The sequence below is a fragment of the Numenius arquata genome, chromosome 5 (assembly GCF_964106895.1).
Source record: "Numenius arquata chromosome 5, bNumArq3.hap1.1, whole genome shotgun sequence".
NCBI classification, from domain to species: domain Eukaryota; kingdom Metazoa; phylum Chordata; class Aves; order Charadriiformes; family Scolopacidae; genus Numenius; species Numenius arquata.
In genome coordinates this window covers 23,489,410-23,540,752 of record NC_133580.1, presented here as the reverse complement: position 1 = coordinate 23,540,752, position 51,343 = coordinate 23,489,410, and the positions used below count along the sequence as shown (strand labels likewise).

Below are 51,343 nucleotides of genomic sequence, written 5' to 3'. Positions count from 1 at the left end.
GTTTCCAACTGTCTTTCCAGCAACAATATAAGTTTTCAAGGAATGTTGGCAGCAGTTGCAGCTATTTATCCGCAGCCTGCAGGGGCCTATTCAAACACAGCAGGTTTGCTTCCAAGGGTAGGACTTGAGGTTTTCTGCTGCACGGCCATTTGAACCTCAGCGTTTTCATCCATGTTCATGTGCTGGGTCCCGGTGTCATTTCCGCTGCCTGCGGGCTGGCAGGCAGGGATGTGGGAGCAGCAGGCAGCTTGTGGGCATGGGCATCGCTCTGCCTGGGCACGCACCCATGGGACACACTAACCCCGTGAGCGTGCACCCCTCTGCCTCCCCGTCGCCGCACCCCAGCCTGGTCTGGTCTCATGGTTTGTGTAAACCCTGTCTAATCCTGAGCAGAGCCCACAGACTGAAGCGTGGGGAATAGTCTGTGCAAACAAACAACTTTGCTCCTGCAGAACTACTGCTATGACTGAAATTTTTCAGCCACTGTCAGTTGAAATCAAGCAAGTTTGCATTGACTTCATCAGCTGCTGGGTCACAATTTGCTTAAGTGTTTCCAGACTTTGGCCTTTCCAGCAAACACCTTGGCCAGCCGTTAAACAATAACTGAAATCCATCAAACATTTGAATATTTGCATAAGCAAAACAGATAAAATTTGAGATGAGGTTTAGTTCCTGGTCTTTATCTGTTGGTCAGCTTGGTCTTTATCGGTATCTATTTCGATCCACAATAACTGGGTGGATACACATCCAGAGAGATTTAACAAACAGAGGATACTCATATCAATGAGTTAAAGGGATAGTAATATAATAGAAGGTTTTACTTTTAACAAAGCAAAGGGATTTGTGATAGTATGTGTTATGGACACCTAAAATATGTTTATCTTTATCTTACGTAATTACCCTAACAGTGGTCTTTTATTTGGTGTCAGGATCACCAGGAGTTCCATGTTCCAGATTTGAAAAGATGGCTTCCAGGCATCAGACTGAAATTAGGCCCCTTTATTAATTTTAGCCTTAAATTTTAGTCTCGGAAAAAGATTAATTCAAGGTACCCACAGGCTAACATAAGTGAAATAAGTGTTTTGATAGCAGAGGAGGTTTTTGAAGCATGACAAATTTCATTTTGCTTGAGTCTGCAGCTAAAATCAAATCAATTAGAAAGCTGTGGACCATGAAGAAACAGACAACTGGATTAGATGGTTGCAATGAACAGGAGAAGTGATGGATGCAGCATGGCCTGGGACTTAACAGCATTTCAGCTCAAGGGACCAAAATTAAATTCCTCATCCCGGTACAACCTTCTTGCTTGACTTCGGCCGAGTCACGTAACTTCTGTCCCTCGGGCGCTACCTGCCTGGCTCCAGGGCTGCTGGCTTTGCTATGGACATACTCCAGAAAGGAGAATTTATGTTCAGTGCCCACAGCCCCTTGCTTAGCTGGTGTGCAGCTGCCTTTACCCTGCCTACACTGCTGGGCTGGAGGGCTTCACCTTGTGCCTCGGGTTCCCATGTGTATAAAAAGACCTAATAGCAATTTTTGCTTCCCATGTTTCCTAGGGAGGTGTGTTATCAAAGAATGTGAGTGGTTTGGCTTCTGTTTAAAATGGCAGTTTTGCAATGACAACAGACAGGTAGAAAGAGGACGAGCTGTCAGACATAACAGCACCCCATGGAGAAGAGCCAGGTTCAAAAAGCAGAGCTGGAGCAAGTGATTCTCACGAACCTCCTCTGTGGCCACAGCCTCTTCCAGACCACTCAGACATGGGACAGGACACAAGAGTCGCACCCCAGCACCCTCCACCAGCTCTCAGGGTGTTCACGTCTCTCTGAATGCAAAGTCTTGAGCTGGGGACTCTTAATAAATGTTCTGCTGGCTCTTCACATAGGGATTTTGCATGACTCACAATTAATGTCAATGAAAGTCTTATTTAGTAAGATAGTTAATGGCAGCTGAAGCTTTCCAGAGGCCTTGGTGTGCTCTAGGGTACCAACCCAAACTGCCCACATGGTGTCTGTGGCTGCGCTGGGGGCAAAGTGGAGAAAGAAGCTCCTTGTCCAAGGACATGACTGTGATCTGCCCCAGGGGGCTGGAGCTGAACTGCAGCCCAGCTGCCCAGACCTGAGTGCCTCTGGCTAAACCAGAGTCGAGTCTTTTTCTTGTGTATAAATGCTCCAGGAATCATACTTACTACTCAGGGCTCTTGTGCACAGAGAAGCCAGGTCACACCTTTCTGCCTTTTGTGCTTGTTCCATTTTTACTTTCTCTGTCAGATCAACTTTCCCTTTGCTAAAAACGATTGTATTAAAATTATAAGGCTATTTATGGAAGGCTTAGTCATAAATAAGGTTGGGCTTTTTTATTCCCCATCCCAAACAATTTTTTTACTCCCTATGTCAAACCAATCAAGTGATCAGTATCTCCTTAAACTATATATATGCTTCATGTTAGCTTCATAGTTAGGCAAAAAGTAAATCTGTGTGTGCTTTTCCAAGGCTTTGTTTCACAAACAACAAAAAAATGGAATAGTCATGGGAAAATTACAAACCGTTTGGCACTAAGGAAATTATGAATGCAATTTCCTGAGCTCAGGGTGCTGAAGGAGCTGCAGTAAATAACTGTCAGGCAGCTTTCTCTACCAAAAGATTTTAGACATGATACCTGGCTGTGAAGGAGATTTTTCTTGTGATGAACTTATGCTCTCCTTCCAGTTCAGATGGGATTTTCAACTGATTTAGTTCAGCTGGCACAAGGGGAGCATGGGTGTGTTTTCTTTGGTTTAAACCAAGTTTTCTGGGAATCATCTCTTATGTGAAAATGAGAGAGCTCACTTCTTTGCTGCATTCTGCTGAAGAAAAGTGACTTAAAGATGGTTTGAAGTCAAAGCTGAAAGAGACCCAAGAGAAAGATCTCACATACATGCATGGATATAGAGAAGCTGTCTTCCTGCCACTGCCAAACTGAAATAAATGTTATCAGTAAAAAACAGATTGTGATTTTTTTCTCCTCAGCAGCTCAAGTGAGGGTTGTGAACAGAAGAAACTGAAACAACACTGGGGAAAAATATTTGGCATTTGAGACTCTGGGTCTGAGGAAGAATGTGAAAGCTATGCAGAGGCTGTTTAGATTTTGGTGAAGGAGCCTCTCTCAGAAGAGCAACACACTACAGCAAGGGCGGACAGAGCCATCCCCAAGAGGAAAAGAGCTCTGGGTGCCGCACATTCACTTTCCACCTCCCTCACACATCCCTGAGTGGAAAATCCTGCGAGACTGACTTTTGGGGGGCTCATCAGTGCCTCATGTCCCCCTTCCCAGAATCACAGGATGGGATGCAGGGGATGGGTGGGTGCTGCTGTGATGGGTCACCTCAACCAGAACCAGCTTTCGCTGCCGAAAGGAGCCAGCGGGTGCCCCAGGTGCTGCCAGGCTGTCCCTGCTGCCTCAGGAAAGTGCCGCAGCAATGCCCCTGGCTCCCTTCAGAGAGGTTTCTGCCCCTCGAGCAACCCTGCCAGTGTCCTTGGCAACTCAGAGCCACAAACACCAAGTGGTAGCAGCCAAGAGGGACCGGCCAAACACGAAACCTGGTAACTGGGCTATAAATATTTACATGCTGCGCCTCGGCTTTACTCATCCTGCTGCCTCAGGAGCAGGGCCAGCCGCAGAAGTCCAGGTATTAACTGTCCTGCTTGTCGTGGTCCAGGACTTTCAGCCGGACAATAATCCCCACTGTCTCAGTGTCCTGGGCCAGATCCACTCCCGAGGGGAGCCAACGGATGCTCCTCGTCCCAGCCCGAGGTGCCAAGGCATCCTGCTCGGGTTCTGGTGCATCTGCAGCATTAGATGTACCCACACCTCCCCAGATCAGCAAGGTCCAGGCAGCCCTGCGCTGCTGCAAACACGGCTCCTCCGATAACTGCCTGACCCCCAGCTGGGCTCTCCCCCTTATGGCAGTGAAATTCAGTTTTGCAAGCATTGCTGAGGCCCAATGCTGGCTATGGAATCTCAAATCAAATGCCTGTGAAGCTGGGATGATCCGTTTTTTCCAGGGAATTTTTTACTCAACGCCTACACCCTTGTCACAAGTGCCATCAGTCTATTATCAGCTCTGTCATAGGAGCACGGCCAGATTCCAGCTGAAGCAACAAGTCGCTGATGGAGCTAGGTTTAGGCACATAACTGTGCCAAATGTCACTGGCTTCTCTGCAGTGGGACAGCAGCAATCAGCCCTTTAAGGCATCTGACCCAGAGCTAAGGCATTTTATTGACAGCAAATATCTCAGCAACAAAGCTCCAGCTGGTGAACCAGACCATGCAGAGCAGAAAAAAAAGTCATGAGAGAAATTCATTTGCCTTTTGTAACAATTCGGGCATTTTCATGTGAGCAGCGGACCCAGCTCTGAAGTCCCAGGATGGAAAACATCTCCCAGACACACCTTGTGCATTTGCAGCATTGCATCCCTTAACCTGCTTCGTCAGAGGAATCCTTGATTTTGCACCTTGAAAAATGGACACCAGTGCAAATAGTGACTTCAAACCACTCAACCAGACATCATTTAGCTAAATAGCTTTGGGATGTCCATGTCTATTCCAAAGCTAAAAAATATGGCAGAGGTGAAAGGAAGGTGAAGAGTATCTGGTAAAGGGAAGAAGTTTGTATTAGATCTGGCCCTTCTGTCACTGAGATCCAGAGGCATTTCCAATTCTCTCTTATTACAGATCTCACAAGCTTCAGAGGCTAGGAGACTTCGCACCACATATTCAAAAGCACCAAAAGCACCATATTACCTGCCTGGGAAAAGCAAGCGGTGCTGTATCTGCTGTTCTCCTTCCTCTGGCACCTCTCCTTCCTCTGGCACCTCTGGAGTTTTAGGAGTGAGCCATATCACAGAAGAGCAGATTCAGCCATCCATCATCAAAGGGTGCAGACGAGACACTTCAAGGCACTACAGAGGATGAGGATGCTGCGGGGGTATGGGAGACACACTGCCCTTTGCTGTCTTTAAGGTTATGCCCTTGGAGCTACTAAGCAGAAAAGGTGCATTTTGACACAGGCCAGTGCTGCAGGAGGGGCAAGGGAGATGCTGTAGATGGGATGCAGGTGTAGAACATACCTACTGTGACCTCCCCTCTCTGCTTTTCTCTGATTAGCCCATTCTAAATCAGGCAAAGGGGCTGCAGCTGGCATGGGGGAGAGGAGGAGATCAGTGGATTGCAGGACATTTAATGCTACCAACACTTAAGGGGACAACAGCTCCTCTTGCTGCCTCTGGAGAATGAACAGAGCAGGAGTTAGTTGTAGACACCAGGCCACAGAAATGAGGAGGAGGAGGGAGATGGTGTCCCTGGAAGAAGGATCAGGCAGGATTCAGGATACAGAAGTCCCTTACAAACAAAGAGGGCTCAGAGGTAGCTGTCGAGTACCTGCAGCTCTCGGTTGTAGTTTAGCATTGCTTATAGGAGGAGGAAGGGCTATGGAAAATATTTCTGCTGCTGCCTGAGCTGAGGCACATTTACATTGTGAAATGCTTTGATGCTCGGCTGGTTGGTATTTTCCTATTCACAAAGCATCCTCTGCACCGTGGTGCCTCCCCAGCCCAGTGCCTGTGCGGGGAGGCTGGAATAACTAACCTTGCTGCTGCAAGTAAGAGAGCTGATGCGCCGCCTAAAGCTGATGGCTTTAATTTATACACTTTTGGTCTTTGTTCACATTCCTGGGAGCTTAGGCGTACAGGAAAGGGAGCAATGTTCGTGCGTATCCTTAAAAGTAGCTATGACCACACTATTCTGCGGAACACGCAGGGTTAGGAGATTGCAACCATATATGGGCTCCTTGGGGCTGGAGCATCGCTGGCACCCCTCAGAGGAGGACAGCCAGTGGAATTTCCTATGAAAGGCCAATTAATAAAGACCAAATCCTTTTGTATATATGTCTGTCTAAATATTGGACAACAAATTCAAGGCTCTGCTACCCCAGAGTCCTGAACCTTACAGAGTCTCCTGCAGTCGTTAAGGCATCTCGTGGCCTCTGACCCAGGCTCTAAGTGCCCAGTGTGGACTGTTAGGGCTGGAGGAAGGAAAAGCACCAAGATGGGCTGTGTAAAGGCTGTGTGTCCCAAAGTAACATGCTCTAGGGCCCCTTGTTCCCAAACTCCATTCTGAGAGCAGAGCTTTGCACACCTTTGGTACCAGCCTGCAACACTGGGTGGGGACAGGCTGGAATTCTGCTTTGCCCAGCTTTGGGCTCTCCAGCCACAGCCTCACCCCTGACATCCCACCTCTGCAGCAGCCAACCCACCAAGACTTTGCCTTGCTTCTTCCCAGGCTTGTCTGAGGGCCAGTAGCCTTCAGGGACATCAGACCCACAGCCCTGCTGTGCTGCTCTTCCTTTAGCCATGGCAGAGAGGCCAGGGGACTGGGGGCCGGGCTGTTGCCAGTGCTGCTCCTGCCAGCAAGATGCAAAGCAGCTTCTGATGTTAATGTGGTTGAAAGCAGGAGGTGAGTTGTAAATGCCTTTAGATTAAGTGACCCCCACATCGCTCTCCACTCAGCAGAGAGCAGAGGAGGTGGAAAGCTGTGGGCACAGGCGATGTTTGAGCTGGGCAGCGTTGCTACGTTTGCACTGGACATGGAGAGTACACAAATACTCCCATGGCCTCTGGGCTCTCTCATTGGCTTGGCAGGTTTTGTTATGATTGTCAGCAAGGACACCGTTTCTTCATTTCCCTTTTACTTGCCTCATCTTCCAGTTATCCTCCAATCACAGACATGTGGCCAAAAGATTTTTTGCAATTTAGTATTATAAGAATATATTTGGGTCCACTAGCATCCGAGAGGCACTTCCACCCCCACCTCCTCTCTTAATCCCGCCAAGCTATTTCCTCCAGAACCATCTCCACATCTGGTGACAAACATTGTTTTGAGGTTGTGATGAGCAGAAGCAGAGAGAAAAGTCCTCTTGCAACAGTGCAAACAGACACCACGACCACGAACTGGCTGCAGATGACAGCAACTTCTAGTGCTAGGAATGGCTTAAAGCCCAGGTGATGCCCTACCTGTAAGACCTGGGGTGCCTGGATGGAGAAGCACCATGGAGGAAGGTGCCCTTGCAGGCTTGATGCTGCGTGTGGGGTTTGAACCAGCTCTGATACTTGTCAGCAGCTCCAGCAAGGGCTGCAGCTCATGTCTGAGGGGCTAAAACTGATGCTGCAACCAGCTTGTGACTGCTCACCTTAAACTCCTGGTTCTAAAAGCCCAACTGGGGGGGGAGGGGGCATGAGAAATGCCAACAAGCAGCTGGCCTTAAAGGGGAAAGGAAGATGTGGGGTAGATGTACAGTCTCCGAGCACAAGGTCACCTCAACTGCCCCTAGACTCCTGGTTTCCTGGTTGTTTGAGAAGGTGGTGGCTTCTGCAAAGGGGCTCAGGGTGTAAGAGCAGTCGCTGTTGCAACGGAGTGTCTTCTCCTTTCTGCAGATAAAGACTCGAGCTGGATGGTGCATAAGACGTGGTGAAGATGGCAGGGGCTGGAGAGGGTCTCTGGAGCAGGGGTGGGCTGGCAGCCTCTGCACTGCCCAGACCTGCAGGAACACAGCGGTGATGGACAATTACTGTACTTTCCAATATTGCCATCTAGAGGACCCAGCAAGGACAAGAGCTCCTTGCAGGCCATGATGAGATAAAGAAAAAGAATCAGAAGCTTGCTTTTTTTAAAATCTCATCTCACATAGGATCATAGAATGGTTTGGGTTGGAAGGGACATTAAAGACCATCCAGTGCCACCCCCTGCCCTGGGCAGGGACACCTCCCACCAGACCAGGATGCTCAAAGCTCCATTCAGCCTGGCCAACCTGGATCTGCCTCATGCCTTCTTTTGAGGATTTGCAAGGGTAAAGAGCTGCCAAAAGGCATTTGTTCAAGTGCTAAACTACCTCCTTGTTTGGTTTAGTTACATGCCTCAGTACAACCTGAGCGCCCAGCGCGATTAGCAGTGTTTATGCTGATTGTCAGGATTTTGAGGTGTGAGTGTGGAGGGTGGAATTAGCATAATTTCATAGTAAGAAAATAAACACCGTTGTCTCCTGTCCTGCTCCTGTGACTTCCAGTAGCACAGGCTACCCACGACCAGCGTGGCACTGGACAAGCCCTTCTCCCTTGCAGACTCAGGTACTTCTGTGAGCTGCAAAACCCAGGGGGAGAGCTCAGGACTTGCCACCCCACAAGGACCACAGTCCCTTTAGAAAGCAGAACATACATCCACTTCGTCTGTCTGCTGCTATTACAGGAAATAAGTGTGTTTAACTGGGTTTTGGGGGCTATCCTCCTGCAGCGATACCGCTGAAAAATGTACATGAAAAATGTACATTTTTACATGAAACATGTATCTTTATACCCTTCGAAAGGTGAAGGTTGTCCTTTGTGAATCAAAGCCCTCAAAATCAGACTCCTGAAGCTTCTGAGATGCCCTCTGTATGGAAGGACTGTAAAGCATTTGAACAGCAAACCTCTTCAGCTGCTCCGACAGCATGTAGCAGCAAAAAAATGGTCCAGACGGAAGAATTGCCACGAGCCTAACTGCAAATTCAACAAAAACAAAATGGGACATGGAAGCTCAGGAGCCTCAATTTTGCAAACACCCCATAGTGATGCCTCTCAGGCAGGTCCACCCACCCCCCCAGGTCGAGGGAGCAGCTCTGCCCCAGCTGGGTTTTGCTGCTCATGGAGAAGCCTGGGAGCTGCAGAGGCTTTCAGCAGACATCAGCATCTCTCAGCTCCCCAGCGCCTGTTCCTGCAAGTGAGGCCCCAGGGCTGGGCTGTGTCACAGGAGCAGAGGCAGGAGCATGGTCCCCAGCCTGGCTGCCCTCCAGGCCCCAGAGTTCAGCATCAGCATCCCTGGCTGCTGCCATACCCGCTGGCCAAAAGCCATGAACAAACTGGTCAAGCAGCATGTCGTCACTTTGCTACAGATTTATTTCCATGTGAATTAATGAAACGGTACACACAATTCCAGGAAAAAAAAAAAAAGAAAGAAATAAAATTTTATAGGCCCATAATCCTTCTTTCACAGTACAACGCAACAGTAAAGGATTTAGTCAGTGTAAACAGAAGGTCCAATAGTGATCATCAGCCATCACAGATCAGCTGCACAAACACCACAACTACGGAGTTAATGCCATTACCACACAAATCGACATATTAGTACAAATCATAACTTTACCTACCATGCTTTTTCATGTGCAAAAACCATGAAAATTCAATTTACAGAGGCAGGGCACCTTCTCTAAATCTTCACGGGGGCTGTAAACTGCCTCCTCGGGGCTGTCTTATCTATTTGGCAAAAGGTCTCGGGGCGATTCTCCAAGGTACCCTTAACTTCATCTGCAGCACACAAGCCATCAGGGCTCTACCTCTTGCACATTCTCTGCTGCAGCAGGACAAAGGAAATAATCAGCTGAGGATGAATGTGAGTCGTTTATCAAATCACTCCTGAATTTCAGCTTAGAATTTCATTCATTCACCAAGACTATTCAAAACAGTCCTGGCTTTATTATGTATGGATCATAAGAGTTCACAGGTAACTCATAAAATCATCATTTGTTACCTTTTTTTTTTCTTTAATGTACTAACTGAACTGTCACTGATGTCAAAAGCTGAGGCTTATGGTAATGTGTTGGCAAGCTTAAAGAGAGTGGATAAATTGAAGTCGAAGGGTCAGAGGAAGAGAGGACTGCTACCGCGGCTACGGTAAAACATGACGCTGTGGCCACCCCAGTGACACTCGCCCCTGGGGGGGCTGGGGATGGCCTGGGAGGGAGCCCTGCGCTGCCCTGACTCTGCGCCAGTGCAGGGGACCGAGGGGACCACGGGCTGTTGGGGAGCAGGGCAGAACCGTTCTGCCCCTCCTGCTGCAGGAAGGCCAGCTTTGTAAACTGAATTCAAAGTCAGATTAGACAGGAAAAAACAAGAGGTAGTTATTTATCATACCTCTTCAGAAAGGCAAAACGAACGTAAAACAGGATGTGGAAGTGATGCAGTAAAACCTAAAGTCAACAGGTACCTAACATATTTTTTTTTCCTTTTTTTTTTTTTTTTTTTAAACACATGAAGTTAACTTACAGACATCATATAAAACGCACACTTTATGGAATTCCTGCATAGCAGGAAACAAAGAGGCTAGCACTAATCCAACAGCTATGTTAACAGCGAGCCTGCCATTTACTGGTGCAAGGAAGATGCCCTATCTAAATATAAACAGAGCGTTACCCCCCTTCTAGAGGAGTCCTATGGCAACACTTGGACATTTTGTTCAGAAGGAAAAAGAAAGCATTTTCTTGGGGATAAACTGCCAAAATAATTAGTTTCACGTCCGTGAATTTAAGGCTATGTTACTTAGACCTGAGAAAATGAAAAAAAAAAAAAAAAAAAAAAAAATTATTTTCTCAACTATACATATACACTCAAAATTTTGGTATTTCCTGGGGAAAACAGCCACGGGGACACTGCTCTGAGCTCTCAGGGTCGGATCCTGAGAGATGCAGAGTTTGTTCCAAGGAAGGACAACAGGAGCCATGAGTACTCAGACTCACCCATCTCATTTTCATATATTCTCTTTTAAAACACCTCTGTTTAAGCCCTCTGCAGAGGGTGAACTCCAGAAAGGGGCTTGTAGTGCACAGATAACCCTGAAGGGTTTTTATAGCAAAACTGCAGCTAAAATAGACAATAAAATTACATACAGTGAATTTCTGTGATTCCCCCTTTTCAGGAGAAAAAGAAGGATGTCAGGGTTAACAGTTTCACTGCACTTTTAGCCATTCTCCTAACTACAGAGTAAATCCTTTAACACTAGTGTGAAATCGCAAATTGTTCTGTGCTCTTCCTTGGAAAATAAAAAATAAAAATTTTAAAAAAAAAGCAAACCAACAAACCGACCATAAAAATAATCAACTCACAAACATTTCTCATTAAATGGTAAGAGACACGAGAGAGATAGGGTGGGGATTACAGACACACAGCATGCTACGGAGTTATTAAACAAAGTGCAATGATTTTTTGACTATACAGGAGGACGGATGGACGGACAACTCCCCTTCAGTACCACCTGGATGCTGGGAACCTCTGGAGAGGCCCGGAGGTACCGTGTCAATCTGCAGCCGCCGTAAAGCTCATGTTCGAGGTTGGCCGGAGTCCCGGCTGTCGGCTTTGCCCGGTGCCTGCTCTGAACCCGCTAAAGCAGGGCTTGGGCAGAGGGGCATGAAAAAGCAGAAAATCTCCAGCTCCCAGCTCAGGTTTCCCACAAAGCGAACAAGTTTATCAGTGCCGCTGCCCGGCGAGAGGGGCCATGGGCAGTCTCTTTCGCTGAGATTTCAAACGTGACTATCCAAAGGCAGAGACCAAAAAAAATAAACAATCCTCATCTGAATAGAAAGCGATTTCCAGTGCTCACCAGCACCTCCCCACCCTCCTCTCCCAGGTTCAAGGGATGAACAGGGAGTCAGCTTCTTTACCTACCCCACTGGGAACTAAACCCTTCGTCAAATCACACATTAAAGAAGCTCACTGTGTGCAAAAGACTCTTATGCTAAAACAGTTCCATCCTACATAGTGCAGTCAACACAGTTTTTAACTTAAATTTGCAGCTTGTTCTTTACAAGTGCTTGGCAGAGAATATTTATATTCTTCTGACACCATATAAATAATATTTATACAGCTTAGACATTTTGAGACATGCATTAGACTTTAGGTAGTACATATTTCTTGATCATATATGCAAATATTACTGTCAATTAAACCGAGCAACCTTATGCTGGACCGTGTCTTGCGTTATCCAGGACGTTTGACGGTGGTTCCGAATCGTCCATGGGAAGGACCAGGCGTGTTCCCCGGATTACGAGTTCATGGTCCCCAAAAGCAAGCTCCCGATCGAGGGCGTCTTCTGAGCTGTTTCCCACGAACCGCCGTGATGTGCCGCTGGACGCCACGGAGTCGGTGTTGACGGTGGAATCCCCGTAGGTCAGACTGATGTCCCCATCGTTCAAAATGAGGTCGGAGTCATCGTCCTTCAGCTGCTCTTGATTCTGGGCAACAAACAGGACGAAAATGCTGTTTAACTCTGCCTGAAGAGCTTGGGTTTGAAATCACACGGTGGGGGTGAATGAGCAGAGAGAGGCACCAAATCACAGACTCTTCCTGCACCATCACCACAACCAGATATCTCTGAGCCTATGAGACTCGCACAGCGCACCAACTTCTCTGCAGACAGCCAAAGAGGGCGCTCTCGGCTCTTCTTTCTGATGCCATAGCCAGATATATAGGGAATGCGGTTTTGAGTGGCTTTGTCAGGACTAAAATACCCACGACGACAGGAACCGCATCACCGACCCATCAGAGCCATCTCTGTTTGGTGCAGGGAACCTGATGCTGATACTTTGTGGGCAGGGCAGGAAAACTCCTGCCACGGAGAGCTGCTGCTGCAAGGGGCTCCTTGGCACGACGATGCCCCAAGTGCCGAGGCCGTGCTGGACAGCCCTGCTGGCATCATTCACCCCCAGAGCCAAAAGAGGATAAGCCTGACCAGCAAACCCAGCCCCTCAAAGAGCACGGATGCACAGAGGCTCTGCAGCGATGGTGGGAGAGGGCACTGCATACGTGCTCTCCAAAGCTGCCCTTCTGGGCTGCTCAAACAAGGGCGCTTTACCATTTCAGGAGAAAATCTAGTGGGAGGTGTCCCTGCACAGGGCAGGGAGTTGGAACTAGATCATCTCTGAGGTCCCTTCCAACTCTAACCATTCTATGATTCTGTGAGAATCAGCCCCGGTTCAGATGCTGGTAACCTTTTTAGTTGCCAGTGATGCAGCTGAAGGCAAGCTGCAAGAATGGTTCAGTTGCAAGGCTGGACGTAGGGGATGGAGAAATTGTGTGTCCTCCCAGCTGGGGATGGGGAATGGGAAGGAAACCTGTGACAGCTTCATTGAGCCCATCACTGAGGAACCACCATGAATACACCACAAGTCCCTTCATGACCAAACAGTCAGCTGGAAAAGCAAAATGCTCACGGGAATTAGCTCATCCATCAGCCACAGCACCTGACCTCCCCCCAGGCTCCCAGCTCAATGCTGCAGAGCAGCATCCAAAAGCTGCAACACAAACGTGTCAACCGACACCAACACCGCAACAGAAAGGACACCAATGGACTCACTTCGTATGCCTGCGGACTTGTTAGGCACCGGGCAACAGGCCCACAGCACCCCGGGAGCGTGGTCGTCAGAGGAGGACCACTATGCGTCAGCAGGGGCTTTAGATAGCTACAGAGAGGGTTAAGGAAAAGAGGAATAGGGTGATATCAGCAGGTCAAGGGGTGGGATGCAGAGGCAGCAGCAAGGGATTCAGTGTCTTGAAATCGCTGGAAGGAAAGAAACACAAGTCCCTGGAAGCACAAAAATTCTAGGGATGAGGAACACGAATGCAACCAAACAGCAGGACATGAGCAGACCAGGGCACAGTCTCCGTAAGAAAAGGTTTGGCAACATCACTTGACCTATCACCCTGTGCCTCAGCCTGGCAAATCGCTCCTCCTCTAACTGATGGCAAAGCATCTAGTGAGAGGGTGACAAATGAGAAGACCCTCTGCCCTTCCTGCTCGCCTGCCACAGGCATCGAGGAGACCTCGGGTTTCCAGCCTGGGAGAGCCCAGCTTTGAACTTAGCTACTGCTGCACTCCCAGTTAATGGTGGATGGAAATGGTCATTCCTCGCAGCCGCAGACACGAGAAGGTGCAAATCAAAAGTCAGCAGCGTGACAGGAAAGCAAACCCTGGCTCCTCTGCTGAGTGGGGAGCGAGTCACACTCCAAGTCAACGGAGTTGCTTGGACAGACAGGATTTGGCACGGCACACACCAACCACCATCCAAGGATACTTGTGATCGAAGTTGTACCACATGCGGAAGAGCCAGGCACTTTCTGCCTTCGTACTCCTCCTCTCACTCTCCGGGACACCCTGTGGGAGAGCAAGACATTAAACAGCAGCAGGGCAATGTGCCACGACCTGGGTGAGGCCCCCAGTTACCCCCATGGGGACATAAGAAGACACACACCTTCACACTGCCTCTTCAGAAGAAACCTTTGGGTTGCAGCAAGTTTAAGGACATTCACAGCACGACAGGCTGAAGGTGCTACCAGCACTGTGCTCTGCATTTAGCAGCGTACAACAGCCTTAGGGAGGTGGCATCAAAGCACAGAGTAACCACTTTTCTGCTAGAGCCTTCCAGTTTCTGTCCCCAGGGTTTAAAGTGCCTCGGAGCCAGCAGCTGCATCCAAACATCACATTTAATAGTGACCAACAGGTCCAACCTCCATCAAATCTCGCCTGAGAATTTTGCATGCAAATAATCGTATGTTAGGGGGACTCCTGGCTTCCTTTTGGTCAGAGAAAAAAATATAGAACTGTTTGGAGGGGACTATGAATACGAGTACATATATCACAGAAATTTGGCTTTCAGATTTATAGCTCTTGGGCTGCCTTTAGCATTTGACTCTTTCTCTCCAGGAGGTGAACAGCCCAACAAATGGCTCTGAATAAAATGAACCTCCAAGGTGCAGGACCCACACTGAAACCAAGCAGAGCTACAGCATGGCCAGGCTCCAGATGCACGAGCGAGACAGCTCGGGGCTACTGGGCAGGAAAGCTTCTGAGGCTGCAGGGCTCCAGCATTTATCTCAGCGCGGTCGATGGTTCCTGGGCTGCCACATAACTACCCACAGGAACCAGGGGGGCAAAAGAGAGGTGACCTGTGGGTAACAGAGGGATGAAAGATGCTACATAAAATGGGTCAGTAAACGGAATTTCCATACTGCCCTGGGTGCTGGGATGAGGCAGAAAGCCTCTGTGTCATGCACATTTTGATATTTATTTCAGACCCAGCAATGGAGAGACTGAATGTATCATGGCAGTAACATGGACTGACCAAACAGTCCAGCGTTACTTCTATGCCCTTTTTAACAAGTGAATAAAAGCAAGCCTCAGCGTAACCACAGAGAGCACAGAAAAGCCATGACTCCTGCTGACTGTCAGCTCTTTCACCAGAGGAGCTAAAAACCCTCCTGCAGCTGGAAGGGAGCAGGACACAGAGGGGCATTCACAGGGTCTCCATGTAACCCTTTTACTGACAAATGTAGCACAAATTCCTCTGCAGAGGCACTCACCACGTTCTCCTGATCTGCGTCCACACCGACTCTGCAGAGGAGAAAACAAGGACAGGGTTAGCACAAGCAATGCCAGGGACATGCCACAGCCCGGGTGGAAAGAAGGGATGCAATCTTCCTCTTACCTCTTAAAACTGAGCACCTTAACATAAAAGGGAGAAGACAAGGGGGGACACGAGCCCCGCAAGCACCGCACTCACCGAATATTCAGGCAGGACAGCATGGCCGTGGTGCCCCCTCCAAAAACCCACACCGTGAAGAAGACGATGAGGAGCGTTGTGCTGAACATCATCTGCCGGGCATAGGTGGCCGTGTCGCGGATGGCCAAGGCGAATGCCATGGCTCCTCGCAGCCCTGCCAGGGAAGGGAGGTCAGAGGAGTGTGTCAGCTCACGGTACAGGCGGCTGACCCCACCACAGGCTTCCCCACTCGGGATTTACATCACATTGCCCCACGCAGGGTCCTGTCCCTCTGACAGGACATCCACCACCAGAGGAGACCACAGCACTTTAACAGTGATGATTTAAGCTTAAGCATATGCTGTGAAAGCTGGGGTTATCACTACTCTTTCCCAGCCCAGAAAGACAAATCTTCCTCCTGCCCCACACTGTCCACTCAAGCACAGGGCAGGAGGAGCTCATTCATAGCATCATAGAATGGTTTGGGTTGGAAGAGACCTTAAAGACCATCCAGTCCCACCCCCTGCCCCGGGCAGGGACACCTCCCACCACACCAGGTTGCTCCAAGCCCCCTCCAACCTGGCCTTGAACCCCTCCAGGGATGGGGCAGCCACAGCTTCTCGGGGCAACCTGGGCCAGGCTCTCACCACCCTCACAGCAAAGAAGTTCTTCCCCACATCTCATCTCAATCTTCCCTCTTTCAGAGTCAAACCCTTCCTCCCTATCCTATGGCTCCCCTCCCTGATCACGAGTCCCTCCCCAGCTTTCCTGGTGCCCCTTTAGGGACTGGAAGGGGCTCTAAGGTCTCCCCGGAGCCTTCTCTTCTCCAGGCTGAACCCCCCCAACTCTCTCAGCCTGTCCTCACAGCAGAGGGGCTCCAGCCCTCCCAGCATCTCCGGGGCCTCCTCTGGCCCCGCTCCAACAGCTCCGTGTCCTTCTGATGTTGGTGGCCCCAGAGCTGGAGGCAGCACTGTGCAGGGGGAAGGGGATGGTGTCTCCCCAGAGCGGAGCAGAGGGGCAGAATCCCCCCCCTCGCCCTGCTGGCCACGCTGCTGAGGATGCAGCCCAGGGTACGGGGGGCTTTCTGGGCTGCCAGCGCACATTGCTGGGGCATGCTGAGCTTCTCATCCACCAACACCCCCAAGTCCTTCTCCTCAGAGCTGCTTTCAATCCATTCTCTGCCCAGCCTGTGTCTGTACTTGTTCCTACATCTCAAAACCAAGGCATTCACACCACTGATCCTCAGGAGCCCTGTCCTGCCCAGCCTCTTCTCCAGATATTGCCCATAAAAGATTTAGAGTTGAATAAGGAACATTTCCAGGTGCTCACGGGGCGAGGAAGCGCAGATGGGCCACATGGTTGAATACAGTAACGTACCAGCAAACATCATCATATGCTGTAAATTTGTTCCAATCTTATTCCTTCTCCCCAAATTCAGTAAAAATGACAGTGGGTAAATATTGGCAGCTCTTCCTAGGAAGATAGCAAGCTGTATTTGCACATGTTAAGGAAATTGCTCTTCCTATGTCTCCCACCGCATCCCACCTCTGCTCACAGAGCCAATTTCTACTGCCTGACGGAAACATTGGGGAGCCTCAGAAACATGGGTCCTCTGGATGCAAAGATAATAACCCAGCTCCAAGTGGTACAGCAGCGTGGGAAGGACATGCGACTGCCTCACCAAAGCAAAGTACACATTGCAATTCACGAATAGCACAAATAAACAAGGGAAATGCTGAGAGGACAGGCTGGACGAGTGAGAGGAGACAAAAACCACCATGTCCTACTGTATGCTCTCCCCTGCCAGGTCTGTTTTCCACTCCAAGAACTATTTGTCCTCTGCAAAGCCCAAGTTATCGCAGCTACCACAACCCTTCTGACATTCCCACACTTCACAGTTGGGTTTGAAGCTTTAAGCCAAGTCCCGTTCCCAAAGATTATTCAGCAAAACGAAAGCAGCAGCAGTTGAGAAGGAAAAAAAAAAAATCCTAATACTCTTTCTGTTTTCATAGCCTGCGAGATACAAGAATCACCAGCCCCTTCATATTGCTTTTTATCTTTGAAGCTGTGCCTTTTAATACCAGCACCCAGATGGCAAAAATAATCTTGGAGCCAGTATTCAGCGCAGCCTTGAATAATATGGAAAACACTTCCAGCTTTTACGTTCTTTCCCGAACATCATGAATTTGCATAAGAGACGTATTTCATGATCTCTCTCATGAATGATCTATTTCATCAGTGAGTTAGCCAGTTCCTACTGAAGAGGCACAGCATAAATTTCAATCCAGCCGCCCCAAAAGGGCATTTCCCCTGCTCTTCGCTGCCTTCACCCCACCGCAGCCCCGCAAGAGCTCAGTGGGGGGATTCAGCAGACCCTGCCGCAAACCCATGCGCCAGCACTGGCAAAGGTAATAATATTTTAATTTACTCGTATAAAACTGTTTCATTGCAAAGTGTTTCCCTGTGATGGGAAAAGAATTCCTTCAAAATCCTTGGTTTTCTGAGACATACCAGGGCCGATAGCTTGTTTCCGTTAGCATCAGCCCGCAGAATTGGAAATCCTTTCTCATGACATCATTCAGAGCCATCCACTGTAGCTTTAACTGTGCTACTTGACAAAAAAAAAAAAAAACAAAAAAAAAAAAGCTTTTTTGGGGGTCAAACAAAAGGAATAGCAGAGAAAAGAGGAAATATACGGCTATACCAAGTGGTCCCCTGGTGCCACGCTGCCATGAGACAAAGCCCAGTGCTTCAGCACCACGTTCACACTGAACGCCGAGTCCCTGCAGCAGCTAATTCCAATGCCCACAAAAAGAGAAAAAGAGACAAGATGGGGGGAAAAAAGGCCAAACAGAAAAGCTGAGAAAAGAATCTCCATCTTCTTAAAATGACCAGCAAAAAGACTACTACATGGGAAAAAATCCCCTTTTAAAAATAAAGTTAGACTGACTGAAAAAAACCCCACGCATCTGAATGAAAAACACAACTTAGGAATGAGGCACCTCTCCCCTTTCTTTTCTTGTTTCATAAAATGGGCTCCAAAGGATACGAAAGCCCCCACCACGAAGGTAGGGTTAAAGATGTGGTTCTGGAAGGTGAACAGAGCAAGTCCCATGTAGGAGAAGATAAAGTTTTCTGCCAAGAAATTCAGAAGCTCAAACAACTGAAAGAGAAAAACAAATTAAAAGCGAGTTAGACATAACATAGATTTAACAAGAAAAACATGTTAGCCCATCCATCACGCAATAAGTGCTTCTGCAGAAGCAACCCTAGTAAAATCCACCTGTAGAAAGACAGATGCACCTAATTCTGGCTAGAGGGAAGGAAAAAATATTGAACCTGAAATTCAGAGAAGCTGAAGGAGGCTGAGGAGCTCTCACCTGCTTAGTTCTGTGCTGGGACTCTGTAGATAAGTTGTTATAGGTATAATGGGCCTGTGTGATCCCACAGAAGAGCACGGCCACCACACCTGGGGAGCAGAGCACCACGTTAGACCCTGGTGATGAAAAGGGAGCTGAGCTGCACCCCAGTAGTGCAGGGAACTTAATGGAATAACCCCAGAACCCAGAATAATTAAACTTCTGAAAGCAGAGGGAAAGCCCCAGCTGCAATCGATGTGGGAGAAGCAAAACTCAAGAGGTCCACGGTCCCTGCAGATCTCTGTCCCAGGCGCGGGGCTGTGCTGGAGCTTGCCTGTAAAGCCACACGCTTCGGCCAGAAGGAACGTGCTCCACGACATCAGGAAGAACAAGCCAGTCTCCAGCAACGGGAACTCCCGGAGTTTGGTGAACTTGGTGACGTTGCAGATGGTTAAGGACAATGTGGAGAGGAACTGTAGGCTGAGAGGGTATCAAATCCAGTTGTGTATTGCAGCAACACTACATAGCCTCCTCGTAAAAAGACTATGGCATTGCTTTTCATTAATTTAGGCAAAAAAATCATGAAACACTGGATCTGGGTGAAATGCAGTGCAGACAAAAAAGAAGCTGCTATGCAAACACTTGGAAAAACCAACAAAAAGGATATTAAAGCTGTCACAACTCCAGTAGCTGCTCCCATGGCAAAAGATCCACTGAATATCCCCAGGAAGATCCCAATGGACTTGAACATCGCTGTGACATCAAATGTGTGGCTGTTGTCGCCTGCCGGCTGGTATGCCACGATTGAACTGAAAGAGGGAGGGAAAGCAAACACAAGAACAAAACACTCCTTAGTCCGGACAGAGAGGCACCTCCACGGTGCCACCTGAGCTCTGCAAAGCGCTACCACAGCCGCAGACACCGAGCCCAAGAAATCAGGGAGGCAAAACCCGACACCCACACTGCAATCCCCCCAGGATGGCAGCACACAGTGGCACATTCCCTCTCCCGGGGAGTTTGGGGTTCCCTTTGCTCCTGGCCGGCGTTCCGCTGTCCAGCCACCCCTCCAGGGCACGGCTCTGCATTTGCTCCTTCTAGATGTTAGAGAGCGTCAGCTCAAAGCCCGTCTCTTGCATGATCTCCAGCAAATCCATTTGCTAAGTGACAGTCCACCATTTATGATGGTATTTTGGGGGTTTGGCATGAGCTCTCTATAAAGTCAGGCAGGCTGGGACCACAAGGCATTCAAGGGGGAAGCCTACATCTCTCCGCTGACTCCACAGAGGCTGATGTGAATAACCCCTGGAGAACTGTCAGTTGTGCCCTTCTACCACATTTAACATGCACTACAGTGATTGTGCACTGCTCCCAGTTCTGGAGACAATATCATAGGGCAGCAAGGCAAACAGAGGGGTGCCGGTTCACTACAGCAGCGCTTTTATCTTCATCCACCAAACTTCGACAGACCTTGATGAGGATGGGATGCTGCACTGATGCCATCTCTGAACCTGCTCCCTCCTCACTCCCAAGCCTTACATCAGCCATTCTGATGTTTTATTTGGAAAGGCTGAGGTACAGGGGTCCCCATGCCATCTCTTAAGTCTCATTGTAATGTCAACTTCTTACTCCTTACACCACTTTCTTTGATGTAAACTTACTGAAAACATTAACTTCCTAGTTAGCAATCCCTCAGCTGGCTCTGTTAAAACTCTTGGATGTGAACTTTAAACATTTGCTGTTTAACTTCCTGAGTTATGCCAGAATGGAAAGTTACTGCCTTGTGCACACATCCTGCAGCTTTCTCCCCTGACTACACACCAGCGGTTTTTTGCAACAGGAATGACAACCCTCCCCTTTCCAGCATGTCACAGGTCACTTCCCTTGCTAAACTTTCCTGCTTTTAATATGTTTCATTTTCCTGCATTGTCTTTTACACTGCAAGCTGCAAGCTTCTCCCTGTGATTTAGTTTTTTTCGTCAATCCCATCCTCTCCTTCCCATTCACCAACGTGCTCTTATTCTGGGGCTTGGGTTGTTGTGGTTTTTTTTTAAATCCAGACTGGTTTTGTTTCCCCTCCATAACCAACTCTTTGGATGTCAGTTTTGTCTTTTAACCCCTTACAGTTTTCCTTCTGGTTTTGCTTTTTGCATCGCTAATAAGACACTATTTCCAGCTGCCCTTTGTGCGCTTTTTATTTCCCCTGTCCCTGCCCATGGGGCTCCCTGTGGCATTTAGCCCCTGTGGAAACTCCCTTCGGAAGAGGTGGGTAGAGACCCTGCGGCTGCATTTACCCCCCTGCTCACAAACCGCAGCCTCAGTACATCACTGCCCACCAGCTTTCAGTTCTGGGTTCAATTCCTCTTCATCCTCCACCCAGTTCCTCCTGCCAAGCCAGGCCAGGCCAGCGCAAGGCAGGAACAGAAAGGCATGGATCCTGCTCCCCGGGAACAGACACTCATCCGGGACTGAAAGCAGGAAGGAGAGGAGCTTTCAGGGCACCCAGCTCCTGGTAGAAACTATGGAGGAGTCCCAGCCCCAGCTCCTTGTCCTCCCCCAGCACAGGGACGATGCCCTCAGTGCTCGCTTTCACAGAATGGGTTCGAAGGGACCTCTGGAGATCATCTCGCCCAACCCCTGCCAAAGCAGGGTCACCCAGAGCAGGTTGGACAGGAACACATCCAGGTGGGGTTTGGAATATCTCCAGAGAAGACTCCACCACCTCTCTGGGCAGCCTGTTCCAGGGCTCTGCCACCCGCACAGGAAAGAAGTTTTTCCTCATGTTCAGATGGAATTTCCTGAGTTCCAGTTTGGGTCCATTGCCCCTTGTCCCATCACTGGACATCACTGAGAAGAGTCTGTCCCCATCCTCTTGCCACCTGCCCTTTAGCTACTGCTCAGCATCAACGAGATCCCCCTCAGTCTCCTCTTCTCTAGGCTGAACAGCCCCAGGTCTCTCAGTCTTTCCTCAGCAGAGAGATGCTCCAGTCCCTTGATCATCTTCATAGCCCTCTGCTGTACCCTCTCCAGCAGTTCCCTGTCCTTCTGGAACTGGGGAGCCCAGAACTGGACCCAGTGCTCCAGATGGGGCCTCTCCAGGGCAGAGCAGAGGGACAGGATGACCTCCCTCCACCTGCTGGTCACACTCTTCCTGATGCACCTCAGGATGCCATTGGCCTTCTTGGCCACAAGGGCACATTGCTGGCTCATGGTCATCCTGTAGTCCACCAGGACTCCCAGGTTTCTCTCTGCAGAGCTGCTCTCCAGCACGTCAGCCCCAGCCTGTACCACTGAGCGGGGTTATTCCTCCCCAGGTGCAGGACCATTGGCAAGGAGCCGATGGTGCTTCCTGAGGCAATCACCGAACCCACGCACTCAGCTGGCCACGACTGGAACCCCTCTTCACCCTGGCAACGAGGCAGCACCAACACTAGCTGTCACCCCACCCATCAACACAGCCCACCCGCCCAGAAACACCCCAGTTCATTCCCAACTCACCCCTACTTCTCCTAACTGGGGAGCAGGTCTTCCGCTTGTGGGAGCAGAACCGTCCCCGTGGGGTTCCCCCACTTACACCTCTGCTGTGAAACAGGCAAATGCCAAACTAAATTTAAAAAAGGGGAACCATGAGTAGGAGCTCTGGGCTGCTCTCAGAGGAGCTCCCCTCCCCGGAGCAAGAGGCCCACACCTCCTCCTTGCACCCAAGACGTGGTTGTGCTTAGATGACTCAAGGCTGTCCCCAAGATACCTGCACCAACCGACCCTCGCCGTGCTGACCAGGGCTGCCTTACACTGCTTACGATGACTGTGAATACAAAGACCATGGGAAGCTTTAAAATGGGTATGGACTGACTGCTGAGAAGCCCTTGAGAAGTCAGGATGTTGCACAAATAAACAGGCCTCGCAGCAAAATTGCTGCTGACTGCAGCTTGGGGCTGCTGTTTTGGTGCAAATTATCTTATTTCGGGGAGGGGGAGTGAACTGAACTCAGTTTGTAGAAAGAGGAAGGCAGGAGATCAGAGCAAGAGCTATGGAGGTGGTACTGAAACAGTGCAAGAGGCAAACCAGTGCTCACGGCGCAGTCACCGACGTGCATGAAGACCCACCCCAAATTTCACTGCTCCACTGCTGAACCCACCCACTCCTACCCAGAACCTTCCAGCAGGGACTGGAAGACCCCATTCTCCTCCCCGCTCAGGATCACATCTTAAACATGACCAGGCTGTGCAGCATCTGCTCTCACACCAGCGGTGACACTTCCAGCATCTGCTCTCATACCAGCGGTGACACCTCCAGCATAAAAGCCCAAGCAGGAAAGTCAAACAGTTCCAGAAACCTCAACAGAAACACTCAATTCAGTAAATACAACTCATGCAGGTGGTGATACAAGCTCACAATATGTTCCTTGCTGCCTCCACCTCAGTAACGCCCATGCATCCAGCCCGGCGGAGTGACAAGTATTCCAAAAATATTTTATGCATTAGTCTTGGCTATATGTTAACCCGTCACCAGTGCAGATATTATATATTTCCAAACAAATTCCTGTGATGACAACGCAGCGAAAACGCAGATAAAATACGTCCTATGTGCAGGGGACATAAAATACTAAAGAATATAAAGCATTCTTTAGAAAGTCAGCAAGTTTCCCATGTGTTTACTCCAGCTGTAAGGAATACCATCTTCTTAATGCACAGAAAATGGGGAGAGAAAGGAAACAGCTGCTTTACCAACTACTTCCACCTAAACAAAAGCAGGTATCTGTGGATGGGAAGGAAGACAGGTAGGAGCAAAGCCATCAGCAAGGGGTTACAGTGGGGTCCTGTGGCTGAAAAGCAGACACGAGGCTTTTCCCTTTTCCTTCTGGCTGGGTCAACTGGCCATAAAAGCAAAACAAAACTATCCACCATGCAGAGGGAAGCTGTAAGGACAACCCACAATCCCAAGCTGCGGTGTGCAACGAGGAGATGCATCAGAAGGGCACTAGAGCTTCTGGGGACACTTAATATGGAAATCTGCTCTTGCAAACACCAATGCTCCTATTTCACAGGAGCAAGGCTGAGTGGCTCCCCCCAATGCCTGACATGTAACATACATAACAATTAAAAATAAAAACAGAACACACTTACGAAGACAGCACTATGGCAACGGCATCATTGAGGACGCTTTCGCCAAAGAGAAGGGCATACAGCTCAACATCAACCTGGAGTTCATGGAATATGGCAAGAACAGTCACTGACAAATAGAAAAATAGAGAGACATTGAAAAAGGTGCAGTTATTTTGGTGTAATCAAAGACAAAACACCCCTTTTTAGAAAGCTGCACATCTGTGCCACTCTGCTGTGATGGTGCCAGCGCCCCCCGTGTTCCCTTCGAGAGTCTCCTTTCAGATTTGGATTTGCTTTATCATTTCCCTCCTCCTCATTTTACTAAAACACACCCTGGGCATTAGGTCCATTGATTTTTTTAGCCGGCAGACATGAGCAAACTCTGCTCTGAGCTTCACTGAGGCTCTGAGCTCGTGGGCTGGACCACAGTACCACGCTGACACAAGCCAGCTTTCGGGATGCTGTTAGCTCAGAGCATCAGGGAGAGCCTTCCTCCACCCGCAGAAGGCCAGGACACGGCTGTCTTTTCCTTCCGACACTCCGAGAGAAATCCTCTGATGTAACACAGGTTGACACACTGGAAGTGCCAGCACAGATGTGATAACATTTCAGACCTAACTGGAAAAAGCCAGGCATCACCCCAAACCCCACGTGGGGGTTTCTTGTGATTTACGGCCACATGACAGAGATGAGAACACCCTCAAGCCCTTCCGCAGCCCAGCAGCTCCAAGGAGATAATGAAAACGCAGCAGGTTTTGTGTATCAGCCTTGCAAAAACATCACAACATCTGAAGCAAGCAAGATGTAACTCATGGTGCATCGTACACGGCTTAGGCTGAGCTAAGTCCAACCAACTTCTGTGAAAGTCCTTTAAAACAGCATTCAGGGACTCATCTGTGCGCACTGAAAGGGGTTTGGCCCGTTTATGCACAGGGAAATGCTCCCATTTTTACCTGTGAAATCTTCTTGTTCCTATTCTGAAGCCCGAAGAAGGGATGCGACACCAACAGATCGTCTGCAGCATTTCTAAGCATTACTGTCTCTTTGCCCCATCGCCATCACGCCTGTGAGGCACTCCCCGCTACGTGCCCCCCTCTCCATGTCAACACCCCAGCTAAGCTACGGGGAGGATGCTCAACCTCACAGCCACACAGGAAGAGCTAAAGGAACTGGTGGCCTGAACGCACACCCATCCAAGATACGCTCAGACAAGCTGGGAAATCACTATAGCTTATTTTTTAAGTTGGTTTTTTTTTAATAAAAATATCAGCAGTAATAGCCACACCACCACCTGGCAAATCTTAGGGAAATATCAAAAATAAGTTATTAAAAACTCATGGGGAATGCACATCCACCTGGCAGACAGATGTGGCTGCTACCACATTAAGCTGCAGGTTATGTTCTGCAGCGTTATTCTTGCAAATATGCATATATGAACAACGCTTCTCATTTTGCCTTTGAAACCAGAAATGACTCATTGTCAAGATGAGCAGGTAAAAGTCCCAACTCATCTGAAAACGGCAGCCACTGGCACTTGTTTCAAAAGGGCAGAAGACTTGGCCTACCCGGGCGTGCAATCTCTCCCTTCCCTGCAAAACTGACCAATATCTGCATTTCAAAAGATCCCCCAAAACCACTGCAACTCAGGGGGGGGGAGGGGTAATGCTGCCAACCCCCACCTGGGCTGCAAAGAAAGACATTTAAGCCCTGTTCAGCACAGGGCAGGAGGAAGGAGAGGCCTTTCTGTGGTCCTGTGCTTTCAGGTGAAGCTGGAACATGCAAATAAACAGCTACTGTGTAAAAGTAATTGTGGACTATGTGAAATTCAATCAGACCGGGCGTGTTTTTCATAGTTTTGATTTACAAAGTGCTTCAGCAGACCAAGCTGTCACTACTGTCCTCAGTACTGCTCATTAAAAGCAACTTCCAATTAGATTAGCACCTTCCAAAATCCCACACAAACATAAGCAGAAGGAAATCAGCTCAACTAGCTAAAACTGTCAACGGAGTCCTCCCTGTGTTACATGTCCTGTTCTGCATCAGCCCTTGGCAAAAGATGGCAGAAACACAGTGGACCTGTTCCCAAAACCCAGCAAAGTCAAGAGAGAGACAGCTAGGACTTCACTGCCAACAAAGATTTTGGAAGCAGAGGTCTGGAAGGAGTATTACACGTAACTGGAAGGAAATGAGAAGGCATGGAAACAAATCTGACCTCTGGGAATGTTGCAAATAAACTCCAAAATTCAGAAAGAGTGAACTTCACAGGGTTCGGACTTTCTTCCCCCCTTCCCCACAACTCAAAACGGATCAAATAGGTAAAATGGGGGGGAAAATAACCATCTAACATACCTGGGTCAGTAGCCGATACGATGGCCCCGAAGAGGAGGCAGTCAGTGAAGTAGAAGTCTCCCCCAAGCTGCCCAGTGACTTTCATCAGCGCCACGCAGCCATACACAACAGAGCTGGTGATCAGAAGAGGCAATTACTCATCTCTGTAGTGCATTAAAATGACATTCAAATGGGCTCAATTCCCCTGAACTTGCCAGATTAATCCCCCAATCAATCTGATTAACCCCAGATTAACTCAAACGCAGGAACACGGGATGGGCTGAGCCCGGTGAAACCCCAGGGCCACGGTCTGGACGCGAGTGTGGGACCACACACCAAAGCACCCACCACACTGGACCACAAACACAGCACCGGGGAGGAACTGGGACCCAAACTCCTCCACGAGCATAACATGAACTAAAGCAAAGGCAGCAGCCAGGCTCATGGGGTCTCGCGATCATTTTGCAGCATTTCACATTAAGGTTTTTCAGTGGGATGACCTTGGCCTGACTTCGAAATGGCCGAAACTTTCCCTGAGCAACAGAAAATGAGGATGCTGAGTTCTGCGTGAATCCACAGGCCTCCCAAGTGGAAAACACCCTACACCAGGTAGCGTGCTACTGTTCAGAGCGGGAATCATCCAGCTCCCTCTGCACACAGGAATAAATAATCTAAAAGGCAATCAGCGCTCGACAGGCACCTACTTCCAGCAAGTAAGGACAGAACACGCATTTAGGATCCTGCTCTCGCGCCTCACGCTTCCTAGGGCTGTGCTCTCAATAATTTGAAGTTACTGACTGTTTTTTCAGGACAGCCTTCAGAGAAGTGTGAAACTTTCCTCACCATGTGTATTCTGCATGGGATGCTGAGAAAGCACTACATAATTAGACAGCAATCGCCCTGCCCGCACAGGGCAAGTCTGGAGAGTAACGAGCGTTATTTGCCGCTGCTGAGCAGCAGGAGAAGAGAGCCCATGCCATCTTTCAGGGCCAGGATTCGCGGCCGCAGCTCCAGGCTCAGAGCACAGCCCCCGAACAGGGCTCAGCCCCTGCGGAAGAACCAGAGCAGCTCCGACGACTCACCCGATCACCAGGCAAGAAATGGCAGTGCCCAGAAAAGCGTACGCTAGGATGGATCCCAAGTTTCTGAAGAAGTGTCTCTAGAAGGAGGAGAAAAAAAACCACAAACCAACAAACCCACTGAATTATATTTTGCTAACTATTTATTTCAATATTTATATTATTTTCACCCATGCAGCTCACACCCAGCTCAAACGCCATGAGCTGGACAGGAACAGTGCCCAGCACAACGGGGTACACTGCCAGACCAGCAGATTTTAATGCAGCATTTATAAACATGAACAAGTACCGTGTTCTTGTACCTGCATATTTAATAAGGTGCTGTTCCAAGTCCTGGGAACTGATTTCCTAACCCAGCAGCATTCCTCCTTCCTTCTCCCGCAAGCTAAAGAGGATCGTTTTCCTCTCCTTCTAAATCAGCATTTCAGAGAGCTGCTGCTTTCTAAAACCTTCCCACCCTCCTACGTGGTTCAAAAGCAGGGGTGGCTGAAATGGCCCCGCTGACCTCAAAACCTCTGCCCAAACCCATACTGGAAATGGTTGAAATCGCTGACCCTTCCTGGGGCAGGGGGACGGACGAGACCACGGCCTGCTGAGCAAGCATTAAAGCACTCTCAAGTATTGAAAATGCTCTGGAGGCAGAGGAACTAAAAACGTAGGCGCTGTAAAGGCACGTACCCTTTTCAAGCTGTAGCCTGCATAGAATATAATTGGAGGAAGCAAAATGTTGAAAAATACTTCAGGGTCAAAAGTCACCTGTTAAGAAAAAAAAAAAACAAGAAAAAAAAAAACAAGAAAAAACAACCAACAGTCAACTGGTTTGTTAAGACTTTGCAAGACAAAACACAAATAAGAATGTCATATAAAATATATGGAGGGAACCCTGTACTCCCGCCAGATGAAATGCTGACGGGTGAACACTGAGGATGTGTCCAGGACCTTTTGAAGACAGAGCCCAGAGCCTAAACAGCTTCAATTAAAATCAGCTGAAACTAGGGTTCCATTATGTTGCATTCAACTTACATTTTATAGCTGATCACTATCTGACTGAAGTTAAAAAATAAAAAAAATAATTAAAAATAATCACTTAATCCAGCAGATACAGGATTGGTCCCCATGGAGGGAGTGGGAAGCATCGCTCACCTCTCCAGTCGCTGACTCCCTTACCTTTCTCAGCATCTCGTTGTCCTGGACATTATTGAGCTCCTGGGCACTGATTTCCCCCTTCAGGGTGTATTCGTAGTACTTCCCGCTGACATTCACCAGCAGTGTGGCGGGACTGGTCTGCACTTGGCAGCTCAGCGTCACGTTGTTGACATCTCTGGGGACATGGATGCCGTAGCGCAGGACCACGCCGACCAGGACCCCTGTGGAGGGACACAGTGAGACCAGCCACAGCAAACTCCCAGGACCCACCTCTTTGAGCATGGATGCAGCATCCGGCATGCCGGGATCCTGACCCTCTGCTCAACCACCATCCAAATAATTCTCCACGTGATATTAAACCACCCGCGTCCTCCCATGGGCCAGGCAAATGCTCCATGCTCGTGCGGGCTTTCTAGCACCAGACATGGACTGGTCCTGAAGGCAATTACCCAGCAATGTCAGACCCTTGCTTTAGAGCAGCGGAAAACTGACATCGAGGGCATGCTGGCTTTCCTAAGGCAAGGACCCTGGCATTGCTGGCACACAGCTGGAGACCTGGGCAAGGCTGCTCACACATGCCCAAACTATGCATGTTGCACCCATAAAACCTGACAGCATCACATTTTGCCACTACAGAAATACATTAAACCCGTCATTTTTGTCGGAGATCAAAAAAAAGGTACCAAGCAACTACCATGAATGTTCTGAGGATGGTGAGCATCCTTCAGAAGATGCTGCAGCACCACAGAGCCTCCTCCCCCACCAGGGAGTTTTCGCAGCACACAGCAGCAATCCCCCTGGAAGTTTCCCAATCCAGGCCCACCACCTGGGTCTGCTCCTCGCCCCCAGCAAGCTTCAGCTCTGCCCCAGGAGCAGCAGCCCCAGGAGCCAACACTGCCTCCAGCCCAGCTGCTGCGCAGGAGTGTGTGGGGGGGGTTAATTTGCAAGCCAGCGATTTATATGGCACTTGTCATCTGCAGCACAGCTGATTAGCTGTGCTCTCGTGTCTCGCATCCAGATTAACAGCGTTTGCACAGCACGGGCTCCTCCGGCTCCTTCTCACCGGCCCGGTGTGCTGAGGGCTCTCCAGGCTGAGCTTTCTGACATCTGCAGGCTGGGGAGGAGGGACGTCCCATGGGACACCCTTCCACGTAGCCTTCGGCACAAAAGGGTTTGGAAACTACTCAATAAAAGGAAGCGCTGAGCCGCCACAGAAATGCTGGATCTTAACCCCACCTCTGAACCACACGTTTATGAAAAGCTTTCAGACACGTGGGAACTAAACGGAGACCGCAACACTGGGAAGGCTTCTCCATTTGCCTCCCAGGACGCTCCCGCTTCTTTACTGTTGCCTTAATTAAGATCTTGCTCTGTGCTTTCCTACAGGCAGGGCACAACCGCGACTGAAGGGAATCATAGAATCACAGACTGGTTTGGGTTGGAAGGGACCTTAAGACCCATCCAGTCCCACCCCCTGCCCCGGGCAGGGACACCTCCCACCACACAAGGTTGCTCCAAGCCCCCTCCAACCTGGCCTTGAACCCCTCCAGGGATGGGGCAGCCACAGCTTCTCGGGGCAACCTGGGCCAGGCTCTCACCACCCTCACAGCAAAGAGTTTCTTCCCCACATCTCACCTCAGTCTCCCCTCTTTCAGTGTCAAACCCTTCCCCCTCATCCTATGGCTCCCCTCCCTAATCAAGAGTCCCTCCCCAGCTTTCCTGGAGCCCCTCTAGGGACTGGAAGGGGCTCGAAGGTCTCCCCAGAGCCTCCTCTTCTCCAGGCTGAACCCCCCCAACTCTCCCTCCATCTCACGGGAGCAGATCCTGGGCTCTGCCATGGCCAGGCAGGAGATCGAGGGGCCCTGGGGTGTTCAGTATCTCCTGCAGACAGTTCCCAATCTGCCGCCTGGTTTTTGCCTTCTCTCCCCTTGACAGCAGTTTTCCAGGACGAGATTTGCTCATTTTGCTGATGGTCAGAAGAAGAGCCCCCACCTCCAGCCCCCAGGGATGTCATGCATAGCAGGGCCACCCAAGCACACATCCAGCCCATGAGCAGAGGCAGAAGAATCGGCCGCAGACAGAGACTCACGGCTGCTCACCCATCACACCGGTGACACAGCTGGCTCATCTCAGGGACCAGGGTGCACCCGAAACCCAGTCCCTGGCCCAACACGGCACTTCTGCAGCAGAGCTGAGCTCCTCTCACAAAGCTACCAATGCTTTCAAGGCATGCACAGTCAACCATGTGCTCACCACACGCTTTGGGATTTATCCTGCACTGCTGGCATGGAATTGCCCTGACAGCAGAAAAGGTCCCTCTCGGCACAAGCAGGCAAGGAAAGCTGCTGCAGGGGACATCACACTGTGCAGAGCATCCGAGAGCTGCTTTGACACCAGCATCGCTAAGAGGGGACACCAAAGAGGAATGCTTTTGCTTACTTTTCTCCCAGCCTCTTAGTTCCTGTGATCGGCCAGTGCTCCCGAAATAAAAGTATGGAAATGAAGGCAAGGATGTCAAGGACACGGAGATGCCACAGCACCTATTTCCAGGAGCATGTGGCTGGGGGGGTGCACAGCACCACAGCATCGGGACAAAACACCCTGGCTCCCTTGCACCCAGAAGATGATGACCCCTGAGGGGAGACAACAAAAATTTTCACCGGGATAAAGTGAGCTTCAGAGGGTTATTTATACCTGCTTATGGCCATTAAGCAGCTATAAATGGTTACAGTGAGAGTTCAATCGAAAGCGGGGAAAGCCAGACTGGAGAGCTATTTACCCTCTACCCTTGGAATTCCTCCTCCGCTTTCACGGAGCAGGCAGCACCTCAGACACCATGCTCTGTGGCCTCCACAGCTGCCTGGGGTGGCTTTTAAATAGCCTTTCTTTTTAAAAAAATGCTGATTTTAGAGCTTCACACAGGAGTACGAAACCTCCAGCAGCAGCAGCTGCCTGTCTTTGCTCAGCTGGAAGCCCATCCAGCAATCCCTTTAAATGCCCAGGCTCTGAGATGAGAGGCAGGAGGGACGGAGGGACATGGCTGCTGGGAATTCAGAATGATCCTGAGCCACCTGCCTCTCCGCTCTTAATCCCCATCCCAAAGCAGTGCCACATCCCATAGCACCCCTGCTCGTCCCCCCCGGCTCAATTACCCGGGCAGCTGCTCCTGGCCCTGCCTGCAGAATTCCCACCCTGGCCAGGAATAGGATAAGGGAAAAGGGACGTATAAACCGACCACAAGCTGGCAAAGCCGCTGTGCTTGGGGCTGCAAAAATCAGGCATTTTCTCTTACTTGGTGACAGGGTGCCTGGGGGGCTCCCAGAGCTCTCCCACCCAGGTGGGAAGAGACACTCAGGTGCCAATACAGACCCACAGGAGGAGCTGGGGGGGTGCAAACCCGCCAGCAACATGCTCCCACGCAGGGATACCACCAGTTACTCACGGGGAAAGCACATCGTGCACTGCTTAAAGCCAATTGCTTCACCACCGTTAAGATGACACCACCACCACCAGCCCCTCCTGCCCAAGGCTGGAGCTCTAATCATCCCTCCCCACCTAACGATGATCGCTGAAGGCACCTGGGACAAGCCTGACTTGGACGCCAAGTTTTTTTCAGACACCAAACCCAGTTCTGGGCTCAGGCTGCCTGGACCAAGCCCAGGGGACCACGTAGGTCCTCCTGGTTTGGACACTCTCTTAGGAAATACTTCCAACTCTCTTGGCCCTCGAAGGGCCGTCCTAGCAGCAACCCGTGAGCCGTTCCACCAGTACCGACATGCTTTGGAAGCCAAAGGTTTTTACAAAACTGAGCCCTGGGAGGGAGCGGAGTGGAGGGAACCTGACACTGAGGAAGCTGCCAGCTGAGAGCTGCAAGGAGTAGAGAAGCTAAAGGCGAAGCTGGTGAATTAATTGAGTTCTTTTATGCAAAGTGCAGGAGATTATTTCCATTGCTTTTCTCCCGACTTCATTAGAAAGAACAAAAGCCCATGGGGTTTGGTTTTTATTTTTAAGGTGCTGCTGAACATTTCCGAGGTAAGGTTTTAAATGAAGACTAATATATTACCATTCAGGAACTTAACAACAATGGAAGCACACGGGATCCCCAGGCGAGCATTAATCTGGACACCAAAAGGAAAGAAAAATCTAGCGAGCAACCGAGGACAACCTCACAACACGCAATTTAGACATATGCAATCCAGGGGCCAAGCGGGAACAAGTACAAGGAAACTAAACTTCTAGAGAAGCTCCTGCCACATCCACCGTCAGGCCCCAAGAGGAACTGAAACAAGACTGTTCAATTAATCATCCTAAATGTTGAGTACCTGCGAAGTGTGAACCTCATTTGAAACACTGAAATGAAGCTTAGGGACTACTAAACACCTGTTGACTCTCTGTGAGATGAGTCCAGGCTGTGCCCAGCTCTGGAGCATCCGCTCTGAGCCTACAGCGTGATTTGTAAGATATAAATCCACCCGGAGCAAGAGCCTTATAACTTAGAGTAAAAACACAGCCCCCCAAGGAAACTCGGATGGATTTCAGCAAGAAGAGATGTACGTACAGAATTTTTCTTTGACTTGCTTGTTGGGGTGGGTTGTTTTTTTTTTTTCCAATTAGGAAAAGACAAGCTTTTACAAATTGCTTTCTCCTGCCCAGATTTCAGGGTGTGTTTTGCAGCCTGCCTGCTGCAGCACTTCCACATTTCCCGCAGACTTCCCCAGGGCCGAAAGCGTGGCAGGGGGCCGGGCACAGCCCAGCAGCAGCAGTACCCGGCTTTGCTGCCTGCAGCTTTGAAGCTGTCACCGTAAAACACCAGCATCTCGCCGCTCTTTGGGAAATCACACGTCCCTTTTCCTACAGCAGCTGTCACAACCTGAGAAGCAAATGCCACAAGCCTGGAGAGCAGAGAAAAACTTGGGATTTTCTGCATGACCAGAGAGATGACAACACCAATTTTGCCAGCGATTCTCTAAGCACAGTCTGCAAAAAAGCAGACAGAAAACACACATTTTACGGATCAGCAGGAGACCAGAATGACCCGGGTCGTCCCCTGAGAACAAGGAGAGCAATCAGGTGGGTCAGGAAGGACGGAGGACTAAGAGGAAGAAAACTCCAAGAGAAGAAGAACAAGGTTGAGGATGCAAGGATTAGAAAGTCTGTGTGTCGGCGAGCTCCAGGGCAGCAGAAGGAAGACCTTCCATGCTGGAAGCACGTGCTGCCACTGTGTAGCTCCCGTCCCTGGGAGGTGACCACCCCTGCCCCGGGCAGGAGGCCAGCAGCGCCTGCATCTGCCTCAGCAGACTCTGAAAAGGCAGGCCAGTATTCTGTGCCCCTGGGCTGACGCAAGTGTCTCCACCCTGTCGTTTGGAAGGACACCTCCAATTAACTGAAACTTAGGGTCACAAAAGCCAACAGCCCAAACGGGTCAAGTCAGAGCCTTCGGAGTAAGGCTTTCTGCTGGGTGGGGGACTCACTCGGCCACGTTGCTGCTCTGATGGAGCTTGGTCGCACATCACCCACAACCAGCAAGGGCAAGGACAGCACAGAGAAGAGACATGAACCGCAGCACCTAGCAGAAGACACCTTTTCAATCCTAAACTCAACAAATCTTGCCTAGATAAGGCTCCACAGCAGCATTAATCACTCCCCCAGCACAACTCCCAGCCCTGCTTTGGTTGAACTCCCAAGTCATGCTAGACAACCCGGGCAGAGCCACATACCGCATCTCCATACGATGGTTCAGGCCACTCCATGAGGTCACGTCACCTCAGTAAACCACAGGTCACCATTAAAATCCAACCAGCTACAAACCCACTCCCCCGACCCACAGCCTTGCTCCACTTCTTGTGGGAACACATCTCACCGAGAGCTCCTGTCGCAGAGGGAGGAGGAACCCCAAAAGTAGGAGCTCATGTGCCCAGGTCCCTGAGCAGCAGAACACGAGGCTTCTGGGCCCACAGGTCCCTGAGGAAGGCCAAGGATGGGAGTATCTTCCCAAATGGCCTCTCCATTCTTCTTGGATGGCTTCTGGAAATTCAGGCGCCCTACACATAGGGTGGAAACACGACCTCTGGCCCCAGCGTGGTACGCAAGGTTCCTGACCACTGCAAAGCCTGACCTATAGGACCATGGAATGGTTTGGGTTGGAAGGGGACCATCTAGTCCACCCCCCCCCCCACGCCATGGGCAGGGACATCTTCAACTATAGCAGGTTTCTCAGAGCCCCGTCCAACCTGACCTTGAATGTTTCCAGGGATGGGGCATCTACCACCTCTCTGGGCAACCTGGGCCAGCGTTTCACCACCCTCATTGTAAAAAATTTTTTTCCTTACATCTCATCTAAATCCACCCTCTTTCAATGTAAAGCCATTACCCCTTGTCCTGTTGCAACAGGCCCTGCCCCAAGTCCCCACTCTTTGCCCTGCAGCAGGTAAGTGGGACTCGCTGGTGCTGGGTGATGTGGTTTTGAGGCCACTTGGCATGTGGTAGCTCCTGACCCCCACCAGCTTCACCCATGCTGCAGCCGCCCTGGGAAAAGCTGACCAGTTCCTCACCGCCGGAGATCTGGGAGTAATGCCGCCCTTGAGAGCCCTCAACACCCGGGGTTTGGAACCCAACCAACCCTCCCGCCAGCAACAACGCTGGGCATGGGGCGAGCCGGGACAGGAGTATCCAGCTATGGCTGGGAGGGGATGTGGAGTGTCCCCCCGGGTCCCCGTGGGTCCTTCACCCACGGAAGGAGCCCTGCCATAGCCCCTGGGTGAGGGGCCACTGGGTACCCACGAAGGGAAGGGTGGGCTGAAAGTAGGTGGCCAACCCAGGCACTCCAGTTGCCCCAGCGCAGAGCCAGGACTGGTTTGGGTGGGGGTGCCAGGTTTTCCCACGGAGGCGGGTGCATGGGGTGGGCCGGGGTAGGGTAGGGAGGTACGGGGGGGTGGTGGGGTGCTGCCCCTCACCGTAGATCATGGCGAGCCCGGTCTCATGGAGGAAGCGGGCGCGGCGGTGCTTGAAAAGCCAGATGGTGAGGATGGTGAGGGTGAGCAGGAGGATGAAGATGAGCAGGTTGGCGCTGTCCTGCCGGTGGCTCTCCTCCGCCGCCTTCTCCGACACGATCTCCTCCTCCAGCGCCCCGGGACGCGCCGCCACCACCTCGCCGCCCGCCACCCCCCGAGCCCACAGCCCCGCCGCCGCCAGCACCGGCCCCGCCATCGCCCCGGTACCGGCCCGACCCCGCCGCCACCAGGAAGCGGCGCTGGGCGCAGGCGCTGCGGGGCGGGGACAGGCGGCGGGAGCCCGGATAGGGACAGGGCTGGGGCGGGGGAGCGGAGGGGGAAAGGGGCGGGCGGCTCCGGGAGAGGTGTGCGGGAGGAAAGGCGGCCCCGGTGGCGGGGGGGGCTGGGGGCTTGTCGGGGGGCGGTCGGGCCGTCGAGGTGTCAGGGCCGGGGGGCGGCAAGGGAAGACTGGGGGGAGCGCGCAGTGTGCGCTGGTGGCCCAGAAAGGCGACTGCATCCCCAGCAGCGTGGCCAGCAGGGCGAGGGGGGGGATTCTGCCCCTCTGCTCCGCTCTGGGGAGACCCCCCCCCCAGCGCTGCCTCCAGCTCCGGGGCCACCAACAGCAGAAGGACATGGAGCTGTTGGAGCGGGGCCAGAGGAGGCCCCGGAGATGCTGGGAGGGCTGGAGCCCCTCTGCTGTGAGGACAGGCTGAGAGAGTTGGGGGGGTTCAGCCTGGAGAAGAGAAGGCTCCGGGGAGACCTTAGAGCCCCTTCCAGTCCCTAAAGGGGCTCCAGGAGAGATGGGGAGGGACTCGTGATGAGGGAGGGGAGCCAGAGGATGAGGGGGAGGGGTTTTAAACTGAAGGAGGGGAGACTGAGATGGGATGTGGGGAAGAACTTCTTTGCTGTGAGGGTGGTGAGATCCTGGCCCAGGTTGCCCCGAGAAGCTGTGGATGCCCCATCCCTGGAGGGGTTCAAGGCCAGGTTGGAGGGGGCTTGGAGCAACCTTGTGTGGTGGGAGGTGTCCCTGCCCGGGGCAGGGGGTGGCACTGGATGGTCTTTAATGTCCCTTCCAACCCAAACCATTTTGTGATTCTCTGAGTGCTGGGAAAGGGGTTGCAAGGGTACCAAAAGGGAGTTGCAAAAAGTTAAAAAAAACACTCCCCGAACAGACTCGCTGCAAGGAAGAAGTTTTGCACAGGCCTTGGCTTCGTACAGCCACGCACAGGAGCAGTTGGGGACAATGAGGAAGTTGTGTGGGGGGTGTGCTGGAAGGGTGTGCTGCAGGCTGCCCCATCCCAGGCTCCTGCATGTGGGGATGGCAGCAGCCCTCACTGCTCACCAGAGCTGGCGCTGGGGGGGATCCTGGAGGGTGGTGATGCCTTCACACTGTGCCAATCCATGTGGGGTTTCCTTGCTTTGCCCCAGGGCTCACTCGGCCTGGGGTCGGGGCGTCTGTTCCTGTGCATCTCTTGACTCCATTTTTTCTTGCTCGAGTTCCTCAAGCATTTGAGGATAAACCCGTGGAAAGTGGGAATTACCCCCGGCCCCCCAACGGCCCCAGGCTCTGCTTTCTGCCGGGAGGGAGCCGGTGGAGGGAAGGGGCCCCGGCGGGAGGCCGGTGGCTCGCTTCTCCCTCGGCTGGTGCCCCGGGGACAAGCCCGGCGGCCAGGCCCCCACCCGTCCCCGACGCCGCGTATTTTCTCAATCGCTCCCGCGTGGGAAAGCGGCGGCGCGGCCAGGCCCCTCCCGGCGCGAAAACCCACGCCCCCCGGACACGCAAGTCACGCCCCTCCCCGGGCGCGGCCTGGCCCCGCCCCCCGTGACGCCATCATCGTGCGCCGCAGTCGGCGGGCGCCCCTGGCGGTGGCGGAGCGAGCGGCGGCGATGGCGGCAGCCTCGGTGTGGAAGGGGCTGGTGGGGCTCGGCCTCTTCGCCCTGGCACACGCGGCCTTCTCGGCGGCGCAGCGTGAGCAAGGGGGCGGTGGCGGGGGGCGTCTGGGGGGATGGGGTGGGGCTGCGGCGAGGGGAGGCTCACCGGGCCCCGTCACCCCCGCCTGGCCGCCGGGGGGGGCTCCGGGGCGGGGGCCGGGCCGGGCCGCGGCGGCATCGTCACCATCATCATCCTCCTCATCACCGTTATCATCGGGGCCGGGGGGAGCGCCGCCGGCCGGGGGGGCCTGCCCTTGCGGGTCTGGGCCGCGGCGGGGAGCGGAGCGGGAGCTGACCCCGAAGGGAATGAGGGACGAGGGCTGCCGGTCCTGGCGTCCGCCCTCCCGTCCGGGCAGGGGGTGGCGGGGGCTGCCCGGGAGTGGGCGTGCTGCGGAGGGACTGGGAGCGGTGCTGCCCGGGGGCGGGGGGGCCGGCAGCGGGTTGCGGTGGGGGTTTGTGTGTATTGGCGCTGCGGGGCGGGTGACGCGGGTGTGCGTTTCTGTCTCGTAGATCGCTCTTACATGAGATTAACAGAAAAGGAAGATGAAACGTTGCCCATAGATGTAAGTCTTAAGTTTTCACGATGTTTGGAAGGTCTGATGCAGGGGGCATGGGGGGTTTCAGGCTCTCTCAGTTTCCCAGTTGCTTTTTTTTTTTTTTAGTGCAAGACTACGGTATAAAGTAGTTTTTTAAATTGCACTTTCATTCGAGCTCCCTCTGTCAAAAAAAGAACATCCTTTCCTCATCCCAGCTTCCTGTGGCGCGTTATGTCCGTCGGAGAGAACAGCCCTCTGGCTCCAGGCCTCCCGCTCCTTCTTTGGAGCTGCCCCGAAGCCTCTGGCTTCTCCCTCAGGAATCCCCTGAGCGTGGCTGGGAGAGCTCCTGCCTTCCTCTCCTCCTTTTCAGCATAAACAGCCGTCTCCTTCTGCCTTTTGTCAGCTGACATTTATCCTCAGGGGCTGTGCGCCCCTTTGATCCCCCCACAACCTGGCTGGGCTTTGGTGTTGTTTTTTTTTTTTTATTTGCTTACTTTTTAGACTCCACTTCCATTAATATCTCTTCCGTTTTTGCTTAATCAGGAAGGTAAGGAGGTGAAACACCCAGGAGAAAGCCAGGCTTGGGCAGCCAGCTCCTTCCTGGGGGAGAGCGTTGGAGCCCCTGGTGCAGGGGAACACGGTGCTTTGTTCTGAGGATCTTGCTGAGCGTGAATTTGGGCAGCTGAGGCTCTTCTCGGCTTCTTCACTGTTTAAACACACACACACAGTGCCTCAGTGTCCCTGCTGTTGCATTGCCCACTTCTGTAAAGCACGCACTCTCAGAGCGTGAAAAGCCCAGGAGATGCTGAAAGTGAGATTTTTTTGATAAATATTAAGAATATTAAATAATACGTGTGCTGCGCTGTGCTTCCCTCCATTACAGATAGTTCTCCAGACTCTCTTAGCCTTTGCAGTTACCTGCTATGGGATAGTACACATCGCAGGAGAATTCAAAGACATGGACGCCACTTCAGAACTTAAAAATAAGTACGTTTTATTTCTTCTTTTCCTGATATCTGCTACTCTCCACGCAAACTGAACACTGTGAAGCAGCTTGCTCTTTCGGTCGCTGCTTCTTCAATGCACATTGTAGGTAATGGGGAGGAATAACCCCATGGACCAGTACAGGTTGGGGCTGACCTGCTGGAGAGCAGCTCTGAGGAGAAAGACCTGGGAGTCCTGGTGGACACCAGGATGACCATGAGCCAGCAATGTGCCCTTGTGGCCAAGAAGGCCAATGGCATCCTGGGGGGCATCAGGAAGAGTGTGGCCAGCAGGTGGAGGGAGGTCATCCTGTCCCTCTGCTCTGCCCTGGAGAGGCCCCATCTGGAGCACTGGGACCAGTTCTGGGCTCCCCTGTTCCAGAAGGACAGGGAACTGCTGGAGAGGGTCCAGCAGAGGGCTACAAAGATGATGAGGGGCCTGGAGCATCTCTCTTAGGAGGAAAGGCTGAGGGACTTGGGTCTGTTTAGTGTGGAGGAGAGAAGACTGAGGGGGGGATCTGATCAACACCTATAAATATTTAAAGGGAGGATGGGGCCAGTCTTCTTTCAGTGGTGCCCAGTGACAGGACAAGAGGAAACGGGCACAAACTTGAACATAAGAAGTTCCACCTAAACATGAGGAGGAACTTCTTTCCTGTGAGGGTGGCAGAGCCCTGGAAGAGGCTGCCCAGGGAGGTGGTGGAGTCTCCCTCTCTGGAGACATTCAAAACCCACCTGGACACGTTCCTGTGCAACCTGTTCTGGGTGGACCTGCTCTGGCAGGGGGTTGGACTAGATGATCTCCAGAGGTCCCTTCCAACCCCATAGCATTCTGTGATTCTGTAATAACACTTGAGAGGAACAGTCACACCTGGGAAAGCCAACAAGGTCTTGAATTTTGGAGAGTTAAATAACAGGAACAAATGAAATAAACTTCTTGGTTTTTACTCGTCCCAAACCCTGCTGTGCAGGGTTGGTAGAGGAACGAAAGGTCTTGGTGGGAAGTAAGAGCTCGCCAGTCACAAAGCACTGTCATGAGAGGGTCTTGTACTGGGGGCCTGGCTCAGCCTCTGTTTCTCTCGCAAGAGGCTGAATTACTCCAATCTCACACTGAACGATTCAAGGCTGAATATCTGAAAGAGCTTCAGAAAATAAGGGGTCTCGAATTGAGATTTTGAAAAGGATTTGAAATTGGATGGGCCTCTCTGGCCGTTTCCAAAAGCACACGAGAGAGTACGGAAAGTAAACAAGTTGACCTTGTATTTCACAGCCTTTACCTAAAAGCCATAGCTTCAGGCCCAGAAAGGGCTGGAAAGCTGGCAGTAAACAGCACCGAGGTATTAAGACAGGGGACATGCAGTCACCCACAGCCTGTCCCTGCGCTGGAGGAAGGAGGGTGACATTTGGCTGGGGGGGTTGGACGACCTCTGCCTGTTGAGCAGTTGGTGTTTTTCATGCTTGGCTTTGTGTCCCCTCTGTGGTTTGCTTTAGGAAACTTACAAAGTGAGCAAGAGTTTTGGATTCAAAACTTGAATTTCTGTTTCTGTAAAAGCTGGTATGCCCTAAACTTCTCTAAAACCCCAAGTATTAACATTGACTTTTTACATTTATTTTGAAGGACGTTTGACACGTTAAGGAACCATCCGTCTTTTTATGTATTTAATCATCGTGGTAGAGTATTGTTCCAGTCCCCCGACACAGTGAATTCTTCTTCAAACCAAGATGCTTTGTCATCCAGCTCATCACTGAAATTTCGAAAACTTGAACCTCTGCGCCGCTAAGACTTTTACAGATTATAATAATAATCCTGGACACTGAGATGTAATATTCAAGTCGGGGATGTAAACAGTTTTTTTAATTTCTGGAGCAGTATTTATATTGATCTTCCAGACTTTATAAAGTATATATATATATATAAACTAAGGACCTTGTTTGTACACTGTTAATGAAAATGACTGAATTGTGAATTGGCAATGCAGTGTAAATTATTCTACAGTTATGCTGTGAACCACATCTTCAAATTTTCATATATTAAAACCAAGTTGCAGCTGGCTTAACTTCAGTTAAAACAAAAAGCAAGCTAGTTTTCACCCCACAGCTAATGTCCTTTGATGCGAGGGAACATCTGAACGCTATTTATTTTCTCGGTTTGCTTGCACTACCAGTTGAGGGAACTCCTTCAGAAACGCCGGGTGCGTGGCATCCCCTTCCCAGCGGAGAAAGGGGCAGCGTCTCCTGGACCTAGAATGCCCCCGGGAGACCTGTGTGGTGTGTGCACGGCAAGTCAAAAAGGTTGCTTGCCTTTTTTATTTTTTAACAATGCTGAAAAATAGTTGCCTGAAGGGGTTGTCTTTTTTTTTTTTTTTCCTAGTTTTTCATTATCATGTTATTTCCGTCTTGCCCTCCTTTGTTTAAATGGTGCGATGCTGCCTGGGATGTGGCTGCAGGTTCGATGCCTGTGCTGGGGGATGCAGCCGAGGTCCCGATCAGGCAGATACTCTACCAGCTCCCGTTGCTTATTTGGTGTTTCCCTTCCCTCCGGTAGGGAATGGCCGTGCGATGGCTCAATGCTGTGTTGGTACCAGATAAGAGTTCCCGAGAAGTATTTTAAGTATCGCTAAGAACTACCCCTTCTGTCAGAGGTCTGGGGGTAGGTCCAGCAGTGGGGGCCGTTTGATCAGCCCCTCACGGTACGACCACCCGCTCTTCTGCAAACGCAGCCTTTCAGTTTGATTTCTTTTTTTCCAGCTGAGCCCTTTGTTGATTTAAGATTACTGTCTTGATTTCACCTATTAGGTCAGATGCTACAGTCCTTAACTCTTAGTGATATTAACATTCTCATCTCCCCGTCGGGGCTGAATCAATATTAAAGTTTCTCCCGGTCTGGCATTTCACCCACCTGACATAGCAAAGGGAGGGTAGGTCCAGATACTGATGGGGCCAACTAGAATTTTTGCCTAGTTTGAGGATGTCTCACTGCCGCCGTGGAAACTCAGCTTTTTGTCGTAGCATCTGTTTTGGTTTGTTTTTTGTTTGGTTTTTTTTTTTTTTTTAACCTGTTAAGAACTGTCTCAGGCAAAAAGCTTAGCAAAAATACTGTGTAAACCGAAGCCTCTTTTTTTTTTTTTTCCTAGCTCTGCCCGTCCTATGGAGCGGGTGCCCCAATGCTAGAGCAATATCTGTAGCTGCTGCTCTACGATCACTCTTAAGCAGCTGGCTTTGGTTAGAAAGGGTTACTCTACCAGCTGAAGGCGTTTGAGCTGCCGGATTACTCCCTAAAGTGGCCTGGTTCCCCCCTAGCTGGTGTCACAAATGGGCTCCTGCCAGCTGCTGTCACCAAAGGCCTCAAAAATAGCAAGTATAAGTCAGCTCCCTATTGCAGGCCCAGCTCTCTCCTTGGGGAGGAGGCTGCGGTGGGGCAGACTGTGTAGATGACAGGGCTGGATGTTGGCCAGGCGACCTCTCGAGGCACAGGGGAAAGACAATTAGTGGTGGGAGGGTGAAGCACAGCCGAGGGTCGGTAACCACCGTCCCAGAGAGTGAGCCGGTGGCAGAGCATCTCTTAGAGCAGGGCTGCTCACCCATAGCGTCCAAGAATCCCTCTTTGTTGCTACCACAAGGCTCCGTGGCGCTGCCCAAGGCCAGGGTGCTGCTGTGGGACAGGGCGAGCAGAGAACGTCACCCGCTCCTTGGAGCGGGTCCGGCCTGGAAGACCCTGTTGGCTCCATCAGCCTCTTCTTGTGAGGAGCAGCCTCACGCTTCAGCAGCCATGGTTATAATATCACAGAGCTGTACAAATTATTTTTTCTTATTGATCTCACAATGTCCAATAAAAATTGATATCCTTAAAGCGTTTGGGAGTTTATTTGTTTATTTCTGACCATCCTGGCACCCGCTGCAGCAAATCCCTGATGATTGAATATTTCAAAGTGCCTGCCTTGCACAGAGAGGTGGTGACTGCCTTTACGGTCCCTCTGTGTGAAAATTCGTGCCCGGCCTGGTGTTCATTACTGGGAGATAAGATCAGTAGGGGGAATCGAAATATCAAGCTGCAAGTAGCTAAACAAAAGTTAGGAGGGAAATGTTACCAGCCTGGGGGTCTGCCTGCCTTTGGGATTCCTGGTCATCGGATGTGGCAGAGTTGAGGCAGTTCCGGGTTTCCATTTAAACCAGAGTAAAGGCTTTTCTACCACAAGCTAATCCCCTGCCAGCCCACGGTCGGGCTCCTGCGAGCTCTGGGAATGCTCAGCCTGCTCCCAGGGCTGGAGATTAACAGCTTGGGCTTGAGCAAGATCGCTCGTCACTCCCTGGGCTGCCATTGGGGGAGGCTGAGAAGTGAGCAAAGAACCAGAGGAGTTTGCTCAACTTCAGCATCCATCGCGATTGCACCAGAGACTTGCCCGTGGCCAGCTTGCTGTGCTGCTGCAGCACTGCCTACGAGGGTCTGAAAACACAATAAATCAGTGTTTTAAGGAAGGGGGGACCGTAAGCGGGTCCCAAAGCTGCCTTGTGCTTACCTCGCCAGGTGCAGTTCTTCGCAGAGGAGCTTCCCTTCTTCAGAAGCCAAACAAAAGTTGTGGCAAGAGCTTCTTGGATTAGACCAAAGAGGAAGAGCTTCCAGCCTCGCCCAGTGCGCATTCGCTGCCATCACGCCTCAAACTGCTTTGGCTACAGGACGAGATGTTTCTACTACATTAAATACTAGAAAGAAAAAAAAGGTCCTGATAATTTGCATTCGTTGCTGGGGTAGCAGTTGAATCCACATTAATTTTGCTGTTGTTTGGGTTTTTTTTTCCTGTTCTCCACCGGCCAGTGAAGTTCCGTGGGGAAGGTTTGTTTAAAGCCAAGGAGGGCAGAGGTTGTTTAGACCCTCACAAGGGGACGGGGACCACGGTTTGTCCCAGGGAGCATTCCCTGGCCGTATCAGAGGCTGGGCTGGGGGCGCAGCTGGCAGAAATCTCTTTTCCCAGAGAGTTCAGCCCGGGCTGAAGCCTCGCAGTGTTTGTGGAAATAACTCCTGCTCACACTGGATTAAAGCTTTCTGGGGAAAGCTGGTGGCCCACAGCCCCTTCCTGGTGCTTCGGAGCACTGGCGCAGCCCCCACCGTGGCAAAAGCAGGGAATGGCAATTCCTTTCTACCCTAAAATGATTTTTGGCTTCTTTATCACTCAGTCTGGGTTCCTCGCCCTTCACCACGCTCCTCTCTCTCCCCAACACCTTCAGCGAGGACAAAGAAGGGAGATTTAGATTAGATATTGAGATCTGGGGAAGAACTTCTTTGCTGTGAGGGTGGTGAGAGCCTGGCCCAGGTTGCCCAGAGAAGCTGTGGCTGCCCCATCCCTGGAGGGGTTCAAGGCCAGGTTGGAGGGGGCTTGGAGCAGCCTGGTGTGGTGGGAGGTGTCCCTGCCCAGGGCAGGGGGTGGCACTGGGGGGGCTTTAAGGTCCCTTCCAATCCAAACCATTCTATGAGTCTAACAAAACTTCTGTAATTCTATGACACTAGCTGTGGGGACAATCCACCTGGATCCTCCCCGCCATGAGTGGCACCATTTCTGCTCCTTTTTGGGGGGGGGGGGGGGGGGGTGGTGTGTCACCTGCACGAAAAGGCAGCAATTTCCCACCAGGCGACTGGGGAAGGCCGAGTCTCACCCTGCTTTCCCTTGGGAAGCGCCTCCATCACCCACTCCCAGCCTTGGCGGGGCAGGGAGGCTGCAGCTCCCATCACTGTCCCAGCCAAGGTGCCTGTGCCAAACTGGCCACGTGCCTGCGCGGAGGGGAAGGGCAAAGAAAAGCTATCTTGAATGTTAAACAAGCAGGAAAAAGAAAAAAAAAAAAAAAAAAAAAGACAACTTTGGTACCAGCTTTCCACAGCTGGCAGTAGCAGCGACGGAAAAACATTCCTTTGATTTGGCCTTGAGGTTCACCTTGAAGCTGTAATCACCCGGGGGGAAACTGTGGCGGAAATAAATCTGGCATTCCGGCAGGTACAAAGCTTTTTGATCAGCCCCACCTTGGTCTCGGTGACACAATGTCATTTCAAACCACTTTGGACTGCAACATGGCAGCTAATTAATTTTCCCCTCCCGCTAACTTAATCCTTTTTTCCAGCTGAGAAAAGGCAAGTGGGAGCTCAGGGAGCAGGGAGGCAGCCAGAAGCCTGGCAGCCCCGGCAGGAACACAAGCCCCAGGGCTTTTGGCAGGGGCCCAGGCCGTGTCACAGCTTACTAGACCATTCCAAAGGAAAGGAGAGAAAAAAAAAAACCAAAAAACCACCACAACCCAAAACACAACCAATATTAAAAAAGGCAATATTTGGATTATCAAACCAATGGTTCATCCCATGCTGGTGGTCCCGGGGGACCCCCAGCCCCCACAGCAGGGCTGCTACCCGTTGGCAGCCTCGGTGCTGCAGGAACACTTCAGTTTGGATTCTTAAAAGAGGAGGAGAGGAGAGGAGGGGAAGGGGAAAGGGAAGATTCCCCCTCCTCCCCCAAGGTATTTCTGCTGTGTATTTTATCACAGAACGGTTTGGGTTGGAAGGGACCTTAAAGCCCCCCCAGTGCCACCCCCTGCCCTGGGCAGGGACACCTCCCACCACACAAGGTTGCTCCAAGCCCCCTCCAACCTGGCCTTGAACACCTCCAGGGATGGGGCAGCCACAGCTTCTCTGGGCAACCTGGGCCAGGCTCTCACCACCCTCACAGCAATTTCTTCCCCACATCTCATCTCAATCTCCCCTCTTCCAGCGTCAAACCCTTCCTCCTTGTCCTATCACTACATGCCTTTGTAAAAAGTCCCTCCCCAGTTTTCTTGTAAGCCCCTTCAGATACTGGAAGGCCACTATAAGCTCTCTCCGTTCAGGGCCAGCCACCCAAGGCCACCACTGACATCCCCAGTCCCCGGGAGGTCTCTGCCACAGCGCAGGATGAAGAGCTCCCAGCGCACACAGCAAATGCTGAAGCAGCGATTTACTCCCCCATCCTGGCTGCAAAAGTGCACAAAACAAGACACTTCCACCAAAAAGCAGTTTTGGAGGGGCCAATTCGGCAGGAGCTCCAAAGAGCAGCTCGTTTCCCCACGTCCACATGAAGCTGTTGCTCCCCGGGACATCCCCGGAGCCTCCATGGCACCGGCAGGGCTCTGCTCAGTCCCCGGCAAGGACGACCCTGCTGTGAGGGATCCCCTGCCCAGCACAGCGCAGAGCACATGGAGGGGAGAGAAGGGGTCCAATAAACCCCCCCTCTCCTCCAAGCCCCCCATCTGCTTCTGGTCTGCAGCTTCCCATCATGGGCGGGTCCCCGCCCAGGGACCCAGGAGAGAGCGGTGCCATTTCAGCATCAGAGCTGCCACCGCCACAGTGGAGCAGGAATGGCTGCCACCGCAGTACCTGCTTGGACACAACTTCAGATCACAAAGGAAAAGCCACAGCAGAGGAAGACCCACCTTCGTCTCAGGTGGGAGGGACCCACAGATCCCATGGGGTGCCAAGGGCTGGTTAATAAAGCCAGGTCTGCTGCAGGTATGACTTCGGGCTGGCAGGAGAGGACAACCTCTGAAAGGGACAGATGTCTCCCAAGCCAGCACGATGTGAGCAGAGGTCAGGGGAGGTCTGCAAGGCCCTCTCCTCTCTGCCCCCGCTTCTCACATGTAACTACAGAGCTTGACAGGGCCAGAAATGCGGCTCACCCCATTGTGGGGAGCAGAGCACGGGGAGACTCTCAGCCAGTGCACAGGTTAGTACAGGAGCACTGGAAAGACAGAGGTGAGTCATGTCAGGTGCGGTTCCAGGATGAGCAGAGCAGACATCCACCACAGCACCAGGATGCCCCACTCGTGGGGCACTGATGCCAGCATCCCCAGAGACACCATCTCCACCTGAGGAGCTCCCCATCAGCATGTCTATGCCAGGGATGGACGGGGCAAAGGCTTTCATCGTCATTTTCAGCCTCTTCACAGAATGCTATGGGGTTGGAAGGGACCTCTGGAGATCATCCAGTCCAACCCCCTGCCAGAGCAGGTCCACCCAGAACAGGTTGCACAGGAACGTGTCCAGGTGGGTTTTGAATGTCTCCAGAGAAGGAGACTCCACCACCTCCCTGGGCAGCCTCTTCCAGGGCTCTGCCACCCTCACAGGAAAGAAGTTCCTCCTCATGTTTAGGTGGAACTTCTTATGTTCAAGTTTGTGCCCGTTTCCTCTTGTCCTGTCACTGGGCACCACTGAAAGAAGACTGGCCCCATCCTCCTGACACCCACCCTTTAAGTATTTATAGGTGTTGATCAGATCCCCCCTCAGCCTTCTCTTCTCCACACTAAACAGACCCAAGTCCCTCAGCCTTTCCTCGCAAGAGAGATGCTCCAGGCCCCTCATCATCTTTGTAGCCCTCTGCTGTCCCCTCTCCAGCAGTTCCCTGTCCTTCTGGAACTGGGGAGCCCAGAACTGGACCCAGTGCTCCAGATGGGGCCTCACCAGGGCAGAGCAGAGGGACAGGAAACCTCTTGCTGGTTCCCTATCCTGACAAGAGCAGTCCCTCTCATTTCCCTGGTTTCACAGTCCCTTCTCACTCCAGCAGAGCAGGCACACCAAGCCCAGGGTTGGCAGAGAGAGGAGCCCTGAGAGCGGGGATGCCAGAGGAAATTAAAAACATGCTTTTACACGGCAGAGAAAGAAAAGGCGCTAGAGCAGCTTGGGTCAGAAGGCAGATCCCAACTTTAAAGAAGAGGCAGTAACGCCACAAGCACCTACAGACTTGGGCGACTTCTCTACCGCCTTCCCACCTCCCTCCTTCCAAGCTCCTGCTTTTCTCCAGCTCCAGCGAAAGGCCACCTCCTTTCACCTGAGGGGAGCCATCCCTGTCCCCACCCCACACTCCCCCCAGGCAGGAGCCCTCGGAGACGCACAAGAGCCCAGCTGCCAGCATGCTGTTTTCAACGCAGGGGAAATAATTCAGTGTACAAAACCAAATTAGGGCATGGATTTTATAATCATCTTTGCTGGTGACACACTACACGACCTTGGGTAAGTCCCTCCATCCATCTTTAATGACTCTCTCAGAGGAGCGCCACAAGACTTTAATTAGCAGCCCTGAAAGTACTGGAGATAGTTTTGTCTCTCTTCCAAAATAACCAACTGCAGATGAATTGGAACAACCGTATTTGCGAATTCTGCAAGCGCCTGGGATCCAGGCTGCTCTCAGATCAGTCACTTCAACAACATAATCGAAGTTAAATGCACCAGCTGTGCATGGAGGATTTTAATACACTGCAAGAAGCAGCGTTATTTTTCCCTGGCTGGGATGTCACCGTCGAGCAGCTGCGTTATAATCATCTGCGATCGGCAACATGCGTTTGTTTTTTTTTTAATCATTTTTAGTCTTGGGGAAGAAGGCTCATTTTTATTTCTGTCCTACTTAGGAAAGCCCCCTTGAATCCTGAGGCACCCACTACCAAGAGATCGGGCAACTACTACAGCACCACAGACTGATCAAAACACCTTCAACTGTCCACAGTCAAACCCCAATGAGACTGACGGGTTCCTAAGCTTTAGAAGTTGTGACCAGACAGAACTGCTCACACCACCACCTCCTCAAGAAACACTACCTGCATTTCCACAAATCCAGCAAAAACCCAACACCAGTTGCCCATCATCATGTATCCAAGATCTGGGATGGCTCCAGAGCCATGTCCCTCCCCAGGGACAACCTGAGCACAGCATTCTTCTCTGCAAGGGCCATCTCCGCACAAGCAGACAGATCATAGCTACAAGGCGAAGCAAGAGGGCAAGTTTCCAACTCCATCCTTTATGAAAGGCTGAAACTCTCTTTGATATAGAATCATGGTTTGGGTTGGAAGGGACATTAAAGCCCATCCAGTGCCACCCCCTGCCTTGGGCAGGGACACCTCCCACCAGACCAGGTTGCTCCAAGCCCCCCCCGGCCTTGAACCCCTCCAGGGATGGGGCAGCCACAGCTTCTCTGGGCAACCTGGGCCAGGGTCTCACCATGATTACACTACACAGAACACTCTTCATATTAAATATTTACAGATAAAATGTAACATTAAAATACGCACAGATTTTGGGGAAAATGACAAGAAACGGGCTGACCACAGAGATAAAGCTTTTGCTCTTCTGCCTACCAAAAGGCTTTATAAACCTCTCCTCCCATTTCACTGCCCTGCAAGGCGGCAAGTATTTCACAAACGGGCCCACACCATGAGGATGCTTCGCAAAATCACCTTCTGTCCCTCCTACCGGGAGCACCAGGATACAGCAAATCGCCAGAGGTTCCCAGTACTTTAAGGGACATTATGCAAGACTGCTGGCATTAGAGGAGTAACAGCAATTGAGCTGACAGCAAGCAAATATACATGCCAAAGATCCAGCTACTTCCACTGCTGTCAGAGCTGATCCAGGAGCAGAAAATAGCCGTGAAAATTCCCCCTTGCAGACATGGAGATGAAACTTCCCCAAGCTCTCAAAAAAAAAAAAAAAAAACCCACCCAAATAAATCTCCAGCAAAAATCTGATCAGGGGTTTCCATTCCAGTGCCTTTCCTGGGCCAAACTACTCCTTTGCACTTCACAATAAACTCTTTAAAAGCTTCAGCCCAGGCTCAAAATCTTACAAAACGCAGTTTCTTTGACAGATTCCCAACTCATGGTAAAGGGTGATTTTTGTTTTCTTTACAGTGTCTCAGCAGTCACCAGTCCTGCCAAACCCAGGTGGCTGCCAGCTGAGGGAAGGCACACACAGCCACATTCTTCCACCACCTAGGAAAATAGGAAAATACCCTCCAGTGAGCTCAGCACAAGGCTCTACCAACAGTTTAACTCCTTCCTTGGCACGTTATTCTGCTGAACTCTGAATAATCTGCTGTTGGTTACGAGATTTGCACTCCTAGCCCTGAGAAGCATCTCATCAGCTTTAAAAAAAAGAAGGCTCTGAAGTGGAAGAGATAAAGTTGAGCTTTTGCAGCACATGAGCAGCACCTGCTTTTCCCACCAACTCTACCTGTAGCCTCTACCCCTTTTAGCCACTACCAGGAGACAGTCGAAAACACTGTCAACACAGAACAATGGAAGGGAAACTACCAATACTAAAGCCTACTTTCTACTTTCAAGGAGAGAACAACACGCCAGGTTGCAGCTGAACTGGAATGGAGAAAATCAGACAGGTCCAGCTTTGTTGGTTTAGGCTTTTCCTTCCCTCCCTGAAACAACAGCCTAAAATAAGGCGGTCAAAAACTGATCGCACGGTTGAGCTTTAGGAGCACAGTATAACAATTCCCGCAGGCCACGGATGTTTGCTAAATCCCAAGGCATTATTCTTCTCCGGTTTCTTCCTTTTCCACTTAAGACAGACTTCAGCTTGTTTCTGCGGACCTGAAAGAAGCAGCTCCTTTTAAATCCAGTGACTAACATCCTTCCTCCCCACCTCTGCCAGATCTGAAGTGTCTTCAGCCTTGTTTTCAGCTTAACTACATTGTTCATTCTTCAAGACAAGCACTCTAGAGCTCATTTGCTAAAGGTGGGACGTTGCCATACTGGTATGAAACACTATAGTTTAGCCTTATAGGGTTTTAATAGTTTTTCTTAGCCAACACATTTCCACTTGTATTTTTCCATCAGAAGTTTCTTAGTAGATACTAAAAAAAAAAGAACAAAAGGAAAACAAACTCAATAACCTACATTGCTGCCATTTCAGCCAGTTTAGAGGCAGAACCTGGAGAAAATTCTGAGATGAAAAACAGAATAAAAAAAGGTGGCTTTTTTTTTTTTTTTCATAGTTTCCTGTAAAGGGAATTCTACAATTGCTTGACCTCTGCACAGTCAGGTTTTTTTTTTGGAAGATGACCATTGATTTCTGATGCTGGTGAAGCACAGGCAAGAATACACTTGCCTATCACAAACACTCTGCGCACACGAACTGGGAACAGCAGCACCTACCAGACATCTGCCACCAGCAACTGGACTGGGAGTTGCGTGGCTATGGGCTCTTTTTAGGAAAGAGGAAAACTCCTTGGGGCTTAAAAGGGGGGGAAAAAAAAAATTCCAAGATAACGAGCAATGAGGATACGCAGTTGAGAGGGGCAGGAAATGGAAGAGGCAAAATACATACAGGTATCCAGACCCCAAAGCCCCACACAGCCCTTCTACCCGTGTCAGGAAGAGAAGTGCTTAATTTGTTAATTCAGATTGTTAAACAACACTCCTTAGAGGAAACAAAGCGAGCCGTATTATTTTTCCCCACTTCCTAACATTCTAGTTCAACTGTGCCATGCTATATTCAAAAATACAAGTTTGAGCAAAGCACACACAGCTTTTCAGATTCCTTCCACATCCGTATGTATCTGTGGCCCCACACTGTCTCCCGAGCCCTTGTTGAGGAACACTCCTGTTGTGCAGAAGCTCATCTACCACACAGACGGGCCATGCTCTCAGTGAGGAGGCTCTTGGGGTCATGGGATCTACCTAGAAAAGGCAGGGCTGGACACCAGCCTCACCTCTCCTGTCCTGGTT

General features: G+C 51.0%; 2 protein-coding genes across 2 annotated transcripts; one reads left to right on the top strand and one right to left on the bottom strand.

The window, feature by feature from the left end:
• Positions 1-11,794: 11,794 nt before the first annotated feature.
• On the bottom strand, positions 11,795-35,658 carry SLC9A6 (solute carrier family 9 member A6). Its single transcript, XM_074147389.1, has 16 exons — positions 35,341-35,658; positions 28,409-28,608; positions 27,920-27,997; positions 27,245-27,321; positions 26,184-26,296; positions 23,856-23,961; positions 19,400-19,541; positions 19,067-19,172; positions 18,754-18,842; positions 18,423-18,536; positions 16,751-16,862; positions 15,395-15,548; positions 15,195-15,225; positions 13,910-13,989; positions 13,192-13,297; positions 11,795-12,070 (listed from the first exon to the last, which is right to left on the bottom strand). Exons 1-16 carry the CDS (start codon positions 35,591-35,593, stop codon positions 11,795-11,797), a joined length of 2,037 nt encoding a protein of 678 aa, XP_074003490.1. The 5' UTR covers positions 35,594-35,658.
• A 1,576-nt stretch (positions 35,659-37,234) lies between these two features.
• Positions 37,235-42,674, top strand: MMGT1 (membrane magnesium transporter 1). The gene is made up of 4 exons (XM_074148031.1): positions 37,235-37,345; positions 37,819-37,871; positions 38,728-38,831; positions 40,446-42,674. Exons 1-4 carry the CDS (start codon positions 37,264-37,266, stop codon positions 40,606-40,608), a joined length of 402 nt encoding a protein of 133 aa, XP_074004132.1. The 5' UTR covers positions 37,235-37,263; the 3' UTR covers positions 40,609-42,674.
• The last annotated feature ends 8,669 nt before the right edge of the window (positions 42,675-51,343 follow it).

Coding starts and splice junctions, on each gene's coding strand:
- SLC9A6 (XM_074147389.1), bottom strand. CDS start 35,593: ATGGCGGGGCCGGTGCTGGCGGCGGCGGGGCTGTGGGCTCGGGGGGTG. Junction 26,297..27,244: donor ATTTCTTGCCTGGTGATCGG/GTGAGTCGTCGG, acceptor TCTGATCACCAG/CTCTGTTGTGTATGGCTGCG. Junction 19,173..19,399: donor CTGGAGTTGTGACAGCTTTA/ATATCCTTTTTG, acceptor ACCATCTGCAAC/GTCACCAAGTTCACCAAACT.
- MMGT1 (XM_074148031.1), top strand. CDS start 37,264: ATGGCGGCAGCCTCGGTGTGGAAGGGGCTGGTGGGGCTCGGCCTCTTC. Junction 37,872..38,727: donor ATGAAACGTTGCCCATAGAT/GTAAGTCTTAAG, acceptor CCTCCATTACAG/ATAGTTCTCCAGACTCTCTT. Junction 38,832..40,445: donor ACTTCAGAACTTAAAAATAA/GTACGTTTTATT, acceptor TTTATTTTGAAG/GACGTTTGACACGTTAAGGA.